Here is a 72089-nt window from a genome sequence, read left to right as displayed (position 1 = left end):
ATACTGTTAATATTTGATGATCATGTTATTTTACATGTTCATCTGCTTATATATGAGTTTGCTCATTTCTGCTTCTTCTTCACGTTTTGACAGAGAATATTTATATAGAGACATGCCACTTCCTCAGTCCTTAATACAAATGTATAGGTAAAACCAGTAACACCAGAGAATGTCTAATTGAAGAGAATTGGCACTGGCTGGTTACTTCCGGGTTGTGGACTGGCTGCAGTAACGCGTCTCTGTCCATGCGGGGGCGCTCACGGTCGAGTGCAGAATGAATGGGAGTCAATGGGGTTTCACCCCCAGAAATCCACTTTTCTCAGGATGTAATTTTTTCTCAAGTAATTTGAAAGTTGCATTCAAAAGGGAGGGCTAAGATAATACACTCAGCTGAAAATTGCATTTTTAAGTTCACTTATCTGATCTAAAAATCCGTTCAAAAATGTGATGACGTCACACAATAGCAGAATGCTAGCGTAGTCCAGCCAACAACGGCCTAACCTGTAGGAGATCGAAAGGACATAAGTACTCGTTCATTCGACTTTTGGCCTATAATCTATATTGAACTTGCGGAATCAACAATAAAATCTATTTTAATTTATCGACAAGCAGGTGAAAGAGACACTTTTAGCCGTTTAGCCCCATAGACTCCCATTCATTCTGCACTCGCTCATGATCACCCCCAGTGGAATTATAATGGAACTGCAACCAGGATGATCCACAACGGGGCTAATAGGAAGTGCCAAGGCTCTCCGTTAGACGGGCTCTGGTAACACCAAAGATGGCGGTTGTATGCAAATGCCCCGCCCCTCCCGCTGGACAGCCAATCGTCTGCTTTTAACGGTCAAGCTGGGAAACATTTAAATACGAAACTGTTTAAAAAGGCGGCAGATTTGATATGCAGTGTATGTGTGCGTTGTGTAAATATCAGACATCCAAAGTCTCCCAGAAATTCCGGGTGTCTCCCGCAGATTGATAGAGGCTCGCTGATGCTCGCAAATTAGTTAAAATTTCCCGGAATCTAGAGCGATCGAGCAAGAGCGTGCACATACTGTGCAGGGCGAGAGAACCCTTGCGCATGCGCAGTAAAAGTATAACCTGTGGGAAAAACAGCATGTTAAACCTTATTTTTGTGCAAAGTCATCAATCTTTTTCAGCGATTTTTATCATATTTTACTGCTGTGTCTATACATGCAGTTTTTATGTCCCAGTGACCAGTGAAAGTGCAGTTCTGACTCTCTGCCCATTCATTTAGATAGAGCCTGGTCTTGTTAAGTCCGAAATAGCTGCCCGGAGGCGCTGCCAAGATGGCGGCCGAGTGGCATGACTTGCCTTAAAGGACTTTGGTTTTGATCAGGAGATTCAGTTGTCTTTCAGTAGATGTGTATTAGCGCACCCTACCATATATAACAGTGGAAAGCTGGAGATGTCCGTCAATGGAGGGTAACGAGTTAAAAAACAAAAGTTTAGGCTCACCTCATGTTATTAAAAGGTTTACTTTGCAGTTCACTTTACTTATAATGTAGTGAAACCATATCCATTATCAATGTAAAGCGAGCCACTGGCACATCTTACCCTGAAGCACCAAACACACTTTACCCCACCCTTACAGAATGTTGAGTAATTTCATAATTCATGGCTAATCTTTCTCAAAAGCATTTCTATGGTTTTGGTTAGGAAATAAATTATCTTTGACTCATTTTACTCGCCATCTGGAACTTTCACTTGGACATGAAACAGCGGTTTGAGGTGTTCGACTTTCCCCATGTGCATCTTTCCATCAGACGCAGTTGTACATCATGAACCCTTTCTAAAATATATAACTAGACTTTACATCTTTAATATCTGCCCTGGCCATGCCTTTCAACAACTCCACTACTACACTGAACATATTATTGATTTAATATCGTTATTCCTTATTCAGTATTGCTTGCAATAATTGGCTAATAGATTGCATGTGTTTAATTGCATGTAAAAAATGAGACTGAACTGCATTTTAATTCGCTAATCTTGGATATTTAAATTAAATTGTTATTACCATTATTACTAATTCTTACTGTTTAAATACTAGCTAGTTATTTTCTTTGGATATTTACTACGCTCTATTACTGATGCACAGCATGACATGCACCAACTCTAAATGCCTAAAGAGGTAAAGATAAGGTGTTAATATCATATGCACCAATACACAGATATTTTCTCCAATTTACATGAAATACAGTGCATCTTGGGGTAAAGTGAGACACTAATTCGGATCATTGGTATGATGCCGGTGGATTCTACATTAAGATAAGCTTTATGCTTACTTTATTCATAGAAGTGTCCTGCTCTTCCTGCATTGGCCCAACTTCCATCAATTTTTTGCTCTGCTTGTAAAAGCACAAAAGTGTCAAAATTCCCCTTATAGAGATTATATCACCTGAACAACAGCACATGTGTTGCGAGACGGGAGCTTGTTCCAGCGATGGTAGTTAGTGTTGTAATGATCTGCATCGGGGCGATTGATCTGGCGGGGTGTGCTGGCATGCACGAGTGTTTCAGAAGACCCGTTCCTCCTCAAGCTCACTAATCACACACACACACACACACATTGTTTACTGTATCGGTGGCACGGCAACTGCTGAGGCTGCTCATGTTGCTAGGTTACGTGCTGAGATGTGGGATAACTCAATGCATTCTGGACAGCAAGTGGACAGTAAGATCATGCGAGATACCTTCTGAAACAGCGCCGCATCCAAATCATTAGGCTGTCTCGACAAAGCCAACATACGGTTATTGTGTAAGCTTGGCTTAGAGTTTTTTCAAAACCCATCCACTCGTTCTGACCTTAACTCCTGCTGGATATGTCTGTTATGTTGAGGCCCGTTCACACAAAGAACGAGAACTATATTAGCATATTCATGAATCATGAATGTTAACATGTTTCTAAACCTGCACAGCAGTTAAGGCCTCTTAACCAGGTGAAATTACACTATTTAGCACAAACAGGGCTACCATAATATGTGAGCAACATGTACATGTTTGTATTTTTGAGAGAATATTGTTTATGCGTGGTCATTGAAAAAACAAAAAATGAAAGTTTCTGAAATAAGGCCACAAAACACATACTAAATATGCGTCCACAAGACTTTTGACTAATGGATGTTGTTGCCTAGAGTTTTTTCTACACAATGATATGAAAATCATCTTGCCTAATCATTCACATAAAATTGGAATCGGCTTTCCAAGCTGGTTTACACTTCCAGCTGCGATGTTGCCGACATTCTTACAGAATCTGTTTGCTCTTAGAAAGCGCTAAAACATGACATCCTGCTCGAAGTAGGTGTCTTCTCATGTGAAAACTATGCAGAAAACACTGAGGTTCGGGAGGAGCCTAAACATTCAGTCCTGTCAATCATCATTATGAGTAGCAGACACCAAGACATCCCATAGACAAACTCCTCCTTCTCCCAGTAAACGATCTCTATCCTCGAATGCCCAATCCCATAATCAGAGCTCAGGCCGAGCCTCGGGTTCAAGCCTCATCCAAAGACAGCAAGCCAAGTTAGTTTAGTGAATGACTCATAGATCGTGTGATTTCTGATAAAACTTCTGTGTCCTGACAGCTCAAGTGCAGAAAGATCTGACAAACCTGGACTTCTTAGATGGGGATCATGAAGAAACATACACAAAGTGATATGATGTCATGACATTACCATCTCTATTGATTAAACTGAAGCCAAGCGCAAATATGTCCGATTCAAGAGTATGGCACTGACTTGAAAACCATTCAAGAGTCAATGCTATTAAAAGCGAAGGTCATTTAGCGACCCATCAGAAGCTGAACAAGTGACCTTGAGTCCACGACTGAATAACAGGCGCTGAGAGAAGGCTGATCGAGAAACCAGATTAACAGCGCTCTTTTGTGTGTGTGTGTGTGTGTGTGTGTGTGCTCTTGTGAGTCATGCGGTGCTCAGACAGAAGTACAGTGACTGGAAGAAGTGTGTGTGTGTGTTCTGCCCACTTCCCCGTACAGATCATCACAGTAGCGTCGGCTCTGGTGGAGCGCTCTCCACACTGTCTGCACTCGAAACATCACGAAAGTAGAGGCCATGAGCTTATCATTGCTGAACGCTCACGATTCAGGTGTGAATTAGCATCATTCCAGGAAATAATGTGAGACACAGTAAGCATGGAGTATATACAAAGCTGACTGCATGTATTTTACCAGTGAGTAATAGGACTGAATCTATGACCCCATTTACACCTGCGATCTGTATCCAGATAAGTTATCCGGATAATAAGTACCGATTTCATTTACACCTGGCCACATAAATGTGTTTTTGCAAAACGGATATAAATCCGATCTTCACCTCCCGCGTTATATGCAGATTTAATGGATTGCACGCCACCAAAAGCAACAGATACGATCTGCAGTTTATTGATCATCAGCTAATTTCCAAATCAGAGACATCAATAAGAGAGAGTGGCAACAGCGCTGGTAAGATCATTTCGTTTCTTTACTTGAAGATGATTGTGTGTTAAAGGAGTAGTTCACTTTTGAAAAAACTTTTGCTGATAATTTCCTCACCCCCATGTCATCCAAGATGTCCATGTCTTTCTTTCCTCAGTCGAAAAGAAATTTAGGTTTTTGATGAAAACATTCCAGGATTTTTCTCCATATAATGGACTTCAATGGGGACCAAACGGTTCAAGGTCTAAAAGAAAGTTTCAGATGCAGCTTCAAATGTCTTTAAACGACACCAGACGATGAATAAGGGTCTTATCATGCGAAACGATCGGTTATTTCAAAACTTATTCCAGAAATGTAACTTTTCTAAGGACAAATGCTAGCCTTGCTCTATTCTGTGAGGCGCGTTTGTAACGTCACGTAATACGTAATTATGTTCAAAAGGTCACGGGCGACGTAGCCGGAAGTACAGAGTCAAAATCGTCCGACATCGTTGTTTTACCTTTTAATTCCTTTTTTTGTAAACGGTGTTTGAGTTAGTTTGCACGTTCAACCTTTGCGTTCAACTTGTAAACACTGACTCTGTACTTCCGGCTACGCCGCCCGTGGGATAGCGCCACAACCAACCAGATGAGTGAGTCCAATGCGTTTTCCCTCCAGCGGAGCAAGTTGATATATTAAAATTTTGCCATATCCTGTCGTCAAAACTCCGAACACGTCTTTCTTTTTTAAGTAAGTGACGTTCTCTTAAAGGTGCCATCTGGAACTAAAAATCAAAAAATATTCCATATTCCATAACAGATGGGGGCAGTATACCTCCAGAAAATGTGTTGTGCCGCTGCCGCACGCACTCACGTCTTCAAACAACACAAACGACCGCTGTTTTGCTCTCTTTCTCTGCATATTATTCAAATCATTTGACACGATAGTAAAAGGTCGGAAGACCGCAGTTTCACGAGCATTTGGAGATTTCTAGAGATCAGAGACTCAATGAACAACATCTCAACACTAAATGATGAAGACCGACTCATAGACGCCTGTCTCAAAAACAAGCTGTTGCATTTCGACGATATGGGAAAATAAAAGCCTGCAGGCTATTATTTTAAGTTTATGGTATTCGTTTTGTTCATATTACACTTTTATTGTTAGTTTGAATTAATTTGACTGACAGCATTCGCTGCTGCCAGCTCTCACGAATTCACCGTGAGACACATGCAATTGACACTTAGCAAGCAGGTTAGTTAAGCTCTCAGATTCTGTCAATTTTATTATGCAATTCAAATAATAAATACCGTTTTGGCGCTTGTACATGTTACACCACAGATCCCTAGCGCACGTGAACCGATCGTCTCTACTAGCTAATGATAAAAGAACACGAACACTGTTGAAAGATACAGTATGCTACAACTTACCAAAATGTATTCCTCATGCATAATGTCAACCAATCATTTTTTGAACTCTTCCCTGAACTGAAATGTAGTAGTGGGCTGTATTTTCCACACGACTGACATCAGGTTTAAGTACACACAAGCCGGCGCGAGCGCGACTCACTCGTGTAGTGCAGTTTGGCTGGTGGTAACGTTGCCCGGCCGCATACCGCCTCCCATGGCCGGAACTGGTATTACGACACCTGCCGGGCCGGGGCTAGTAATTTAGCATGCTAATTTAGGTTTATATCTCGGCAGCACTATAACTTGCCAGTTTTTTAATTACATCGTTGCACTTATTTCTTCTCATTCTTTTGATGCGTGTAGCTCATTTTTTGGATATTTTTACCTCAATTATTACATATGCCACCTTTAACTCAAGTCATCCAGAGTCGCGGCCAAAGCCGAATCGAAAGACCGCTGTTCGCCAGCAGCATCTTGTTTGTTTTTAAGTAGCAGGGAAGTCACCTTTGGAAATCACGGCGCAGAACCGTCACAACTCTGCCGTCATTGTGTTAAGCCCGCCCACCAACTCTATACACGATGTGATTGGCTGGAGTTTGGTTTTTCCACTTCAAAAGCCAACGGAGAGTTGCTAGACCACACTTTGCTGCAAAATAATTTTTGCTGCCACTAGGGTGCGTCTAGATTTCTAGGCTACAATTTGCCTGCAATAACATCATTCTCTATGGGCACAGCTGATTGGTTCCTGCTGCATCAGAAGCCAATGAGCTCGCAGCATTTGTTCTAGCAGTTGCAGATTCAAGAGATGTTAAGTGAGGAGTTATGTGACGTAAGAGTGAAAATAAACTCTTGTTGTATTTGTGTAAAATGGAATCGATATTATTTCTAAAAGTAAACTGTCAAGATTCCTGACATAATAATATCAAACAGAAACAGTGTTAGTTATCTTGGCTGTGTCAGTAACACTGATTTAAGTGGAGCTATGAAAACCTTAGGTACGGTTCATGCTAACATTTCTTACTAGATGTGCTGGTTTTATGGATAAACAAAATGTAAAACTACTTGCGTCATATTTAGTGCAATGTAATGTTGAGTATGGATGTCTGATCTGTCTCGTGTATGGTTGGATAAGTTACGGTTTTAATCGTTTGGCACATGTTGATGTATCCTGTTTTAGATTGGTGACCTATAGATCGCAGAGTAGCACATTTTAAACTATAGGCCTAAATGGTTCACAATATAATCAATAAACGAGCTCCTACATATTTCAACACATATATTTTGCTAGGGCGAGTGAGAGACCTTAAATAATAGGCCCTAGTAGGCAAAGTCTCATGGATATTACATTATATCGTTTGAAATCTATGTACGGTCGTAGATCTTTTGAGTACTCAGGATATTCGTAGCATCTGGATATCAAGAGTATGTTGTGAATTTTAAAAGTTGATGATTAAATAGGTTGTTTTAGTGAATAATTTATATTAGTGTATTGTGTGGATGTTTAATTAGGATTGTGAACGTTGTAAATGTGAAAACGTAGTGTAGCTTTGTATTTATAATAGTATGCAATGCTCAAGTAACCTGTCACTATGAGTGAAGTGTGTGCTTTACATCAAGGAAACAAAGGAAACAAGTTTTTTAACTTTATTGCGTTTTCCTTGATAAATTTGTTTTATTTCAATACTTTCTTCGTCCAATAAATCAAATGTAATTGACAAGTCGCCCTTTGCAACCTTTAGTTTTAAGAGTGTCTTTGATCGGTGAGGTGAGTTGTAAGGGATCATGGATCTTAAAGATCTTAAAGGGCCACAACATTGAAGCATCATTGTAAATTGCCAGGAAATATTTTCCAAATTGACCCTTCCCTGCTAGCCTGGGTTTCCCCATGCTGCATGATTTTATTCACGCTGCTAGGCAGTCTGAACACCATGAACCAAATTGTCTCCTGAAATAGGGAACCAATCACAGAACGGGGAGGGAGCAGCAAGACGATGATGACGTATATGCGACACACCGCAGTTTGTTTATATCTATGGACCCATCATGGCAGCGGACGCGAAGTTACCTTTTGATACAGCCTAACGTTTGACATTAAACACATCGGCTCAAATGATTTGCAGAGGGGGGATTTAAATCTGTTCCCTTTCACTGGTGATTCTTTTTTAATTTTTACTTCATATAACTTTAGCCTTTCTTGTTGATCACTTATTTTACCATTTCATGTGTTTTAACAGCTAGATCGTGTTGCTATGGACGCAGTTGTTCACTCCGGTAATATAACTCCTTTTTAAATTATTGATTTATTTAGTAGGTAGCCATGTTATAAGTGAAAATGTATAGCGAGGCGGTTGTTACAGTGAATACAACCCCTTCAGGCTGATTCCAGCCCCCTCTGCTTCGCGTTAGAGTTCGCGGGGTTGTATTCGCTACAACAACCGTCTCGCTATACATTATCCCTTACTTTTATTTATTTATTTATTTCTATGAGAACTGTCAAGTGTGTTTAAACAACCAAACCAGGAGCACTACCATTTTTGCAGCGCCGAAAGCGGACCTTTCACTGATGTAATGACGCAATGACGTGCACTTGCTAACCTGTTCAATTTACGTGTTCTCCGAATGCTAAAGAGGAGCCTCGTCTAGCCTCTTAGGGAAATGACTTGGAAGGACCCGTCCCGCCGAGGAAGTATCCTTGACATTGAGAAACACGTTTTGTCTAAACATAAATCTCCTAAATCTATGACCCATCGTCGTCTTCATCGTCTAATTTTCTGTCGCTCTACATACATCATCTGGTACAGGCATGTACAGGCGCATTTGATAGACATCCAATAATACGGTGCTGGGCATTCGTAAACCACGCCTCAAATACGAGAAAATGAACATGTGGAACATTCTCAATGATAGGTGGTCTGGCGTTAGCGTTACCAACCAGTCCTACCTCGAGCAACCCTTTACACGCTTGTGTGTGACATCGCGAGTTCACGGCATCTCAGTGGATGTGTTGTAGAAATATTAGGAGCAGTTCTGTTCACCCTTGCAGAGAGTTAAAGAACTTAATTTTTCATTTTGATTGTCTCTGCACACACATTAATTACAGCAAGACGTGATGAGCTTCTTATTTCTTTGACCTTTGGTGTCAGCCCATAGTTGATGTGTTTATTAAAGCTCATCATTAGGGTTTGGAGATAATAGTAAGAACAGGGAGAAAAAGATAAAGCGAGAGACATTTGTTTCTTTCCTCCCCCGATTGGTCTTCGTAGCTAATGCTAATGTAGTCATGCTCAAATTAAACAGTAGCCAAACCGGTGAGACCTTTATGGTCACGATAGAATAATGATACAGTTAGAGGGGTGACACATCTTACCCCCACCCCCTACTGTCAGTCTGAGATGGGATCTACTTTCATCCTATCAACCTCTTAAAGTTACACTTTAGTTTGACATATACTGGACTCTTGATGAACCTCATCCAACTTTCCATTGGGTTGAGTGTGTGAGATCCGATCTGAATATAGTTCTGATATGATATTTAACTGTGAAACCCAGAGTGTATTTGAAGAAATATCTGGCCATGACTATTGATCTGCACTGGCCTTTATTGTCTCTGTCTTCAGTGGATTACACACAGATGAGGCCGGGTCTCTGAACTATACTGTCGTCGAGTTTTATCAATCCCCATGCTGACGGATGCTCTGATTATAAGAGTTATATTCCAACGAATAAACAGACTGCATTAATACAGAACTAAAAGCATCTATCATTCTCTCAGCCCTGGTTGGAGTTCTGATTCACACATGACAGGCGTCTCAAACCGGGGTTTTTAGGCACACTTTATAATTACTGTACTTCAAAAATGCATTACATATCAATGTCACCACTGTTAAGTTTTAATGAGAAAAAAAAACAGGCTTGACTTTGATGAAGGACGGTTTTCACTCCCATCTTCACTGTGTGACTTCATGTTGAGAATATTTCATTTGAGTATCACATAAATCTTGATTAGGTGACAGTGTTTGGCACTAATTGAATGTTTTATATATTGGACAGATGGGTTGAATATGGGTGTAGACTCCTGCTGACTGAAGACAGCGAATTTACAAAACGCACACAATCTCCAGGCTCAAAGTTTGACCTCGGAGCAGAGATTTGATTCAGAGAGACGCCATATGTTAATGAATGCTCCACAGCTCTCATTAGGACATGATCTGATGAGGCACATATGCTATGATATTGATTCGCGTCATTGATTATGTGTCAGCTAGTTTATGTTTTGACTTTCAAGGAAATAAAGTAACCTCTAAGTTTCCCAATAAAACCAATAAAGTTGTCTCCATAAGACAGCTGGTATTAGCAGACTGCTTTAATGTTTTGGATTTACCAAAGTAAGTTTTGGAGTTCGTGGAATAGTGTCTTTTGCAATAACTGCAAGAAATCAGAGTGTAATTGTGTAAGTGTGTATTCTGTATATTCTACATTCGGAAAGGCAAGGAAAAGGAAAGGCCTTCTTCAAAACAATAAGAAATGACTTGAGTCTACAAGTCTGCATCTATTGCTGTATATTAGCATGCCTACCTTTTTTGTTAGTTTTACAAGTGGTTGTTATATTGACTGATTCAGTAATTATTCATTATGCATCACCACATGAAGAGAAATTATTTAAAAACATGATATTCCCAGGACCGAAGGACTTTTGGCTCCGCTTTATTTTGATGGTCCCTTTAACACTTTCGGTTGACTACGAGTAACGTTGCACCTCATTTCGTCTGTACAGCAGCTGTAGCTACATGAACATACTGAAGTCAGTTCAGTGTTGATTCATTCTGTTGATCATCAGTTATTACATTAACACATTAACGATTCCCATGGATCAGGAGGAGACGGACCGCTGGTAGATCCGCTCTTCTGTCATGATGTGGTTAAATGCAAGGAAAGGAGAGTACGTTTATTCAAGGAAAACAATTAACAAACTAAATCCAAAAAGCGTAGCAGTGCAGGAGTACATGAGCACAGGTAACTTAACCATAAAAAACAACGAGACAAACAACAAACAACTCAAACTAAGGGTTATAAATACACAGACGAAAGAATGAAACAAGGAACAGGTGAGGGTAATCAATGAGCACACTAACTAATCGCACATACACTGTGCGGTTTTCATCCGATTTTGAGCCGTATTCTGACTCGTGCGACTGTTTTTCGTGTCGGACCGATTTTCAGGTTTGTCGTGCGTCGTTTGTCGTGCAGTGTACAGGGAGAAACGAGAGGCGATTAACCTCTCACGATCGACAATCGGATGGTCGGATGAATTTCTGGCATGTCAGGAATTTCGGTCGCTCCTCGTGACTATATCGCACAGTTGAAGCAAAGCTACGAACCGATTGCCCTAAACTCAGTGTTTTTTCCCTCACTGCACCTGCGCGAAAACAGAAGTTTAACCATTTCATCTGCAGCAAAAATACAATTAAAATAAAAACGAAAAGAGGGAGATCTTTAAGTTCTGTAGTTCAAACTAGCTACAAATTACTGTTGCTTACCTCCAGTTCATGTTGCAAAATGGATAATATTACCCACCGTCTTCAAGCCACCTGCGATGTAACACCTCTTTTATTCATTTGTTTTAATAATAACCTGTTTTTAATTTTCATTGATGATTAATTATGGCAATGTTTGGACATATTATAGACTGTTAGTAGCTATTTTATATGCCTATAATTCATTGTAATCGACCTAAATGTTTTAGACAATTTTTAATGAGGAGTAAGATTATGTAATATTTTATTTTCCTCTGCTGTGAAAATATTGCGTGGCAAATTAATTACAACAGCGGATCAATTTAATAATAAAATTAGCCTAATAATTATATTACAATAATACTAATAATTAGGCCTGGGTAATAAATATCGATTTCTCGATATTAATCGATTCTCATTTTTACGAACCGATATCGATTCTTAAATCTCAAGAATCGATTAGTCATCCTGTTTCATTTGAATGAATGGATCATTGTATCGCGGCTGCGCGCATCCAAAAAATCACAATAATCTTTGTCCTTTGTTACTATTGATATGAAACAAAGTCTCAATTTTCAAATTACATCCATTTTCTTTAGAAATTCAAAAACATAAATAGCGTTTTGTCGCTGTGGCGTGAGATCGCTCTGGAGAAGCAGCAGCGCTGATCTCTCTTCCGGCTTAATAATATCAGTCACAGCGCCAAATAAACATGAATGAGCATCTGAAAGTGTGTTAAAGATAGAGTACAACTTATCCAAATCAGTATCATGTCACATTGATTCGCTCAATCAGCGTTTCAACCGTGGAAAGACGTCAGTTAAACAGCTTGTAATCAATGTATCGTCATATTTACCTCAGAAAACCCACATAAACTCGTTAGTCAGCTAGAAAAAATAACTCTAGAGAGGAGCATTTTGCTAAATATATACACCATATTACATATGCATTATAATCTTAAATGTTCTTCAATATTTAATGCATATTTGAATAAATCTGGCAAGTTTTTATGACAGCCACCATTTAAATGTTTATATTTCATATAATCTTCTTATTATAAAAAAAAATAAATGTGTAATTTAAGTGATTCATTCATTATTACCTTCATATTTGAATAAATCTGGCAAGTTTTTATGACAGCCACCATTTAAATGTTTATATTTCATGTAATCTTCTTATTATAAAAAAATAAATGTGTAATTTAAGTGATTCATTCATTATTACCTTCATATTAGGCTAATGAAGCCTATAGGCTATACAACTAGTCTCCCAGTTTACAGCATTAGTTAAGAGATTTGATTCCCTTGAGAAAAATTGCCATTTATTGTAACTGATATCCGAAATAATCGATATTGAATCGAATCGTAATCGAAATCGAATCGAATTGCAAGCTTGTGAATCGAAATCGAATCGAATTGTGAAATTTGTCTCAATACCCAGCCCTACTAATAATAATTAAATGCATAAACTGAAAATGCTAAATCATCTTGATACTGATAGCAGATGCTTGTTTTGACAATATCCCTGGATACATACACGTAAATAGGCTCAATCCAGGGGGTTATCGCAGATATTACACGTATAGTGTGAGCAGTGAAGTCGCAGCTCGACGATCGGACCGTACAGTGTGAGCACATAAATCCTGAACTTTGGCTTTGCATCGCATGCGATTTACTCGTTCAGTGTGAGTAGGTACCTTGCTGAAATCGCACAGACATCGCACAGTGTATGCCCGCCTTAACCAGAGTAAAACACAAGCAAAGAAACTAAATACAGTGAATCAAACTAAACAGAGTTTGAGTACTATATTAGATATTACAGTGAATATTTACAGATTTGTGAGTAGTTCCGCTTGTCAATGAAGCAGTGAAACACATCACAAAATGCACTGAAGTTTTAATACACTGAACCCAGCAACAAAACAGCATCTGTGACATGCCGAAGCTGACTCAAAAACTGAGTCTTCATCATAGTTGAGCCTTGTAAGGTAAAGAACAAACATTTTCACAATATTTTTTTGGTAAAAAAAAAGAAAAGAGACTTTTAAAACTCAATTTCCTGAGCATAACAACTCTTATTTGAAGATCCTCATTTAATCTCCACGTCTGACTCGATCTCCTCTGCGCTCACATCTTGCCTTCACTAACTGCAAGTTCATCGATAATGAATTGTGATTGGATGGCAGTTTTGCTTCTCAAATAATATACCAGGATGAGATTGGGCCATTCTCGCGTCACAGAAGACTGCTACTCGCTTTATGATCACCTAACAAAGACAATTTAGGAAAGAAGAAATGCGGGACAAAACATGATTCATAAGTCGGGACACTAAAAGTAGAGTGAATATACAGGACTGTCCCGGGAACAACAGGACATCTGGTCACATATAACACAGAAACCGAAAATTCTCGAGACATCTGTCTAAAAAACAATCCTAACCATTCTATTTCATCAGAAACGATCTTAAAACAGGGCTTTAATTGTAAAATACCGAACTTGTCCTTTAAACTCAGGCGTCCTCAAACCAAACTTTTTATGTAGTTCAAAACATGACATGGGGGGGCATATTCACTGTTCATATCTGGTGTTAACAAGGGTTTCAAATGTTTCCTCGGCCTGTTCAGAGGTTTTGTAGTCTTAACTCTGAGTCTGAAGTAGATGTAGTCCCATTGAAAGATGTAGTATATTTTGTGCCACGCGACCCCCAGTGTAGCCCACTGTAAATGTCCCGATCGCTGATGACACCCCCATCTCAAGCCCTCCGGACGACTCTCTCAACATGAAGCACGCGGATCAATCTCCCCTCCAGTGTCTTGGATTATTTCTGCCACACGGATTTATGATTATTATTATTTTCTGCTTGACAGGATTTGATCACTGGCTCCTCTTTTGCTTTGTAATAAGATCCACTAATGACAAAGCTTTGACTCTCCTCTGAGATATTTAAAAACTGCTGGATAGCGGGGCATTAAACTTTGGGAAATGAGATTTTGGGGAATGATGTTCTTAAGAGATCAACACTAGGACTATCTCTCACAGTTCCTGCATTTTTCCCAGCATGCCTTGCCTCTAGTACACACACACACACACACAGCACGTCCATAAATAAAGAGCAAGGACATGCAATGATAACACACCTGTGGTAGCTCTGCCCTTTGCTTATTTGTTCTGGAGTTAGTACAAACAAACTCTGTTTACAGAAGAATTAACATATTTTTATTATAATTTTGATGAAAGATGCATCAAGATGATGACAATTAATGATGATTACGAAGAAAGATTGTGTTTATAATCTTCCTGACATCAACAACTGACATCGCATTAAAAATGATGTCCAAGTGAAAGCCAGCATTCTACTTTAAATACACAATTGCCATAACAAAACACTTAATGCATTATCCCAAAGTTTACAAACTACCAAGCGATCCAAATCGAGTAACGTCTCAGTGCATGCTGGGAAAGAGCCGAGCCTCAGGTTACAGCGTTTCTGCCATGTCCGCTCACGTTAAGTCAAGTTATGTCACGTCATGTCAAGTCAAATCATGTTCTGAATTTAACCCTGCTAAAACAGTGTTTTTTGTGTGTGATGTAAAAATGAAACAAAGATAGATCAGAACTTCTGTATGTTTAATATAACATGGCTGCAAATAAGACAGCATCTATATTGCAAAGTCACTGCCATAGAAACCCGTTAAGATATTCCTGAAAACGAAAGAGCGCCACGGGACACACACATCGGATCTGAACAATGTGGACAGTCAATAATTCCAGTCGGATACACAAATAATCGGATTTGGACTGACATTTTAAACAAGGCTTTAACCCTTATGCTGCATTAGGGACATTTTTGGTCTTTTGCAGTTTAATTTCTTTGACCATTTTGGCTGTTTTAATGCAAATGGTATGAAATTTGGCAAAATTGTGACTTTTTGGATACATGTAAAAAATGTGATCCCATTTTGCAAAATATGTATAACACACACTGTGTAGATCAAATAGTAACACTCAGCACCATAAAGACCAAAAATGGCCCATTGAAACCCATTAAAACGTTGTTTAAATCTGAGGCTGTCAGTAATACATGAAACATGACTTTTGCACAAACATCCTTTCATTTTGAAGCAAAAGCATTATATTTGCATTATATAGTGATGACGTCACTACATATTTATTCCCTACGGGTGGAAATGCACCTTATTTTAGGCAATAGGCAATGTTTAATAGGTGGCCATTTTTGGTCTCTAACGCGCTAAGTGGGATTTTTTGCAAAGTGGGACTGTGATAATCCAAATCTAAAGTTTTCTCTTTGCATTTAGTTTATTGAAAATAATTGAATTTTTGTGTTTTTTCCTCTTATACAAATCGATGGTTTCGCAAACAAAACTGGTAATTAAAGGGTTAAAATCCTGAAATTGAATACATTTTTGGTAGTTATGATGAGGACTGATGCTGGTTAAAAGATTTAACTTGGTAAAAGTGGAAAATAATAATAATATATAATATTTTAGGCAATGTTTAATATGTGGCCATTTTTGGTCCTTAATGCACTCAACGGTGTTAAAAATCTAATGCAGCACAAGGGTTAATGCATCTTCAAAATCTGCAGAATGAAGGCTATGAAAGAAAGGCTGATTTCCAAGAATCCTTCAAATCGAGACGGCCTTTGATGGCACTCAGCCGAGAGAGTCAGCCTTATTAGGAGGCATCTTTCATGGGATTGGTTCTTGCAGGAATCGGGGAAAGAAATCAAACATAAGTAAACATACCCCTTACACAGTCTACACTGAACCATACCCTAACCTTAACCGCTAGTGTAATGCCTGGTTCAGATTACACCATTTTTTTGTCTGTTACGATAGTCACTGTGTCAGATTACGTGATTTTAACTCTTTAAAAGTCTTGACTCCTAAAGTCCTAAAAGACACATGTCAGACTACACGTTGCTTCCTGACCAGTCATCGCATGCCGTCTCTTGTGATGTCATCGAGAAGGCGAGTGACTTCCGGAAACGAACGTAAACAAACAATGGATGAAGCGGTGAGTGTTGTGTTGGCTGTCCTGTGTTCAGAAAGAAAAGTAAAAAAGGAAAGAAATCCCGACAATGGACACGTTCCTGGATTGCTCGAAGAGGACAGTATGGGCTGTCAATCCTCCAAAGAGAACTTGAGGTAAAAATTGTTTTTTAAAATATTTTTACTTTTAGTTTTAACGTTAGCACCATCGTCTCTCTTTCGTTTTGCAATTTTTGAAAGTTGTGTTTGGAAAAGCTTCTGTGCTCCTATTGGTCAACCTCATACATGTGACGGAACCGCCGTGGACGACCGTTAAAACAATTAAACATGCTAGTCTTTTTGTCGTGATGTCGTGAAGCATCGCAGACGCAACGTAGGTTGTCGCCCACTATAACACACTATACGAGATGATATGATCGAATCTTGCGTCCCGACGCCCGTTGTACTTTACGAATCCCCACGACACACTACGTCAAACGGATCGTGCCGAAATCGGGCTAAAATCATGTAATCTGAACCAGGCATAAGCAACACTGCGGCCTTTAGTGACAGTTTTGTTACTTATTTTATTTCAGTTTTTCAAACACTGTTTTAATCCGGTGACTTTTCCTGAATGAAAGCCGAAGAATGTTGGATGAGGAGAGAGATTTTGAGTACCATCAGTATCTCATTTCAAGCAGTCCCAAATAACAACAGTGTGAATAAAGGACAGTCTAATAAGGCAGGAGCATGAGAGTGTCACATGACAGTAATGACACTGTGTGTGCTTTAATGACTTGATTTAATGTGCTAAAATCTTCTCACCACTTGAAATCCATTCAGTCTAACCACAGCTCACGCCCTAAGTTCTTACATCTCGCTTTTCCCCTCCTTTCGTTGGTGTCTGACTGTTGGAGGGAAGTGTGTAGCCCATGTGTGTATGAGGGCGAATGTGGGAAGCGGTGACTTATGACTTACCGCAGTCACCTCCAACGCTCTTGCCATAATCCTAACACAAGTAAAAGTAATATACGTGCAGTAGAGCTTTGACTGATTGCTGGAGAGTCACTTTGTATTAAGGTCATTCACGTCTTCACGTTCAGAAATAGCCTCTTAATCACCATCATGGGACCTGTAACTGTGAAATATGAAAGCATCAGTATGTGAACCATTCATTAGACGTACACCACACCAAGACTGTAATTGAGAAATTGAAGTGTGTCGTCTTTGGATGCTCACATACAGTACTTTCTCTAATCACAGTACAGTGTAAGTGACCATTTGTATTGCAGGTGCAATTCATAGGTTAGGGCTGGAGTACTTCTGATAGAGATGCACAACACCATTGATCTGACACATCTGTCTGTAAAGCACAAGGCACAGAGAGTCTAACACCGCCCCTCCACACAGTGTAAATGCTGTTGGCACATCTCCATCCACTGGACTGCGTCTGATGATCACTTTGTAGTGAGATCAGCCCACTGAGCAAAACGATGTCCAAAAGACGATTTTCAACGTCCACTGAGGGGCCAGAAGGAAAGTTTTTATGACGTCTTTTTTTGACGTGTTCTGCACGTCTGATGTAGACGTTAATGGATCCTTTGTACAAGGTTAAAAACTAGTTCAAATGTGGCCATTTTCAATATTATTTATGGTCTCATTTAGACTATTTACACTGTTTCTGGACTTAATAAACACTCTCAGGATGCATTGAATTAAAACTCATGTTTATTTCAATGTAATTTCCTTACATTGTTTAGATGGCGATATTTGTTTCATTTTAAGTCACCATTGTGGTGATCAGTGTTTGCTTTAGTTGGGCTCTTGGTCCCAATTTTTCGTACTTTAACTTTTCTTTGGCTGTTGTAACTGTGTGTTTGAATAACACCATTGTTGTGACAATTGTGAAATCAACGTAGAGTGAGCATTTAACGTTGTGTTTAGACTTTTGTGTTAATATCTGGAGTTTATAACCACCAACCTTGTGGAACTGCATTATTTGGGCTAGTAGCATGGAAGGTGGACAAAAAGCAAGTTTACACAATGTTTTGAGAAAATGTACCATATAGTCACACACAGACATCAAGATTTTGCATATGATTCACAACAATGGTGACAATAATTAAAAATGCTTCATGCTGCAATGCATGATGGGTAGCTTTCATAGTACAAAACATCCTTGATTCCCAAGCTTTTTTGTTTTGGATGTTACCATTGTTGTGAATCATATCCAAAATCTTGATATCTGTGTGTGCCCATGTGATTCACTTTCTTAAAATATTATGTGCATAGTGATCATTTTAAAAGTTACTGATCCAAATAATGCAGTTCCAGATTGGTGGTTATAAATATCAGATATAAAGACAAAAGTTTAAATGCTGTTTAGTGCTTGCATTGCGTTGAGTTTATCATCATCAACAAGCAGCTGAAGACAGTTGATTTTTAATTTTCTTGGCTTTCCCTGCACAAACAAAGCTGTTATACAAACACACAATTACAACAGCCAAAGAAAAGCTAAAGTAAGGCTATCTGGGACCAAGAGCCCAACTAAAGCAAACACAGATCACCACAATGGGGATTTAAAATGAAACAAATATCACCATCTAAACCGCAACTAAACAATGTAAATAAACATGAGTTTTAATTGAATGCATCCTGAGAGTGTTTATTTGGTCCAGAAACAGTAAACATTGTCTAAATGAGACCATAAATAATGTTGAAAATGGCCACATTTGAACTAGTTTTTTAATCTTGTCTGAAGGACCCATTAACGTCTATATCGGACGTGCAGAACACGTCACAAAAAGACGTCTTAAAAACTTTCCTTCCGGCCCCTCAGTGGACGTCTTTTCAGTGTCCGACTTTTGTGACAAAGATGTTGAAAAGATGTGTTTTGGACATCATTTGCTTAGTGGGAGTTTGATGATGCACAAACCTTCTAATGCCCAACAAGCTCCAAAAACTGTCTTACCTGTTGTTTGTTTTTGGGTCTCAGGCAAGTTGCTATTGCTGCCGTCTTGTCAATACATAGACGCTCTTGTTCATGACCCAAGTGAAAGCCCAGAGAGCATCCCTTCACCGAGACAATTACACACCTGTTTAGGACGTCCTTGCAGCGATCTCAGAATATGCTGGAGATCCCACTGCGCAATCATTACTTCATATAAGGCAAGAAGCTGCATTTGATGAGTGGGTACACTGGCTTTATTCAAGCACCACAGAATCAAGTAAAAAAAAACAGACAGGAACACAAGGAACCCAGTCAGGGTCTGGTGGGACGGGAGGAATAGCATTTCCCAATGGATCCTTTGTATCAACAATTGGTAAATGGACTGCATTTATATGGCGCTATCACAGACCCAATGGCCACCAAAGCGCTTTACATATTGCCTCACAGTTGTCTCAATTGAGTTGTATCCTTCTTTTGTCTGAGTGTCCAATTCATTATTGACAAATAGGGATAGACCATCAATAGTCTCTTCTTGCCCAAAGACATGCTTCAAGGACTCATCCCGTGACAGCTGTGAAGAGAAATCCCCAAGGGCGAGAAAAGGTTCACTCCCCGACGCCGGCCAGTACGAGCTGTGTGTGTAAACCTCACTATCCTGGCATGCTAGCGACTGACGCTGCGCTCTTTAGCCTCCTTGTTTGCATCCGTCTCCCATTCCAGAGGCCCTGGTTCAGAGTCCTGCTCGGAGCAGACCGACTAGGACCGGTAACACAAGAACCCCCCGCACATATAACCTTTAATAGTGTTTCAAAATCTGGGCATTTGGTACCTGAGGTCTGGGTGGAGATTAGCCGGGTGTGCTTGGTGACAGGTGAAAAACAGGTGAACGTTGTTGCTCTGGACTAAGCCCAAACTTTTGATAAATTAGCAAACATGTTTGATATCCTTAAGCTGAACAGAATCAAAGGCTGAAGCTAAAAAGCCATGGTTTGTGCCCATCATACACCACTTGATTTTCTGTGAAGTCTTTCCATTCTGACGGCCTACAATCTGCAAACTAGCCTTGACTTTACAGCAACTACTGTTGACTCGTCCAGACTTGGGCAAAAATGGGGACTAAAGGTTAGCTTAGTCTTTCAATAGAAACAATTTCAGTTTCACAAACAGGATTAAACACAGTTCTGCTCATGACTCTCTAGTGTACTTGCTTCTTAAGTGCCTCGGATATCATATTAGCTTTTTTCCAAACAGACTGACAGAACCCTTACACAACATTTTAATGCTGGTTTGTGTGATGTGTGCACATTCAAGCTGTTAGAAGTGTCATCCACACAAAATATACACCAATTATTTCCCGAAACATTGAATGGAGGCTCATATTGTGCAGTTGTTTGGGTTGCTTTATAAGTGTTATGCCTCTTTTATTGAGAGCTTTTTTTGTTGATTTGGAATAACCGATGGATTTATAGATAAAGAATTTGTATGGATTTTTACACTTTTTGAAAGTACCTTTATTTTTTTTTGTCTGATGAAGCTAAAGCTCCAGTAGACCTGAATTTCAGCTATTCTGATGGTTCTCTAGTAGGTTTAACAAAGTAATATATAAATCTTGTTTGGAAAGAACAACTCAATAACATCCGTCCACACAAACTCCACACTTTCACCCATTTGTCTCTCTTTCCTCAGGGAAAGGTCAGAGAGATTCCCAGCTCAGACTAATGAGATCCTCGGACAGGTCGCGAGTAGTCAGCATAGCGCGTGCTTCACGTTTTCTCTTCGTCCCGTCCATATTATTATTCCCTGTTATTGGAAAAACTCTTGAACGTGCCTTTATTTCCATGTGTGTGTCTATAATAAGCAGCTGGTGCTTGTTTTGTTGGCTGCCACAAAGACTTTTGTGATAAAGCAGAGGGAGTCTCAGCTACCCATAATGCCTCTGGAGCCCGCTGCTTTGTGAGGGCACGTAATTGCCGTCTCCAGATCTCTGGAGTTCATCTGGACTAATGCTTTTCCATTCCTCGACCCATTGTTGCCTCCGGCACTCGTCCCGCTGGCACGACTCTCTGCTCCTCCTTCACTGCTCTTTCTCGCTTGATCGAGGATATAGACGTCTCTATCGGGGACTACATCTGTACTCTCAGAGGACAATCCTGAGGGCAAGGGCTTTTATTACCTGTTAAGGCACCATATAAAGAGGCTTCAGGAAAACATGTCTATTCCCATCTAAAACTGAAATGAACCGTGCACATTGTGAGGAATATAAAAATACAGTGGCACGAAAGTCACTCTTCCTCAGGGTCTTTTCTAATCACCCAACATGACTTTTTCATGAAGTCTCAACGTGTCTGAATCAGTCGGCGATCTTTAGTGGATGTCTGAAGCAGGGGCGGCTCGCCCATAGAGGGCGCTGGGGCGCCGCCCTCCCTCCGACCTGTTTGTCTGTTTTTTTAATATATATTATAATTTATCATTTTGAAAAATAATCTGTGTTAATTATATGCTAATAATGGTTTTACTTTTAAAAGTGTTTTGAACTCACCAGAATGATATTTGCATTCACTTTCGTTACTTTTATCATGTTGGTGTAGTAGTATAGCCAATAGGCTGTCTTCTCAGGGCGCCAGTTCGCTCAGCCCCACAGTGCTGGAATTTAAGCCAATGGTTCCCCGGTTGCTATGCAAAAAAGTTTATATTTCGCCAATCAGCGCCGTCAAATTTTATGGTTTGGGGGCGCTGAAAATATCGCCCACAGTATCAGATTAGGGGAGTGCACCGTGCACGCGCACCACGGGACATTTTTTTTTACCTCAGATGAGAGCAGAATGGCAGCGCCAGTGACGTCGAGTGGAAATAATTTAAAGTTAGTCTGTCTCTGTCACTCACTCACTCACTCACACACACATAAACACTGTTTCACACACATTTGATATTAAAATAGTTATAGGAATATTAATACCTGTGTGTTTGCTTTGTTTTTGATGTTTTTAAGTTCTGAGCTAGATTACTGTGTTTAATACTAGTTAAAATCAACTTTCTTCTCATACTTGGGTGTTACAATCAAGAACGTTGTCCCACGCTCTTTTTCAGAGCCTTTTCTCTCTCTCTTTCTCTAGTATCAACACATTGTTATCCATTATCCAATTGTCAAAAATATATAGTCTACAGCTGGGGATTGATTAAACTAGATTGTTGTATTACTTATTATTTTTTGTATTACCTATATTATAATTTATCAATATTATGCGTTTGCACTTTTTCTGTCAGCACACAGAGCATAATAAACATTCAACTTGTTCATTATCAGTAACTGTCAAACTGTTATTATTATTATTGTATTATTTGACCATTGGTATTGACTGGTTTAAGTTATTTTATTGGTATAGGTAAGGGCATGGCCTAAGGCCTAAAATGCACCAGAATGCAGGAAATCACATCTACTAAATTAAAAATTTTCTGGGGGGGACCCCCAGACCCCCCTCTTATTCAGCCCCCCCTACTGTAATTTTCACCAGCCGCCACTGGTCTGAAGTGAGTTCTCCACCGGGGAACGGCATGTGTGCAGATACACTCACGGCAAACACAACACTGACTGTCTTCATGTTCAACACTACATCTATTGTTTTAGCAGTTCAAACCCAACAAAGTCCTCTCTTTCCCATCAACACCACTAGCATTGATATTGTGTTATGTAATGCAATCATACAAATATCACTCCTCGAAAGAAGCTCAGGAGAGACTCGTCCAGGCTGATCTAGCATCACTACACACAAATAAACAGAAAAATACTTACAGTGTCCGTCCTTCAATTAGATTAAGCACCTAATAGGCATAAAAATACATAGCACATTCTGTGGATAATGCGATTATCGACAGAATTTCTGTTTTAACAAGCTAGATATTTTCAAATGAGTGAAATGCCAAGGCATTATATCACTATACTGTACTTAGAAAGATTTTAAGATATGAAAGGAGACTGAAGATTAAAATACACTCCTGCCTTCTGAAATACTTCTGGTGGTTCAACTTCCAAGCCAGCATCACATGACCAAACACCTGCCCAAAATGGCGGACAAAATGTGAACTACAAATGAAGAGTTCAGATGCAAAAGCCTCTAAGTGCCATTTGAAATTTTCTTCTTTAATGATGATTTTTTATCAAGCTTGTATATTTAAGTTCAGTGATTTCACTTAAATGGCAATGATGATTATCTATTAATTGTTATTGAAGTGAAATTACTGAACTTAAATATACAAGTTTGATAAAAAATCATCATTAAAGAAGAAAATTTCAAATGGCATTTAGAGGCTTTTGCATCTGAACTCTTCAAATATACCTGGAATTCACTGCAGAAATACAAATGTTTTAAACTAAAAATGGCCAGGTGGTTCATATGTTTCTTCTCTGTATATGAAAATAGATCCAAAAGAAGCTGAAGAATCGAGCTTTGAGGATCACACATCAGCACACAGACTGAATGGCGTTCTGGATCAGCGTTCCTGAGAAGTGTGTGTTTCGCAGTCATTCGACTCCAGTCATAATCAAGGTTAGCGCTTACTCAATGCTTTTATTCACCATTACTTGAAGAAGAATGTATGAGTTCACGCTCTATTACATGTTTATTTGGCAAGTTAATTTGTATAGTATTTTTCAAAACACACGTAGTTACAGAAAGTCATACTATATGTCTTTAATAATGCTTTTGTATAATTTTAGGTGGTGTAAAGATTTAGTATATGTAGTCAGATTACATGTAGTATATGTGTAGTTAGACTTTCAATGGATTAGCTGTGTAGGTTTATTGTTCAAATGTTCAAATATGTAGCACTGTGGTCTTACGAGTCATGACATTTCGTTTCACTGTATGTCAACAAATATAGCAGACTGACAATAAAGCTCACATGACTTGAATCTAGCTATGTTGTATTTACAGTGATGCCTATATTAGACTCGGACACAAGTCTGAATGTTAAAGCAGTTAAGAGATTTGGTTGGTTTTGTTCAATGAGGGACTTGACAAACAGGAATACCACAAAAATAAACAGGTAACAAAGGCCTGGTTTCACAGACAGGGTTTAGATTAAGCCAGGATTGGGCCTTAGGTTAATTGGGATATTTAAGAAGCTTTCTTAGAAAAAAAAACATTACTGGTACTGGTTATCCTCAGACAAAGCAATGGCTGGTATTTTTCTTTGTTTTCATGTCTCTAAAAGTTTTTATTTCGCAGTGTACACAAGCTCTTTTTAACTGATTTGTGCAGAGATCCTTTGAAATGATTCTCCAGTGTGAATTTTTACTTTGTTAAACCTTCAGATTACACTGATTGTTAGAAGAGGGAACAAAAGAAATTACAACGGTTAAATTATATATTTCAATAAATCACGTCTTCTTTCATTGTGTGTGTTTTACCGTGATTAGGGTCATCATGCGCGCTCTGATTGGTCTGTGGCGACAGGAACTTATTATTTGCTATTCTACCCTGACATAATGTTCAAGCTTATCAGTGCTAGTGACAAACGTGGAGAAGTAAAGGCTGAGGCTTTCATTTCAATTAGTAATATCCCTGATTTCAAGCAGAATTATAAGGTGATCCGTTCCTTACTTTTGTTAAAATGGCTAATATGGTGGTAAAGTTTGTTCATGGTCCACCATTGGAGCTGCTGAAGGCCAACGGTAACACTTTACAATACAGTGCACTTTATGCTTAACTAATGCACAGATAATACTGAATTAATGTGTAACTTATGATTATCTAAGCTCTTCATTAATGATTACCACATTAGGAACTAATTAAGAGTCTGTAGGGTTAATGTATTAGTTCATACATTAATTGTTATTAATTAAATATGTAATATGCATTTTTTTAACTAATAGTGTTAATTAATATGTTAATTACCAGAATGAGCCAAAGCCTTGTATTTCAACTTCCAGATAATATGACAGGTACACTAATATGCATTAATACATGATTAATTACTTTATTGTTAGTTGAAATGCATGTACACATTACTACAATTACAAAATGACTAGTTAATAATGATGTGCCCCAACAAGTAAAGTCACAACATAATGCTATCTTTGCAAATCATTAGCTAATGATTAATTAAAGCAGACAACTGGAAGTTGAAGTGCATAGCTTTGAATAATTGTTCTAATTAACAAATTAATTTACACTATTAGTTAATAAAATATGTTATTAAGGAATTTATACACAATGACACATTAAATTAATAGCAATTCATGTATTTCTTAATCTATTAATCATATTGACTCTTTATTAGTTGCTGATGCAGTAATCATTAATTAATGGTTTAGTTCTTCATGAGTTATACATTAGCTCATGATTATCTGTGCATTAGTTAAGCATGAATTAAAGCATATTAGTGCACCCGTATTGTAAAGTGTTACCTGATCATCTCTCAATAAATGGAGTGCCCTTGGATTGTGAGTCTGGATTTCGATCATGAGTGAGGTAATGAATACAAAAATCTTTCAGAGTATCTGAAAAACTAGAGTCACATTTGTTAAATATGGATGATGATGATCTGATGATGATCTGATTGTGGCAGGATGGGTTATGACCCCTCCTACTTGTTTGTGGTTTGGCCAATGGCCGGTCACCTGTTGCGTATAAGAGCACGGGCTACCAGTTGGGTTGAATGGGTTGCCCGTAAACACTGCTGAAGCTGCTATCTAATGGCTGTGATGTCTACTGAGTGTGTGTGCTTCCCGTAGAGTCAGGTGTGGACAATTGAGACAGTGTACGATCATCTGCGTTCCGGCCAATGAGACATTTGGCTCTATCCACCGCATAGCTTGCGATTGGTGATCCACAGACAGCATGTTTGAAATAGCGGCGTTCTGAATGAGTATTACGTGCTGTGCCTCATCCTATAAAGTGCTGATTGCTCCAACGTCTTGCTTCATTAATGACTGCTGTTCTGTTTCCACTGAGTTTCCCCGCATCTAGCACAGGGCTGAGACGCTTCCACTGGTTTTATTTTAAAGTGACCTTCTTGGGCTTAGGCTCACTGAAAAAGTGTGATATGCATAGTGTTTGTGTTTTTGATTGCGATGACTGGATGATGACCAAATGGTTGGTCCCTTCTGGGGATTATATTAATTTGTTGTATTTTGTTTTCTGTGCCTAGTGGGCGTGGTTTCAGCGCAGCCAGCAGACACGCCCCCAGCGTTTGAGAACAGAGATAACTGCTCATTTTTTCATGATTTTGATAGCTTATTTTATGTACTTGCCGGCTTTTTTATCATTCAAATTTGGCTGGGTGGCTAATATCACATTTTTCTGTGAAATTAGCCTTAATTTTAGATTAAGATTTCAGAACACATTCTTCATTTTTACTTTCCAGGGACTTTAACAATTAATAAACTTTTGAACGACTACCATTGTCTCTGATATATAAGCCAATGTACTGTATTAATTGCACAAGAACAAGCAGTGGTAACCGACAATCTTACTGGCACAGGTAGAATTATACATCACAAAACAGCGACAGCCAAGACATCTTTTGTCTGATAAACAATGTATGTGATGTATGGATAAAGATATAATCGTGCAGTTGAACTCAACTGAAAACAGAAGCACTACTAGATATGATCAGAAGAATCATTTACACAACACAGTTGCTGTGATGTATCAAGAAAGTAGTGATAGTGACTTGAGGAAACATTCATTCATACTGACCAGCTCAAAGTCTCACATGAGATTGGGACACTTGATTTGATAACATCATTCCTGCTGTCGGCACTGGATTAATGAATGTGAAGTGAGAGTAATCTGTTGGGGTTCAGTGTTATGAAAAATAAATCAAATATGCCACTGTTGGTCAGTGGATGTACAGGATATCGGCAGCATGTACACGTGTGTCAGTGAAAAACCACGTAAAGCTGAGCTGTGTATCGCAGTGAACACTACTGCTGCCAGCACTCATTACAACACACCAATGAAACGAATCTCCTGCTGGACAATTGGAGATGCTTCACTCTATTAGACACCCTTGTCAAAAAGTAACTCCAGTCATACAGAAGAGTAATCCAACATAAAACCACTCATATCCCAGCTGCTCTTAAACCAGCTCACACTAGCGGACCACTCAAGCATGACCCTCTCATTTTGAGACATTTCCTCGCTCTCCTCCAGCTCTCAAGGATAAAAAGCATCATTGCATTGACACAGAGAGAAAAGGACGGATGGCTGCTCTCGTCCTCTCAGCGCCTCGCTCTATGAATGAGGAGACGGCAGTGTGAAGTGTCCTCAGAGCGGGAGAGCTTTAGGAATGGGCTATCTATCTATCTATCTGTTTGTCATATTGTGCATGGCACACTCGTTTTCTTTAGAATAAGTGATAAGTAGTACATGTCAAAACCATCTGTCAATCAACATTCCACCAGTCATGTTTCTCTGACCAGGGAAAAGATGAAGGTGGGAGGAGTCAGGGCAGATGGGACGGAGCCAGAGCAGAGCAGCAGGAGGATGACCCAGAGCAGAGACATGAAGGTCCACGGTGGAGCCGATGGAGGGAGGAGCCAAGGTGGAGCCAGGGTGGAAAGGCCAAGCGGAACCAGGGAGATGACTGACTGAGGTCATCTGAAGACCTGGAGGGCCACAGCGGAGCTGCAGGCATGACCGAGGTGGAGGCGTGGGCTTGGCAGACAGGGGCGGAGATGGTGGGAGTTAGGACAATGGAGGACCATGAGGGAATGAGGAGGCCAGCGGAGCCGGAGAGGTGAAGGGTCAAAGTGCAGTTGTTGACTCGGAAGTCCAAATTGAAGCCAGTGGGACGAGGTAGCCTGGCAGAGCCTGAGGGATGGCAGTTCATGGTGGAGCCGAGAGAGTGTTGAGCCAAGGTGGAGTCCGGAGCTAGGAGGCTTGAGGTGGGTTTGAGGGATTCACAGCTGATGACTGGGAAGGCAGATCTGTACCACTCTGAGCTGGGGGAATGAAGGGAGATGAGGCAGAGGACTGGATGACTTTAAAAATGGAGGAGGGAGATTGAGGAGACTTGAGGTTGGACGATGAAGACTTGGTGCTGGATGACGAAGGATGGAATTGGGCCTAATCAGTGACGACTTGGAACTGGGCTTAACCTTGACTTACCTGCGTTCAGATTGTATAGGACCAGCGGTGAATGTAGCACAGCAAATGCTTATCACATAATAATTCCTCATCCCTTATCATATCAGTCGAGCTCCAGCTTTAATTACACACCTCAGCCAATCAGAACACAACCGTGACAAATACTGTCAATCAATCAATCAAAAGTTTACTTCTAAAGCACATTTAAAAACAACGCGAGTTGACCAAAGTGCTGTAAAGACTCAGCATGTCAACAAAATTACACAAACACCAAAACGCACCACACACTCAACACCACATGTACCTAAGAGCAGTTAAAAGCAGTGGAGAATAAATAAGAGAATAAATCTACCGACAAAAGCAAGTCACCTTAATAAGGGCAGTTTCTGTACCATGCTGAGATCTAAATCCTGACTGAAACGTATCGAAAAAATTATATTTATCTAAAAATATTGAAAATTGGTTAAGAACCACCTTCTCCAACATTTTGGCTAAAAAAGGCACCTTTGAAATTAGTCTGTAGTTCACTTTTACATGGTGTTTGAACATAAATGTGTGTTGGCAGTGAGTGAGCAAAACCACCCTAGAATGATAAAAATCCACCCAGTGTTTTTTTTTTTTTTTACAATCTCAATAAATCATATGCACTGCCCCAGAACGAGCTGTTCTGAGATTCAGCTCTTTGTTATGTAGAATTGAGCAAGGGGTTTGATTGACAGTGTGGTTGTGGCCTAGACCCCGCCCTCGGTGATCTGTACATCCTCCATTGTTTCAACGACAGCCGGTAATGTCTCTTGGAAACATAAATGTTCTGTCGTGGGTTAAACCTGTTGTTGTGGCTTAAAAATGAATCCTCAAGTGTGGATCGTCGTCTACTGTTTGCGATACATTGTCACCTCTAGTAATAGTAAGTGTATTTTATGATTTTTGAGCAAATAGTCATTTCAGTCTGTCAGCCAATTCAACAACAAATGCGTCTAAAGTTGTTGTCGACGTAGGATGAATATAAATTAAACATTGTTTGTATAGTGTAAACATGACGCCACAGGTCCCTCGCATAAATGTAAGTTCGCTTGTACTTAGCAAACTTTATCACAGTATTTGTATGTAGTTTCAAAAAATTGTGCCAGCATTAGTGTTTGTGTGTGTCTGTGTCCATACTTGCAAAAAGACGCGATTACAACTCTATAAGTACATAAATGTATCAAATAACCATCCCGAGACGTACTGGTCCATTCTCATCTGTGTTTATTCTGCCGGAGTCTCTTCGTACTATTTATATATTCCGATTCAAACGTACGCTGAATGACATTCAAAACAGCGGTTTCTCTCACTCTCTCAGTACCGACTGCCATAGGCATCAAGTTACGCCCTCATCCAAAGGCAGGGCGGGGATATGCAGCCCATTTGCATTTAAGGTGGTATACCCCCGAAACAGCTCATTTTTAAGCAGGCCCCAAAATGATATTTTCAAATGGTTATAATAAATTAACTGTGGGGTATTTTGAGCTGAAACTTCACAAATACATTCTGGGGACACCCAAGACCAATATTACATCTTGTAAAAAGGGGCATAATAGGTGCCCTTTAACACAGAAGGGTCTAAACTCGTTTTAGGTTGCACAAGAGTGTGCTGAAAATAAGACTCTGATTGACTATAGCTGATATAGTGGCACCCACCACATCCCAAACCTGAATTAACAATCAAGGTTGTAAGATATCAAGCGAACAATAAGCTGGCTTTAGATGTTGGACAATTTCTAACAAGTTAGAGGAAGTAACCGACTCAGCTCACCCGAGGTAAACAAAGTGTGAGGCAGTTGAAGAAGGATTTGTCCCGGACAGAGTTAGAGAAACTGGCTCTAATAGAGGCGATCTTATCCATAAAAAACTGCAAATATATTCACAAGCTCTCCCCGAATGATCAAAAACAGTAGGACAGGCAGGATTCAGAACAGTGTTAATCACACTTATGTCAGTTATGTTGACACAATTCTGTCAATCATTTTTACATGTCAATCATCAATCAATCATTATTACCCCATGACACAGTCATGAATCCGTTTCAGTGTTTTCCTCTTAGCATCCTCCAATATTAACGAGTGCTCTCTCATATTATTCCACAAGAAAACCCAAATCTGGAGGAGCTCCAAGATATGCTTCAATAAATGTAATTGGACAACGTTGGAGTAATTTCCCACTCTGCCAGCTGAATGGCTTCGTTTTTCTCGTCTCTTTTGCAGGTGGTATACGGCATGCAAAAAAAACATTCAAAGGCACATCAATATAAATATACAGGACTCAGTTGTGTTTTCATTACACACCAGTCGCACAGCATTATGAGTGAGGATTTTCCATTTGATATGTTCTCCATTAGTATTTTCCTATCCAAAGCAATCTCTTATTGTGTGCCAAACCCACAGCTGCCTAGTGGAGGCAGATAGAAATAAAATAAAATAAAATAAAACGTCCCGGTGCTTTAAATAGCCCAGTTAGAGCACATCTACTTATTGTAAATCTGAGTGAACAATGAGTGTTTCTGAAGTTGATGAGTGCTTCTTGATTTGTAGGTGTAGGCAAGACGTTGGCATAAACTAAAACAGTCACGCATTTTGGAGTCGCAAACAAAGCAAATATGGTATCAGTGATAGTAGATTTATAAATCTGCTTATCCTGACAGCAGACAGCCGATCACGATGCTTGATTGTGTTAGCATGCAGTTGTGAAACTAGACCACTGTGTTACAGGTACATTTAAAATCACAGTCATTTAATAACTTCTGAAAATATTTGTAAATAAAAATAGTAAAAATTCAAATGTCAAATTCAAATGTCATCTTCTTCCCAGGTCGATATTTTCAGCTTTTATTTGACTTTATTGTAGCCATGAAGACAAGCTCTCCCCGGTCCACAGACTCAAACATTAACTGAATACTAATATCATCTGAGACGGGACGCCTCCGACCTGAGCGCCGCAGTGTGTGTGAGTCAGCGTTCTGCAATTCAGCTGAAGATGAGAATGGCCATCTGGACACAGTCTGAGCACAAACATCATGAACAATATCCCTCCATTGAAGTTATGTGGAGGGGTGGGTGGAAGGTGAGAGATGAGAGAGAGAGAGAGAGAGATGGGCTGTTGTTAGTAATGTTGAGAGGAAAGGTGTTCTGCTTCTGGCGACCCAGACCTGATGTGGCTCCAGCTGTGTTGTGATTGCGTAGAACATCTTAAGCTTCATACATCTTCATGGTGGATAGAGCATGGACATCAGCTGGCATCTCACAAGCTTTCTGTTATATGCACAGCCACGGCTGACCCTGTTGAAAGGTTTGAAGCCAGCATCGTTCCCTTCTTCTGAAGAACACACGTGGAGATGCTTTGCTGGATATTCCTCATGCAGTGAAGTGGACAGAATTAAAGTCGAGCACATTGGTTGTGAGCTACAGTTTTTCGGTCAGTAAATGAAACTTCAGTCTGTTCCTCACACATCATATGAACTCAGAAGACTTCTAATGTATAGGACTCAACAATGAACTCTATTGTGTTGTGCGTTTCGTTGAATCTTCTCTTGTTCATGTTACTGAACGAATGTGTAATCATGTGAACTTAAATTAAAAGTTTCCATGAAATAGTGTGTTACAGTATTATTATTCATAATTCGACTCCACTGACATTTACGTTTATTCATTTAGCTGACGATTTTATTTAAAGCAACTTACAATTGCTGTACTGTATATGTCAGAGGTCGCACGCCTCTGGAGCAACTAAGTGTCTTGCTCAGGGACACATCGGTGTCTCACAATGGATTCGAACCGGGTCTCTCACACCAAAGGCATGTGTCTTATCCACTACAATAAATTATTTTATTTTTTCACCATCAGACGTCGCATTTTCAAAACAATAACACTGACGAAGCTTGATGACGCTATGCAGGAGTGGAACGATGGGAGATGTCGTCTTCACATCCAGAGATTAATATAATTTGCAAATCATATAAATTATATATCAGCTAACAAATTAGTTTTTGTATTACTGGAACGTGTGTTATGTCATCGTAAAGAATTAGCTGCCAGTAGTGTGATATGTTATGCTATATTAGCCTGTCACTAATATGTGACTATTTGTCATATGATTCCGCGGGTTAATAAATTATTCGATGGGTTAACGCGGCACAGTTTCACATGTTTATAACAATCGTATTAAAAGAACATTTGAACAAACCCACAGTATTTGCTATAGTCATGGCTAAATATTTTTGTTCAACACATCCTGTATTTAATTTCACTGCCATAGACCTGGTCACCAAACAAGCGTTACTGAAGTACAAACACAGTGCAGTATAACTGTGAGTGTACAAAAAATAATAATATATATTTGCTTACCTGTCTATGAAAACACAGAGCGGATCGAGTCTTTCTCCATCTCCAAAACGCGTGTTTTATTTCTCAGTTTTTCTCAAAGCCTGCCTGTCTAAGTTTTTTTTAAGTTTACATATTTTACCTAATGAATTTATTTTGGTCATTGTGTTTCAGTGCTGTCCTGTTCACCATATAACTGCACACACACACACACACACTGCTTAACATTAGTTTACATGTCACCACTGGATCTACCAATGGACGGAGAATATATTTGCTTGGTAAATGTAATAAAGGAATGTGTTTATTATGTGGTGACTGATTTAGGCCCTAGCTGTGGTGTTGTGCATTTAGAGCAGACTTGTAGTGATCATTTGTCTTCTCAATTTCAGCACAATCCATCCGTATCAACATGGTTTCTCATGTTCTGACGGTTCATTGCTTTGGGGACAGATGATATCTTTCACCTTGACCCGGTGAGCCGACCCGGGCACCATCTCTGACGACGGCGTGTTTCCAACACATTAGAAAAAACGGTAACACTGTACAATACAGTGCACTTTATGCTTAACTAATGCACAGATAATACTGAATTAATGTGTAACTAATGATTATCTAAGCTCTTCATTAATGATTAACACATTAGGAACTAATTAAGAGTCTGTAGGGTTAATGTATTAGTTCATACATGAATTGTTATAAATTAATTATACATTTTTTTAACTAATAGTGTTAATTAATATGTTAATTACCAGAATGAGCCAAAGCCTTGTATTTCAACTTCCAGGTAATATGACAGGTACACTAATATGCATTAATACATGATTAATTACTTTATTGTTAGTTGAAATTTATGTCCAAATTACTACAATTACTAAATGACTAGTTAATAATGATGTGCCCCATCAAGTAAAGTCATAACATAATGATATCTTTGCAAATCATTAGCTAATGATTAATTAAAGCAGACAACTGGAAGTTGAAGTGCATAGCTTTGACTAATTGTGGTAATTAACACATTAATTTACACTATTAGTTAATAAAATATGTTATTAAGGGATTAATACAGAATGACACATTGAATTAATAGCAATTCATGTATTACTTAATCTATTAATCAAATATTTATTAGTTGCTGATGCAGTAAAAATTAATTAATGGTTTAGTTCTTCATGAGTTATACATTAGCTCATGATTATCTGTGCATTAGTTAAGCATGAATTAAAGCATATTAGTGCACCCGTATTGTAAAGTGTTACCGAAAAAACTCTGAATTCTTACAAAAAGTGTACATTTAAGTCTTAAATAAGAGAAGAAAAAAGACTAAATTAGACTTGATGTGTCATAATACATACAAAAAATCGAAATTAAAAGAACAGAAAAAATCGAAATTAGATGAAAAAGTAAAAATGATGAGATACAAAAATCATTTTTTATCTCAATTATGATTTAGTATGTTGTAATTATGAATTATTATGTCTTTTTATGCCATCGTTTAATTTTTTGTGAGATTTCATAGTGTGAACCTCATAATTTATTCCATCATTCGCTCTCATTGAAATGAATTGCGTTCCATGGAGAAAAGCGAAGTCAGTCAGGTTTGGATAATGACAGAACGCCAGGGGAACACGTGTGTGTGTGTGTGTGTGTGTGTGTGTGTGTGTGTGTGTGTGTGTGTGTGTGTGTGTGTGTGTGTGTGTGTGTGAACAAGTATGTACTAGTTCCAAGTTCCAGTGTGAGAAACTGACTCTGAAAGGATAGATGTAAATGTAAGAAACTGGAACAGTCTTTGGAGATTTGGGCTTGCTACTACAACACAACGCATGTGCTCTCAGTGTGTGTGTGTGTGTTCATGAGAGTGAGTCTGCTGTTCTCCTTCCAGTGTCACAGAGACTGAATGAACATGACAGAAGCTGTGCCAGACGCCTGTGGACGCTCATCAGCGTTTAGATGACGCTCCCCATCGACAGACGAGAATTACACCGCTCTCTCTCTCTGTGTGTGTGTGTGTGTGTGTGTGTGTGTTTACACATGGCCTCATTAGTCACAGAGTGTCATGTTCGGGATCAGACATGTCATTTCAATGCTTTGGCAATGCAAAATGTACTTTTGTCATGCCAATAAAGCTATTTGAAGTGAATATCAGCATCGTTTCGCTTTACACGGCACTCAGGAACAATATGAATGTCTTTATGTTCATGTCAATATGAACATGTCTTTATAGGCTGACCGTTTGTCTCTCGTTGTGACTGTTGGACCCACAGACATACTGAAGAAGAAATTTGACCATCACAGGGAACTGGACAGCAAGAAACCCTCGCCGTACCGATACCCAATCCAGCGTGGCAGGGAGTTTTTCTGATATGTGAAGAGCACTCATAATGATATGGCTATGTATTGAATCCTGAAATGCTCATGTTTAGTCTAGACTTTAAGTTGACACTCATCCTCACTTATGAGAGCAGAAATATGAAAAGCAATCCTAGAGTCTCCCGAGGTGACGTTCTTAAAGATGATTGACAGCACAAGCGGGATGTGGTTGACTTAATGACAACTTAATGGCATATTCAGAGATCGCTCTGATCTGAAAAGCTCATAATCTACAGCATAGAGTCTGGCATTTCTAATGGTTTGCAATACAGGGAATAGTTTTATTAGCATTTTAATAAACCAGAGACATATCTCTAAAATACATAATTATCACAATTCAAGAAAAGGAAAATTATAGGGAAAAGAGCAATCAGGTGTTGTATCGCTATATGAAGCAATTCATTTAGTAATAATGACCGTCTGACAGTACATTATCCCACAGAGAGTCCGAACGCACACACAGCTCAAGGATAGCACAGGTCTTAAAGTGTGTGCTCATTATTGTTCAGGACATCTTTTAAAGGGTTAGTTCCCCAAAAAATGAGAATTAAGTCATTAATTACTCACCCCCATGCTGTACCAACCCCGTAAGACCTTCGTTCATCTTCGGAACACAAATGAAGATATTTTTGATTAAATCTGAGAGCTAGATCAGTCCTAGATAGACTCCTAAGGGTTCGAAACTTGACGGCCCATAAAGTCATTAAAGAAAATGTTTAAATATTCCATGTGACTACAGCGGCTCAACTATAAGTTTATCAAGCGACGAGTATTCGACTATTATTCGACTATTCCTTTTCTTCCTTGTTGGCCTGAGACGAGAGTTCACGATGTTGTGAATTCTTTACTATCTGGGTTTAAGTAGTATCTACTGCTGTAGTTTATATTTACAGAGTGTATTATGTAGAGTACTTAGTATGTGGGATGTAGGTAGTACGCAATTTGGTTGGACGCTGTTTGAGCCATAGACATAATATATACATAGACGCCCTATTGGCCGCTGGAGCGTACGTCAACGGCGCCGCCATATTGGGGAGAGCAACTTTCCCATACCTCTCATACCGGGAATTGAGAAAAATGCCTGTTTTGTGCGCTGCTTGGGGCTGGACAAATCGCCACACAACTGAAAACAGCTTTCGAGGAAGTACCTTTCACAAGCAAGACTGAACGTTTGTTTTTGGTTGTATTTGGTCATGATTTAATTAGTAAGTAACGTTTAGAGATTAAATACTACTGTTATTGTGTCACGCAATGTAGTTTTAATAGTTTTTCAGTCGACAATGTAGTTGTTTAAAGCTCAAATATGTGGTTTGTTTATAAAGATAGAGCCTAGTTTTCGGAGTTGCTGCGCCCCCGCCCAGCGCTCGTCTCCCCCGCCTGGAACAGCCGTACCTCGGCCAGTGCTTCTGACGGTTGCCGCTGGCTCGGATGTCTCTAGTCTAGAGGTTAAACATGAGATATAATTCGTATAATTTGTGTTTATCTTTGGTCTCATTAATCTATTAATGGTTCCCTGGTAAATAGTTTTGTAAAGTTTCATAACTTTATATTTAGGCTATTTTAACAGTATGTTTGACTGAAGCTACTTCTGTTATAATGGCTAGCCTATTACTGATCAATAAAACTGAAATTTAGCACAAAGAGCTAAATATTAAATATATTTTTTGTGTGTGTTTATTCTGTAGAAATGTCTTATTCTATTGCTATTATTATAGAATTATCAATATTTTTACATGGATTCATTACCATTTTATTTGCTGTATACTATTTGTTTATTTTACTGACTAAACTATTTACTTTTCACTTTATAATTACTATTTGCATTGCACTACAGTTGTACCACGACATATGTATTATCATAAATGATCCATCAGTTATCAATATTATTGCTAAAATCTGGTCAACCACTTAAAATGCTTTTTCCACAATGAGCAAACTTAAATATCTCAGTATGGGGATCTTCACCATTCTTATCCAAGAATGTTTTTATCCAGAAAAACGCAGCTCACCCGTTTACTTACATTTAATTACAATGCAGTCTGACCTCCGCAAAATGGCGGACCCGTTGACGTATCGCAGCAACGTTCCAAAGCGGCCAATAGGGCGTCTATGTATATATTATGTCTATGGTTTGAGCGGAAGTGACAGGGTTAAGTTGTGCATACACGGTCAGAGTATGACGCATTTTTCCAGCCGTGCAGTATTTCTGAGTGCAGGGAAAGTTCTTGACGAAGTAAGTTCATTTCCTGACTTTATATTTATAATATTGAATGTTTATTCTGTTGGGATTATCTTTAACCTTAAGTCTGTAAGCCGCGGGTGTTTCACGATCTGTACATAAATTTGTCGCGTGAGACGCGTGTGACGCACGTGGAAGTGCCGAAGCTTTATGGCTAATCTGGATATCTCGTTTAGTTATGTTTATGCATAAGATATTATACTCATACTTTAATACTATGAGGAGGACACTGTAAGTTTTATATGCTCTGTTGTCTTCTGTTTGCTTATTTCTGTTATGCTAAACTCACTGAGAGAGAACTGTTAATGGTGAAAACCTGCACAGAAATAAAAGGTGGAAAATATCTGATGACTCCTACTCCATGATCAGAGTACTGAAGCGGTTGAGCACAATAAAGAATCAAAGGCATTCAGTGGGGCAATACCCAACACACGAGATTTCCACGACGCATGCGCAAGAACTGCGATCTCCTTCAACTACTTCAGTTCAGTTCTCGCGCATGCGTCGTGGAAATCTCTTGAACTCTCGTCTCAGGCCTACAAGGAAGAAAAGGAATAGTCGAATAAAGTCGTTATTTTGGTTTTATTTCCGCACAAAATGTATTCTTGTATTCTCAAGAATGCGTTGTCATGTTTCCATGTCTGTCATGTGATTCCTTGTTAGTCATGTGACTCTGCCATGTGTTCCCTTGTCTGATGTGTCATTTGTTCATTGTTCACAGGTGTCCCTTGTCTTGTCATTAGTCTTGTGTGTATTTAAAGGGTAACTAAACCCCTGGTCAGAGCCTGACTCCACCCACTGGCAATAATTGAAAATGCTGAAAAAGTGGGCAGAGCCCAGCGGAGATAGAGGGGACGAAATAGATGCTAAAACACTCGTTTTCAATACTCACAATCCCAATTCCTGACTCCCTACAGTGGTTTTGACGACACAAGATGGTTTTTATTCTGCCAAGGGCGTAGCTCGCGTGGTGAGCTGAAACCTGCGTACGTCACGAAGTGCGGAGAATTCAACTGCAGTAGCCACCGTTCAACCTGAAGAGGGCAGCACTAAGACGTTTTTACACCATATATTGTAGAAATAAAACACTTTACACACAAATGTCAAAAAAGTTGCTCGAATCAATGACTGGTATTAATAAAGATCCGTTCTTGCAGATCATTAACTAAAAAAAGTTGGTTTAGTGTTTAAGCCCTCATGTTTGTCATGTGTCTTTGTCAAGTTTTGTTTGTATTCTCGATGTTGCACACTAAAGAAAAGGTAAAAAAAGAAATATCAACTTTAAGCAGTTTTAGAGGACAGATAAAACCTCGCCTGAATCGCATGCAGAAAGTGTCCTACTCTAATAGATTGAGAGAAAACACTGTAATGCTAATCTAATGTAGTTTATTGAGAGTCAGATCTCAAACTCCTTCTCCCTGTCAGCATGTGATGAATACAAATTTGATAAATAATGAGGAAATATTTCAGTACATTAGACGAATCCAAAAGCACACACAGACAGAGCTGGTTTGTTGAACAATAATGAAGCATCTGCGACTCTAAACATGTTCTTATAATTACACGTGTCATTATGAGCTCTTTGAGCTCATGATTTGGATGGTTTCCCTCTCACCCTGGTAATTACATTGCCCCTTTTCTTTTCTCCTGGGACGTTTTGACAGCTGAGATAATTCTGCATTAAATCTAAATCAAAGCTTCTTCTTAAAAGCACATAACAGGCTTAATTAAAGTATAGAGAACAGCTGGATATAAACTAATTTTATTGTTCAGCTTATTCCATTCTTACAGGCCAAGCTGTACGCCTCTCTAAACCAGTGGCGTTCCCAGTGCTGTTCCTGTCCTGATCAAACACACTTGAAGCAGCTAATTAAGATCATCAGGAGGCGTGGCTTTCCCCCAAACCAGTTCAGCGGATATAACTTCAGTGGTTACGGTTACAGTGGCGGGTAGGTTTAGGGGTCAGTGTTTGGTGAAGACCATCAGTACTGTGATTGACATCTTTCGACTCGGCTGCAGGGCCTTCAGGAGCTCTTGATTACAGACAGGTGTGTTGGATCTGAACTTATACAAAATAGTGAGGGAGAGTTTCAATGAACCTGTTAAAAAAGAAACGATTGAACGACCGAGCGGTTGCTTCGCATCACTCAACTCATCATCCCAAATTTTTGGACCTTTATGATGCGCAAATGGGAATATGTTCTATGTATCTAAAGAATAAACAAGTCTTATAAACTTTATGATTTTGCCTTAAAGGGGTGATGAACTGAGAAATCAAATTTTCCTTCATATTATAAGAATATCCTGTAAGTTTCAGAACTGAAAACGGCCTTGTTAGTCCAATAAAAGCTTTTATTGACACCAGCCTCAGCAAACAAAGTGGGGAACTATGACGTCAAAGAGGATAAAACACCACCCCCGCAGGAGAAGATCCACGCCTACTTCAACACGGCCGGATTAGCCCCGCCGCATTACACGCATAGCTAGATAACATAGATGCCTACCTCGTGATAGACCGGATGGAGCTACTGAGCGATACAGAATATTGTGCAGTGCTGGTTGTGGAAGAAGACAGTCGCCGCATAAGCTTCCTCTGGACTCCAATAGGACAAACTCCAGCTGATGAGGTAAAACATCGTCCGTCTGTTCGCTTCATTTCACTGAGGATTTCACTGCTTATTACATATAAATCAACCAAATAAATAAATAATTTGACACAAAATATTGACTTAAAAACGAGTTTATTGATTTAAAAACGAGTATTGCTTCTGCTAAAGGAAATAGTCTGTTCCGTCTCTGAACTGCGTCCATGGCAACGGTGTGTTATACTAGCAGCGCCGCAGTCGGTTAACTAGAAATAACAGACCACATTATACATTACAATTCAACCAAGCCACGTAAAAACAAGCAAAACTAACCTAAGAAAACAGCGACGCTATAAACATTGCTATGATGATGACGATGCACGTATGCCCGACGACAGCGGTGACTGTGGTTTGGGAACGAGCGCTCCATCAGTTCTGGGAGATCGTGGTTCACGGAAACCCTTTGGTTGAAGCATCTTTTTGCTTTGTCCACTTACATCTGTCTTTGTTGACGTCATCCGCCATGTGTGCGCAAACAGACTGGCCGGAAATGAACTCGTCTTCTGGCGTGTTGCAACCATAAAAGGGCATAAAACTTAATCGCAATTCATTATTTATTCGGCAAATAACGTTTCCATCAGCTTTTATCGCATTAGCCGTATATCGATCAAGAGAAAATCCGATGAGACCGAACGTATTTCATTTGAGTCGATTTTCATGAAATTTCATCGAATTTTACTGTTTCCATAAGGCTTTTTTCATTCGATATCACTTAATTCGGATAAAAACGTGTCGATGGAAACATGGCTACAGACTCTTTCAATTTCAATTCAATTTTCAACACAAACAATTTTCCGCAAGTGCGCCAACGGGTGAGTTGAAACTCATTATACAGTTTTTTTTTATTCGCTTTGAGTGCCGCCGCTCCCACCACGTGCATCACGTAGGGGACCAAGTGCTGAGAGGGCACCAAAAATATCCTAACGAAAAATCAATCTTCTTATAATCAGATTCAGCGCGTTCTTCATCTTCAATCCGCAGCGGCGCCGAGCAGAGAGCACGTCAGAAACAGAGGACAGTGTGTTATGTTTATGTTCACAGACGCTGAGCGCGAATTTTAACAGTGCAACTCGACGCTTCAGTGTACGGTCAAGATAAGATAAGATGTAAGTATATATTTGACAGTTTTTTTTTTTTGGTTATAAATGTTAAACGAATGACAAAAAAGGACGAATGATCATAAAGGAATTATGCTTAGGCTAGCAGCGGCACTGTTCGCTTTGGTACTATTTTCACAAGTAAGGTGTACATTTTCAAAACTCTTAGTACAAAAATCCAAACTGATGACACTTGTAACGCAGCAAGTCATTCTTTCAAAACCTGATGTAAAGCCTTCAGTCAGTTGCACAGTTTCGAAAGCAGTGTGTTAGCATATAAGAAATATCCTGCAAATATATTGTTTATGTATATATAGAACGAATGACAAAAGTGTTTGTGGATTTTGAAAAATGTGGTGATTGAATGTATTTTGTCTGAAAAGCAATGAAAGATTATTCACAGTTTGGTCCATATACACTTGTGTGTCGCTGTTTTAAAACTTCAGCATTGAACAATGCTTGTTAGCAATCGAAAAAAACCTTTAAATCAATATGAAATTCACATCTGATGTGAAGAAGAAACGAATTGTTCAGACATCTGAACTTATTAAAGCACTGTTACGTAATTTTATATATAGATTTATCTGCCGACTCAATGACTCTAAAAATGAAATTATTGTGAGTTTACGTAATAAATTTAAGGGTTAGTACTACATGGTATCAGTCAAAGCTTTGGAGACACTGGTACTGGTGTATTTTGTAAGTCTATGTTCACAAAATTGTATGGTTGTAATGGATTGTATGGGTGTACTGTACGTTGTTTATTGGCTTTTTTATTTTTTTGTTTTGTTTTTTTCAAATTGGACTTTGAGTCTGTATTAAAGTTTGATTGATTGATTTATTGTTTAGAGAAAAAAAAGTCTCATTTGAGAATTGAGCCAAAGCGATTGAGAAAAACTGTAACTAGACAGGACAAGGACACACGGGGTATCGACCAGAACAAAGCGAGTACAAATGAGCGAGCTGATAAGATCATTAATTGGACGACAGGTGTAATAAATCAAATGGACACAGAAAAACTAGAGCTGTGTCTGAAATCGCCCCCTTTAGCCTTAAATAGGGCACTATTTGAGGGGACAGCCATTTTAGTGGTGTCCGAAACCATAGCGGACATTATTGAGTGCACTCATTCAATCCCACAATGCACCGAATTCTGAATTTCACAGTGTTTTCATGTTGAGGCACCATGTGAGTTCAAACTAATTGCCCCTTGGGGATTAATAAAGCTTTAAACTTAAACCGCGATAACGAGTGTACAACCAATGTAGAGAATACATGGCTGCGGCATAATATCATACAGACATAAATTCCTTTTTAATAGATTTTTAAATTGTTTAATTAAGGTTTATACATGCTAGTTTCGCGCTGTGCCGTGTCGAGGTACAACTCACGTAAAGTTGATTATTCTGCAAATGACTGCAATAGCAGATTTCGAACAGAGATGGCGACCAGGAGGACAAACGGCGGACTGCAGCTAACAGTCACTAATTAATGAAATAATGGAAACAATGGATGAGTTGAGTGACATGAGATGAGTTGTTTGTTGTTGTTACATTTTTTAAATGGACTTTCACATATAACGCCATCCTCAGAAATATTAGCATGTGTAAATCTATCCTTACAATGTTAACAAATGTTACGTGACACAAACAGAAAGGTTGAATTGAATGCACATGAGAGTGTCTCAGTATGACTTATTTTTATGCGGTTCGGCATATTATAGTATGCCATATTATAGTGGTGTCGTGTAGATAGCAAAACCGGGGTCTTTGTTTGTAGAGTTAAAAAACTGAAACAGGAAGTGCTTCTGGCCCAGTGTTGTTTACATCTTGTGAAATGGTCTATACCCGTGTCCGTGTGAACAAAGGCCTGAGCTTCACAGCACAAGAGTCCCATGATCAGTGACACTTATTTACTGACATTTCATTATTATAGACACATAGAAATTATGCACGATCTGAAAAAACTACTCATTTTACATCATAGTGTTTATTTTTTCAAGATCATAAATCTTTGTTTATTGACAGGTTTTTATAAAAAAAAAAAAAACTTTAGGTATTTATTTGTTTTTTTTTATATAGGCCTATATGAAGAGTTCAGATGCAAAAGCCTCTAAATGCCATTTGAAATTTTCTTCTTTAATGATGATTTTTATCAAGCTTGTATAATTAAGTTCAGTGATCTCACTTAAATGGCAATGATGATTACCTATTAATTGTTATTTAAGTGAAATTACTGAACTTAAATATACAAGTTTGATAAAAATCATCATTCAAGAAGAAAATTTCAAATGGCATTTAGAGGCTTTTGCATCTTCTGAACTCTTCATATATTCCTCGTAAGGAATAGCCTATAAACAGTGCACAGATCTTTTCCTTTGATATGTATTTTTTTTCTGATTAGTTATATACATTGGTATATGTATTGTTAATTATAGTATATGTATAGCATGTATATAGTATATTATTATATGTCTTGTAGTTTTTTTTCTGTTTATTTGTTTTATATTGTGATTGTTTTCTTTTAAAATGTTTCAATAATAAAAAAAAAGAGTTAACATGCGATATTCGTGTCGCTGCCTGGCGGATAATAAAGCGCGTTATCGGCAGCATCATGACGTGTAATCTGGTCTCCATGGTTGCAGCCTCAGCTGATGTGAGGAGCCTCTGCTGTTTCACATCGCGCGCGGGGCTTCACGGGCTCGGACAGGTGATGATGATGATGATGATGAAGCGTTCAGAGGCAGATGCCCAGGTGTGTGTGGGAGATTCATAGACACACACCTGATGAAACCGCTCGGCAGGGCCAGTTACACACCGACGTGGATACCGACACGGCGACTCTTCTCCCCGAGTGCTCGATATGTGATTGAGAAGAACACGGAGCTCGAGATCATGCAGGTGAGTGCAAGTTCCTCGCTGCCTTAAACCTCTGTTTTTGCTTAGCTCTGGATTGCATTGAAAAAAAAAACTTCATGAGAAACGAGTTACGGTTTCTTGTAACAGTCTGACATTTCACAATATGATTCTTAGGGGAAATGGGATTTTTGTCTTCACTTTTATCAAGTATCTGTCCTGTTTAATGCCACGACACACGGGAGAGCTTCTGAACAAGTCATTCATGGACTAACAGTGCGCATTGCTATCTGCTCTTGTTTGATTGACTTTCATGTGACAGAAGCTTCTGTTCTTAAGGATCAACGTCTGTTCACAAGATAACTATAAAGAAAATAAAGATTCAGATGTAGTTCTAAAAATCGTTCTCAATATTAAACAATTGCAGAGTTCACACCACAGCTGATGATAACGACATAAAGAAATATAGTAAATATTATAGTATAGTTAATACTTTAATACGATAAAACACTGATAGACAATCAGAAAAAATCCAGCTGTAACGAGCTCGAGCATTCAAAGCGGCAGACGAGCACGCGCTTACAATGAACACATCGATGTCGCGCGCTGGTGTGGACGCGCGCAGGGGGATGCAAAACAACACATAAACTTAATTACAATCAATGGCCAAAACAAATCTAATAGAAAAAAATATTAAGCCTATTAAATAAACTAATTACAGTATTCACGTACAGATATTGAATAATCAAATGTAAAATAATAGTTTTTTTTTTTATTCTGGGGTGATTTTTTGGGTATAAATATAGCCTAATTTATTCTGAAGCAATACTCTCATCAGTGATCACATATTTACATCTGCATATTTGTAATATTTGCCATTATAAAAGGCGCTGATTTTTATTTTTACCTTATTAAATGAATGCATTATCTTTCACATCAAATTCTTACGTTTGATCAATAAATTCATTTATAATAATGAAACAAATTAAATAATTTATTTAAATAGTCTATACACTGCAAAATTACAACTGCAATAAATAGCCTAATGTTATTAGATTAATGTTTTAAATATACAAGAAAAAATTAATAATACTTTTAAACATGAAACTGAACCGCCAGTAGGTGGCCGACTTTTATGATGGACAGATGCACTTTTATGATGGATAGATGCACTTTTATGATGGATAGATGCACTTTGTTGGATAGATGCACTTTTATGATGGACAGATGCACTTTTATGATGGACAGATGCACTTTTATGATGGATAGATGCACTTTTATGATGGATAGATGCACTTTTATGATGGATAGATGCACTTTTATGATGGACAGATGCACTTTTATGATGGATAGATGCACTTTTATGATGGACAGATGCACTTTTATGATGGACAGATGCACTTTTATGATGGACAGATGCACTTTTATGATGGATAGATGCACTTTTATGATGGATAGATGCACTTTTATGATGGATAGATGCACTTTGTTGGATAGATGCACTTTTATGATGGACAGATGCACTTTTATGATGGACAGATGCACTTTTATGATGGATAGATGCACTTTTATGATGGATAGATGCACTTTTATGATGGATAGATGCACTTTTATGATGGACAGATGCACTTTTATGATGGATAGATGCACTTTTATGATGGACAGATGCACTTTTATGATGGACAGATGCACTTTTATGATGGACAGATGCACTTTTATGATGGATAGATGCACTTTTATGATGGACAGATGCACTTTTATGATGGACAGATGCACTTTTATGATGGATAGATGCACTTTTATGATGGACAGATGCACTTTTATGATGGATAGATGCACTTTTATGATGGACAGATGCACTTTTATGATGGACAGATGCACTTTTATGATGATAGATGCACTTTTATGATGGACAGATGCACTTTTATGATGATAGATGCACATTTATGATGGACAGATGCACTTTTATGATGGACAGATGCACTTTTATGATGGATAGATGCACTTTTATGATGGATAGATGAACTTTTATGATGATAGATGCACTTTTATGATGATAGATGCACTTTTATGATGGACAGATGCACTTTTATGATGGACAGATGCACTTTTATGATGGATAGATGCACTTTTATGATGGACAGATACACTTTTATGAAGGACAGATGCACTTTTATGATGGACAGATGCACTTTTATGATGGATAGATGCACTTTTATGATGGAAAGATGCACTTTTATGATGGACAGATGCACTTTTATGAAGGACAGATGCACTTTTATGATGGACAGATGCACTTTTATGATGGACAGATACACTTTTATGATGGATAGATGCACTTTTATGATGGACAGATGCACTTTTATGAAGGACAGATGCACTTTTATGATGGACAGATGCACTTTTATGATGGACAGATGCACTTTTATGATGGACAGATGCACTTTTATGATGATAGATCCACTTTTATGATGGATAGATGAACTTTTATGATGGATAGATGAACTTTTATGATGGACAGATGCACTTTTATGATGGACAGATGCACTTTTATGATGGATAGATACACTTTTATGAAGGACAGATGCACTTTTATGATGGATAGATGCACTTTTATGATGGACAGATGCACTTTTATGATGGATAGATACACTTTTATGATGGATAGATGCACTTTTATGATGGACAGATGCACTTTTATGATGGATAGATGCACTTTTATGATGGACAGATGCACTTTTATGATGGATAGATACACTTTTATGAAGGACAGATGCACTTTTATGATGGACAGATGCACTTTTATGATGAACAGATGCACTTTTATGATGGACAGATGCACTTTTATGATGGACAGATGCACTTTTATGATGGATAGATGCACTTTTATGATGGACAGATACACTTTTATGAAGGACAGATGCACTTTTATGATGGACAGATGCACTTTTATGATGGATAGATGCACTTTTATGATGGATAGATGCACTTTTATGATGGACAGATACACTTTTATGATGGACAGATGCACTTTTATGAAGGACAGATGCACTTTTATGATGGACAGATGCACTTTTATGAAGGACAGATGCACTTTTATGATGGACAGATGCACTTTTATGATGGATAGATGAACTTTTATGATGGACAGATGCACTTTTATGATGGACAGATGCACTTTTATGATGGACAGATGCACTTTTATGATGGACAGATACACTTTTATGAAGGACAGATGCACTTTTATGATGGACAGATGCACAAATTGTATGCTGTAGAATCACCAGGCTGCTGTAAACCTAATTATCTAAATTGTAGTCCTCTGTTGTAAGTCACTTTGGTTAAAAGCATCTGCTAAATATGAATGATGTTTAGTGATTCAAGTCAAATGATGATTACGGCTAAACATAACCATCCACACCCGAACACCATTCTTTTTGTTCATGTGGCAGTTACAACTCAATTATAACAGCCAAACAAAATCTAAAAAAAATTATTTAAGGATCAAGAGCCCAACTAAAGCAAACACTGATCACCATAATGGTGGCTTAAAATTAGATTTTCTCCATTAGTGATTCTACTTGTTGACATCAGGTGTCTTCAATAATGGTCAGTCATCACACAATTCACCCTTGGCTAAGCCACGCCCCCCCTTAGTTATTGTTGCTACATCCGTCAAACTTCATCTGGGCTCTGGTTTGGTATCAACATGGCTTATGCTGTGACAGCCCTTCCTGAAATGTTATCAAAATTTTATATAAAGTGTTCGATAGAAGTAGGCAAAAGGGGCTGCAATATGCGTTCGAAGGCTATATTCAAGACATACAGGTGAAACGCAAGAAACAACAAGGCATCAAAATAGAGGCAAAAGCATAAAGTTACCGGTCACAGTCAAAAAAATAATCACCGGATTTCCTACTAATGGAGACGGAGGCTGGGACTAACAATATCAGGGAGCAACACTGTTCATGCAGAGCTGGGTAGGTCTCTATTCACTTCTATAATCGTTATTACAAAGCAAACAGACTACACCAGTATAACGTTGTACTTATTAGCAGCGTGTGCTAGAGTATCAACAACCGGTATGAGAACCGAAATCATAACCTAAAACATTATAAAACGGTCTAACTAGTATAACTTCACAGTCACAGTAAGGTTAGAAGTAAAAAAATATGTGCTTGTTGATCTTTGCGGGTTTAGCTGACTGAGGACGTCCACACAATTTCCAAAGACGGCACTTGTGAGGTATCTGTGTTACAAATGTCCGAGGCACAACGTTTAACCATATTTTGGATAAAACTTCGACGGAAAATATGAGACGGCTGTGTTGAAAGTCAATGGAGCGCTGTCAAAAAGTGTCGGACCTCTGTGGGAGCTCGTTCTTAGCTGCGCTGTGATTGGTCAATCTACATTCTAGGGCGTGGCTTAGCCAAAGGCGAATTAATAACATAATTATCAAATTAATTTTAAGACTCTTCAGTGTTCATTTAACACTCATTCTTGCTTTAACACATTACAAGAACGTTTTATAAAATACATCTCAGGCCTCAATGATATCCTCTAAACATTTTGCGAACGTTGATTTGATAATGTTCCTCCTTTGTTACTATGGAACATTGTATAAGCTTTTATCTTAAACATCCTCAAAATTACAGTTAAAACGTTATATCTAAGTTAACATTTAACCTTATAGAAAAAATATTTGAAATGAGCAAGCATCCTTAAAACATTCATTGAAGATTTCTTTAAAACATTAACCATGTTAGCCAATGTGAGAACTGAGAACTTTCCTGGCCCAGGCTGACCGTGTGACAGTTCCAGTCACGTTACCATGTCTTTATCATTATCAAATGTTTGCAGAAGTTAAACAGGCTCAAACTAGGTTTATTCCAAGCACTAAACTGCAGATTTCAGAAATAATAATCAAGCAATCGACAAAATGTCCTGTTGCTTTTCTCTTTATCTCACAGTGTTACACTGCTGATACACACTAGCTTTAACCAGTGGAAACTTTAACACCAATCCCGCATATCCCCGAGGCAATGCAGATCTGGTTCAGTCGGTGAAGTGTGTGTGTTTGTCCACCCACACACACGCGGGGTCTTGGCCTGCTGTACTTCTGCCTGATTGTGGAGAATCGTTTAATCAAGAAAATCAATACAGTTGCAACGCTCACACAAACACAGAGAGGAAGAAACACTCTCATCTTCACATGACCGCTTCACAACACTGTCAGTGTTTTACATGTTGCAGAGATAATCTGCAATCATGGTTTACACCAGCACACAAAGCTGCTGTCAACATTGATCATAATCATTAATGTTTCGTGAGCACTAAATCATCATGTTAGAGTGATTTCGGATTGCTGAATGTTCAGCTTTGACATCATATTTCCCAATATTACTGTGTTTGGATCAAATGCATCTTTGTTGAGCAGAAGAGACTCATTGAAATGGCACTGACAGCCTGGATGTGGTATTTTGGTCTCGGTCAGAATAACTGCAATCAAGCGCTTCCTAAAAGCATCAGAGAAAGCCGAGTGCATGGCTGAAGATCCTGCAGGATCGACTGCCTGTTGTTTTCTCTGAAAGCTTCATTTTATGTCCTGAAAACAGAGATGGTGTGGGTTAGCAGTGAGCTGTAATTTGGTCTCGTTTGTTCTGGCAGAATTATCCCAGAAGGGTTTGTCTTGTTTTGTCAGGCTTTATTGTAACTCTGCCTGATCGAAGCGGCGCGGATCTGTCGAAGCGTGAGTCTGACGCTCAGCTTGAGTCTCCACCGTAGTTTGCTGAAACCGTTCATGAAGGTTTCTCTAGTGGGGTTGGACCTCGAACCTGTGGTTTACGTTATATATGGTGGAAGCAGGAATAAAGTCTCCGAGATGCACTTAAAGCTTGAGATCATTATAATCTCGTGCCTGACCTTCTGTTATTTCATTGGTTTGATTTTTCCTTCTGTTCATGTTCTTCGTTGTACCGGAGAATGAGTCATTTCTCTGAATACATGACTTCTATATACTGTGGGCATTTTCAATTCACGCTCCAGAATCATTTGCTGGAAATCAAACTATTTTGACTACTTCAAGAAGGAGCCAGTAATATTTTATAGGACTTTTCTGTGGAATTAAGATTTTACAAATTATTCAGATTTGTTCAACTGCACACACGTGGAGAACAAAATATGTTTTAATTTCTGCAGTTTTCTGGAAGAAATGGGGTTATTTGAAAAGAAAATTGTCACGCACTTTACATAGACCCACAACTGAGAAGCAATGCAGACGTAAACACTTGGACAGCATTTAGTGATGTGGTTATGAAATAAAGCATCAGGAAGAGCTTTAAATTTCACTACCATCTTTAGTGATTTCTCATTATAGGGGCTTTCGCACCGGGTAATACAACCATATGTGAAGGTATCGGCAGGAATGAACGAGAGAGCGTTCCCATCCCGTCTTCAAGAGAACAGGCACAGCATATCTGAGAAACGGATTCCCTCCGTCATAAACGAGTGTGTGTCGAGCGTCAGACGAAACTCGTGCGGACGCTGGTGTTCGGGAACACTCTCGTGTGTGTCAGACGCTTATGGGGGAATTACACCACATCATTCTGATCACACACTTCAGAAACACCAAACCTAATTTAGAGACGCTGCAATGCCATTGGTCCACTGGTTATGCGTCCCAGCGTCACATTTCCACAGTTAAAGGGTTAGTTCACCCAAAACTGAAAATTCTGTCAGTATTTCCTCACCCTCATGTTGTTCCAACCCCGTAAGACCTTCGTTCATCTTCGCAACACAAATTAAGATATTTAAGATATTAAGATCGCTCCTGCATACTAGTCCATAGGCTTCTTGAGGGAATGGCTCGAAAAGTCATTAAAGACATCGTTAAAATAGTCCAAGTGACTACAGGGGCTCAATCTTAAGTTTATCAAACGACGAGAACACTTTTGTGCGCAAAAAAACAACAAAAATAACGACTTTATTTCAACTATTCACTTCCTTCTCCATGGGCCTGTAGTCAGTTAACGTAGTGTGATTGCTAAAGCTACGTCACACGTAGGCTCACTATTGGCCGACGCTGGTCATGTGTGTGATGCGTGTGACGTACAATAACAGAAGCTTACGCTATTAAACTAGTAACCTGACTCGCGCAGAGAGAGAAATAAACCAATAGTTGAAATAAAGTCGTTAGTTTTGTTGTTTTTTTGCGCACAAAAGTGTTCTCGTCGTTTGATAAACTTAAGATTGAGCCGCTGTAGTCACTTGGACTATTTTAACGATGTCTTTAATGACTTTTCGAGTCATTCCCTCAAGAAGCCTATGGACTGTATGCAGGAGCGATCTTAATATCTTAAATATCTTAATTTGTGTTGAGAAGATGAACGAAGGTCTTACGGGGTTGGAACAACATGAGGGTGAATTTTCATTTTTGGGTGAACTAACCCTTTAAAAACAGGTTGCGCTGTATACGCTGGCCACATGTGCTTAATTCAGTCCACCGTTCCCCATTCTGGTATCTTGGCAAACATGCTGTAAAGTTCTGCAGTCTTGGACTTTAATGCGGCAGGTTTTATCAGGTCGCCTGAGCGCTCGAGGTCAAGGAGAAGACAACGTGACAAATGTCTCTACAGCACTCCTGCGCTCGAGGGACGCTGTTTTTACAGATCACTTTTCAGGCCCCCCAGGTGGGCATTGACTTTATGCTCTTTGCAAGACCAATGTGTGTGTGTGTGTGTGTGTGTGTGTGAGAGAGAGGATGAGCTCAAGGACAGGGGTTATTAGTTGAGAGAAGTATTCACAGTAACTATGATTACATGCACCAATAAAACCGGTTAGTAATCGTCAATCAAACATTCAGACTAAAAGAGGTTTTACTGAAAATGTACACGTAAATGAAAATCAACTAAAAAATGAAGCATGTAAATGCTTAAATCTGATTATTTTCTCAGTCGTATTAAAAACAAAAGTCCATTGTGCTCACTGTGTTTCACATCATACGCATGTTTATCTACATCTCATGTCTCATCGGAGGTCATGTGAACGGTTGTGTGAATCAGGCCGAGGCTTGAGGAGTGTGTGAGCGTTTGAGAGTGTGAAACGCTTTGCTACGGGCTGAAGTAGAGCACATGTGGTCTGATCCGCTCCGGAGAGCGAGTCGCACACACTCACATGGCTTTTTTAGTTGCCATGACATGTGTTATAACAGTTAAGACCAGGAAAAATATTGCATGTGTAATGAGCAAGTGTTCATTTAAATAAGCTGTATGCAAATCGTCCCTGTATAATGAGTGATTTACATCAGTACATTGTTCAATCGAATAATATGTATTTTCAACCTCAGTGCTGCTGGTGGGGATGTGTTGGCGCAAAATCATTTTGTTTTATATGTTTCAATTGTTGCTTCATTGCAATTGTGTCTTGCTGAGTTTGCCTTGTGAAAAACAAGTCTGCCTAATTATATTGAACGTTTACACCCTTAAAGTATGTTTTATTTGTTGATATTATGAATAAATCAAAAAGCCACTTAAAGCAGCACTATGTAACTTTTTCAACCTTTATAATATTTTTCCAAAACCCTTGAGATGGTCCATCGACTTACAATAGGATGAATGACAGGTCTGCCGTAGCCTGACGGTGTCTGTATCGCTTTTACCGGCACTATACGTAACTTCGGGGAGCGGGTAGGAACCCGAGCACAAAAAGAACTACAAAACTCGACTACTTTACGGCATACATCACTTCCCCATGGGGTTGGGTATCGTTTGAATTTGAACGATTCTGATTCCGATTCCGATTCCTTGTTTCGATTCCGGTTCCTAACGATTCTCGATTCCGATTCTTTTAAGAGGCAGGGTCAAAAAAGTTTAGCTAACCTTGTTCATCTAACTTAAATAACAGTGAAATTGCTGAACTTAAATGTACAAGTTTGATAAAAATCATCATTAAAGAAGAAAATTTCAAATGGCATTTAGAGGCTTTTGCATCTGAACTCTTCACATGTTCATTTATGCACTCAAATCTTGCTTGAGGACAGATGCTCCTTTAGCACAGCCAGAGCCTCCCGGCAGAACTCCTGACCCTTGACCCCTGACCCCAATGCAAACCATTCACCATCGCCACAGTCACACCAGTGCTCCCACTACAATACTCCCTCCAATATAGTCAATGTCAATATATTGATTTCCATCTAGCTTTATTGCAGAGTTGTAACGCTGACTGGGAGACAGATAATCATGGTCTTGTTTTAAAAGTATGAGCGCCTAATGAGGAGTGTCATACAGTATATTCTTTTAAAGTACATTATTTTTATTCACAATAAAACTATGATATGAGCGCTTCACCCAACGGTTCAGTGCATCACTGCACAACACCTTAACCACTCGTAGCAACGTGAACATACTGATATTGTTCATTGATGCTATTGCTACGTCTACATTCATCCGGATACATCTGAAATTTTACGTGCGTTCATTTAAAAACGCTCTCTGTCCACACTAGCGTTTTCCAAATGTTTCTGATCCACACTGAAACAAAACAAGGCCTGAAGCTTACTTTATATGTAGTGAGAGCGAGCGTTTGCATTCAGATACAGCATGTTCCATCAGGTCAGTACGATGTTCACAATAAAATAAATGAATGTTTGAGTGTCCACTGCGATATCTTGTCCTTGTGCCTAACACTGACAGATAGTCAAAGCGTTTGTCAGTTGCGTCTAGTTCCCTTGTTCACAACAAGCTTCAGTCCTTTTAAAGGGGACATATCATGCAAAATCCACTTTTTTTAGCCCTTAAATGCATTTTGTTGTATATTTGGAGTGTTTATAAGTACAAAAAAGTTGAAATTACTCTCTTCAGGTGCTTCGTTTATTTCTTTATATTCTGTTTTGGTCATATTTTTCAACCTGTTCAGATTTTTCTGTTCTCTATGACGTTTTTTGAGCAAGTGCGTCACCGTATTTGCAGCAGAACTGACGAATAAGGACATCGACTACCGGCCCAACACTTCGAGCAATCCGCCATTATTATTTCTCGCTCCGATTTTGTAGTCCGAGCTCAATGATGCAGAAGTTACGAGAGGGCAAGTCAAAATCTTCGGTTGTTGGATGTACGTTAGTGACCTGAAGCACTTCAAGGATTCGCCAGTAACGTTATACAGAAGGGTTTGCCGATCGACTTCGTCTGAATGAGAGGTAACGTTAAATTCCTTCTATCTTTGGAGACGACGAACAGAGCATGTCGATAAGCTGTAAATATCGTAAATAAAAATAAAGTACTTTACTTTCTTAAAACACATGGTGGTCATGGTTTAGCAGTACCTTTGTCTTTCTTTGTTTTGGTTTTGAAGTAACGTTACACGTCTGCAGTATTATTGTTCTTGAGTTTCATCAATGCTCATTTAGCTGCTTTTCTAAACGCATCATATTATCAATACAGATTTTTTAGTGGTAAGATTAGACCGTAGTCATTTATCTTGTCAGTGTGCTTGTTTTAACAAGAGAAATAGTCGACTTTCACTATAACACAAAACAGTTAACTCACATACCAATACATCCATATGATGAAGAGGTTGTTCTGTAGGTTCGTCGTCGTCTTTATCGACTCGCTCGCTCTGCCTCGAATATGTAAGGCTTGATGGACAAGTCTTTAGTTGTTGATATTTTATTGACGTGTGAATAAAAATGATCTTTGAAGGTATCATATATAATCGTATATCTCTAATCAAACTACAATAATGGCTGAACGTGGGGAGTTGAACTGACCGTGAACTCATGGACCTGGAGAGCGGGCGGGGTGTGACGCATCTACTTTTATTTAAAGGGGCCGCTTTGAAACGGGTCGCTCACAGACGCACATCAGAAAAGGGGCTTGTGGAGCTATAATAATGAGGAATTCAGACCCAAGCATTGCAGTTATGCTTTATATAGACCACAACGGTATGATTTATATGTAAAAATGAATGATTTAAAAGCATGATATGTACCCTTTAAATATAAAAGTCTTCTAAAGACATCCATTGACGAAATAATGTAACTTCTGCTGCTCTTCACGGTCAGGGACTATTTTTTCCAGTGGAATTAAGGCTTTAATGATTAACTTCATGAGAGTTGCATTGAGACATGGCTTTAATATTTGTATTGTGTGGTAAGTGTTTTATAAAAGCACTGAGGTACTCGAGGCTAGTGCTGTGTGGTGAATAAGTCCCGGCTGAAGGGTGCTGTTAGTCTCAACACAAGAGGAGCGTATTCATGATACAGCACTAGCGTCGAGGACCTTACTGCTTCCAGAAGTGCTCTTTTTAAAGTCTACTTCTTTTTCCGCAATGGTTTTTACATATTGCAGAGATATTATGACTAGCCTCTGACGTGTTTTTAGCAGTCCAGAGCTCCGTCGGCCTTTAGAGACTGTCAGTCAATCACACACAGCGGTCTGTTTCACTGCGAGACATCACGTCTTCTCTGATATTTCCAACACGGCATGTCTGCTCCGCCGCTGCATCTAATGTCAACAGTGTTCACTCAGTTAGTACTACAGACGCTGGGTTATCGATACACACAGTCGTTTAGTAAACTCTTTCATCCGCAGCGTCTGTCTGCAGGGATGTGAGCATGTGTGTGTGATGACTGAAGTGGGATAGAGGAGCAGAGTGTCACCGGCGGGCCCAAATCCATTACAATTTTAAACAGTAATGTATACTAAACCTAAACTAATCATGACACACTATAAATCATTTGAAGCTTACAGTCTAGTTTCCATATTTGGTGATTACAGAGGAGACGCAATTTATCAGTTTGCATAATATTTTCATACTCCTATGGCGTGTTTAGGCTGTTATTTTGAAAAGGGTAGACACCCTACCAAGAGTTTATAAAAGAGCATCCATTCAATTATTTTGGAAAAAAGGTCTGAATTTTTTTAGATTTTTCACCATTTGTGATGTGGCCGCAGCTATAACACACATGCTTGTTATTTTTATGTGTTTCTTACGGGTTGAATTCATATCAAAATCTGCCAAACTTCTCATATTACTGAATAGGATGGATGTCTACTTCATAAATTGTCTGAAAATTGTGGAAATAATGGTTCAGATCACTCAAATCACTTATGGAAATGGAGGCGCCCTTAACATCTCACTGAAAGCTCATTTACTGAGATATCAACCTAACATTTTTTTTTAATTATTTTATTGAAAGGAATAAAGCAATATACAGTGAAACCAACATAGCATCTGGTATAACATATACTTCAGAATAACATGGCGTCTGGTTACACAGTCGAAATATATAACCATTACGCCACTACACCTTTTTAAGGCGTGTACTAATGCATACCAGCCAAAACAAAACTAGTGATGATAAAAGTATCAGCATTACAGTGTAAATGCAAACACAAAAAAATAAGAAAAAATGATAATAAAAATGTTGCCGATTTTTGCGAGACAGACTACACTGAGGTCAAAGCAGCAAATGAACATGAACTTGAACTTGAGAAGAATGTGTGTGTGTTAACTCCCAAATGAAAGAGGATATAGTTTGATTAATTGAACGGAAAAAGGATTTGGGCAAAAAAAGAAGAAGAAAAAAAACGGTAGGGACTGAAACAAATAAAGGAAATTGGGAAGAATTGTCATTTTCACTGGATTTCCTCTTCCAGCTAAAGTAAGGGGAAGACTACACCGCCTTTAACTCAGCCTTTACTTCTTTGAACAGAGCTTTATATAATTGGCTTCAAACAGAAAAGAAAATGAGCGCGTCATGTGAATTACAATATATTTAAAGCCATTTGGAGACAAACGAAAGGGTAATAATTCTTGCTGAATTTGCAATGACAAATCATTAATGGGTAAAAAATCACTTTTTGTATCCCGAAAAGGTACCAAACCGACCTAGTAATGAAAGAATTAAAGGACAACTAGATATGGGGTCACTAAAGTAAAGCAAAAGGTCTTCTGCGTATAAAGACAGACGATGTTCGATACCCCCTGGAGCGCTGCGGCTGTTTTCAAAGCTATTGAAAGAGGTTCAATCTCAATGTTAAAAAGAAGAAGACAGTGGGCATCGCTGACGAGTCCCTCGTGTTCATGGGGAAAAGAATAATTAGTCCGAATTGATGCCGAAGGGGAATGGAATTTTAAAGGAGTAGTTCACTTTTAGTTTAACAAAACTTAAACTTTGTTATTTATTTATTAAATGGCCAATCATTTCGCTTGAAAAGACCATTATTCATCGTCTGGTGTAACACAGTCTCATCCCAAATCGTCATATAACTGACGTTTTGGGACGTATTTTGACCATACGTCAATATCCGCCTTTTTAGGGCCCCCTTAAACGTCGGTAGATGGCGATCCCGGGCCGTCATACAACTGACGCTTTACCTTTAACGTCAGTTAGGTGACGGGTTAGGTTTAGGGTTAAGTTTAGGTATGGGGTAGAGTTAGGATCCCATAACCTCATCTACCGACGTTTAAGGGGGCCCTAAAAAGGCGAATATTGACGTATTGTCAAAAGACGTCCCAAAACGTCAGTTATATGACGATTTGGGATGAGACCGGGTTGTCTGGTGTCGTTTAAAGCCCTTTGAACAGTTTGCACTCGCTAACATAATGCCTCTTTCTGATCCCGGAGGTGGTTATCTCCTTAGATGCGGAGAAGGCGTTTGATCAAATCGAATGGCCATATTTGTTTGCAGTCCTAAAAAAGTTTGGTTTTGGTAACATTTTCATGTCTTGGATCCAATTAATGGAGTTGTTCACTTTTAAAAAACTTTAGCTGATAATTTACTCGCCCCCGTGTCATCCAAGATGTCCACGTCTTTCTTTCTTCAGTCGAAAAGAAATTAAGGTTTTTGATGAAAACATTCCAGGATTTTCTCCATATAATGGACTTCAATGGGAACCAAATGAGAGTTTCAGTGCAAACTGTTCAAAGGGCTTTAAACGACCAGACGATGAATAAGGGTCTCATCAAGCGAAACGATCACTCATTTAATAAATAAATAAATAATAAATTTGGTTCATTCAACGAACGAATTGACTTGAAAAAAGAATCGTTCATTTTGATGAACGCGTTCGAACAGGAGAGTCACAGAACAGAGCATGTGATATAAATATGTCCTGTAACTCAGGAGCTTTACCACGCTCTCGACTCACTGTCGGCTACAGATATTCCCAGTCAGAGAAAAAGAGGAAGCTCCAGAAAAGAAAGTTGCTTTATTTTATGATAGTCGGGTATAAAGAGACGAGACGGAGGCTATCTGACAGATAAAATAAAACATGATTGTGATGATTGTGCTCTGATTTCTTCAAACGTTCACCATGCATTTTTTTGACTATGTGTAAACAATGCAAGAACAATCATATGCTCTATTAAAATATATTCTTATTGAATTTCTAGGTTACAGAAAGTATACTAACAAACCTTGTTTTTAGCGCCTTCTCTACTTGTACTCTACTCAATAGCTGCTAACGTTATTCATCAATAGTCTGTTTAACTTTTCACTATAAATGTTGTATATTATAAAGCAAAGAATAAATGCTTGTAATTAAGACTGTTACATTGACTTACCTGTCGAGGAGAAAGCAGGACTTCAGCGTCTCTTCTGAAATCTTTCTCCTTCCTTCGCTAATCTATCACGACATTTAGGGGAGAGCGGGGCACAACGTATATCACTTGTGTAAATCTACTTAGGGTTTAGAGATTTTTTATCCCCCACATTAATTTCCCACATGTCCAGTACAATTATGTGGTTTTGTTTTATTAATACAGTGTATACTTTTTTCTTAACTTACCCTTCGACAAAAAAACGGGGTTTTCGTGTAAACGAGAGGCCAAACCGCAGGGAAATATCGTGTAAACGGGGCCTCAGTTTGTCCAAAAAAGAATATATCCACAACCATATAGATTTTAAATCACAATATGAAGCTTAAAACAAACAAGGGCTTTTGGTAACACTTTATAATAACTACACGCTAATAATCATTAGTTAAGCATGAGTAAACCATTAATTCATCATTCATAAAGCATTAATAGACATTAATAAGCAGTTCATAAATACAGCTATAAATGCTTTCTTCTTGATTTAAAAGCATATCTATAATTTGTTTAATAATTGTATTTTCATCCTTTATTAATGATCAATTTATCATTTCTAAATGAAGAATTGCATTTTTTATGAACCAGTTATTTAAGAGTTTTCAGTGGTTCATACGATTACTTAGAGCGAGTGAGTAAATGATTAATAAACTATTTAAATGTACATTCATACATCTTATTATTCAGACATATAGTGATGGTTACTTAATGTGTTAATAAATGCTTTATTAACATGTATTAATGCTGTAATTAAGGGTTAATTTGGGTAGTTATAAAGCATTTAGTAGTGGTCAGTTAACTATGTTCATGAGCTCATCTAAAGTGAGGACTAGTCATGCCTTGTAAAGCATTTATAAAGGCTGTTAAATATTTCTATGTTCTGTATCACTGTGTTGTGTTTGTTACATTTTACTGTTTAGAAGATATACGAGTCTTTAAATTGCCTTTATAAATGCTTTACAAAGCATGAATAGTCCTCACTTTAGATTAGCTCACAAAAATAGTTAACTGACCACTACTAAATGCTTTATAACTACCTGTATTTACTACATTTACAAAGTATGAAAATACAATTATTAAACGCATTATAGATGTGCTTATAAATCAAGAAAAAAGCATGTATAGCTATATTTATAAACTGCATATTAATGTGCCCATATTAATACATGATGTATTAACTGTTTATTCATGCTTAACTAATGATTAATAGTGTGCAGTTATTATAAAGTGTTACCGGGCTGTTCAAATAAATAAAAAATAAATAAGTTCATAGCACACTATTGATATAATTTCAGGGCCTTCTTTAAGGCATGTTTGCATTAAAAGTCAAGCTCCCGGACCTGTTTCTCCTGTGTGAGATGATCGTCCGCTCTCTCGGATGGCAGAGATGGGCACGTCCCCTTGAGTCCTGTGATGGGGTACAGGAGCCTGAAGACCCAGCTAATGAAGCAATCAATCATTAATCGTTTCTCACAGTGTAGCCTCGGCTGCTTCATAGTGTTTTCTTATTCTATATGTGATCAGCGTTGATGTGTTGGCTATTGTTAATATGTAACATTTCAATCATATTTTGCTGAAATGAACAAAATGACTTTTACAAAGATTTTACAACGCTCCTCAAATATCTATATTCCCTCAAAACACGCAGAAATAGTTTAACAATATAATAATAATCCAATTATAAAGCAACTTTCCTTCACATGTGTGAGCTTTCACTGCTGATCTTCAATAATGATTCACACTCGGAGGACAGTGAACGGCTGTAAATAACATGCATTCGGGGACGGGGTGTGATGAAGCTGATATGAGATCTGTCAGTCCATGTTTCCAGGCAGAACGGCCGAGCGAAGAGGTCAGTGTTTAGCTAATGAACATGCGCTGTACAACTGTTTCTCTCGCGATGAAAGCAAGTTTCAATCAAAGAGAGCGTTTCAATGGTAAAGAAAATAAGTTTCTGTATGGTATCTTATACTGTATATTTGAGTTGATTTTAGGTGTGGCTACACTGAAGAAAAGCTGTCCAGTGGCTCCTGGAGGTTCTTGTAATTACGTGTAATTATCTCTTTTAGGACACAGTGGGAAAAGACATGTGTAAGAACACAAGCCCAGAAAAAGCTGTGTTCAGGTGGTCCTGAGACTCATTTGCATAAATTTAAATCCCATTGGCCATTCGGACAGCGAGCGGACTGTAATCATCCTATCTAATGGGATTTGAAACCGAGCTGTATCCACACTTGAGTGCTCTCCCGCAGTCTTGAAGAGGCAGCTGTGCCGCTGTGGGCTGATCCAGGACCTGTCACTCTTATCAGCTTTGTGCCCGCTCTGCGTCACCTGAGGACATGTCGTCGTGAAGAGCCCTTAATGATGAAATTATGATTAATCACAGATCAGATGAAAGATGCTCAAGCACCGACTCGTTTATATCGGCTGTTCGTTTCGCAGATGGAGCTGGTCATTTACGATTACAGGAATAGTTCTGTCCTCATTTTGCTGTTAGCTTCTTGGTGGATCACAAAATGAGCGTTTCTGTAGAACCTAATGTGATATTTGTCAGCCATACATGAATGAAACAGGCTTGTTCTCGTTAAATACAGTTCACTTCGCATTGCGTGTATGGCGAAACTGGCGAAAGCACAAACGAGCTAACAGTATTGTAGTACTCGAGACTCGGACTCGGTCTCGAGACCATATTTTAATGGTCTTGGTCTTGTCATGGACTCGTGTCCATTTGGATTCGGAATTGACTCGTACTCGAACATTTTTTTTTGTAGGACTCGGAATTATTCCCAAGTCCACTCGAGTTCAATTAAAAACATTTATCATGATTATTAATGTATGTTAATAAAATATTTCTTTAAATTGATTGACACGCCCAGTGATTGGTGATTTTCTAGTGCGCAACTGCACATGACAAATTGTAATAAAATTACTTTTAACACCACCTACTATGTGGCCTTTTTACCCTAAACTGATCATATTTTTTAAACTCAGTAAAAAATTTTACATTTTTTTAAATTCAGTAAAAAAAAAAAAAAAAAAAAAGATTTCTCTAAGTAAATAAAAGTAAATTAGGTAATCAACCCTCACTGGTCTCGGTCTCGAATCGGACTCGACCGTTGCTGGTCTCGGTCTTGACTCGGACTCGAGTGAGGTGGTCTCGACTACAACACTGCGAGCTAATTCATTTTCTAAAAGAGCAGCAACGTTTGATGCACAATGTGGCACCACGACTGGAGCTCGGCGAGCTCAGGGTTCGGATCCACTTGTCCGTGCGATACTTCTGTCGCGCCGTCCTCCGCTTTATTCCTATGGGTGGCTTCACGCCATAGACATATACACTAGACCTCACCTGGGGGTTCTAAGCATGCGTCAAAACCGCCGCCATCTTGGAACAGGGGTCTTGTCATAGGAAGTAGCTAGGTAAGGCTGCTATCTCTGCCTTTACTTCGAATTCATTGATGGTGGCGGACTTTTGTGCAGCGTATGATGTTCACGGATGAAATCTGAACTAGGAAGAATGTTTTTTTTTTAAATGTTTTTTTTTTTTTTTCTGGAATCAATGATAAATACATGTCTGACCGTTGGAACAAACCAAAAAAACAAGAAAAATCGCATTCATGATGATTTATGGTGATTTTATTTCCGTTAGACCTGTGTCTACTACATTGACGCTGATGCATTAAAGTGGAGGGGCTCCCCTGTTTCAAGATGGCGGCTCTATTGACGCATTCGTTCCAATGAACTGCCGTATCCAAGGTGAGGTCTAGTGTATATGTCTATGGCTTCACGTGACTTTAACGCGCCCGCAAAGCATCCTGGGAAGGCGGCCCTTCATTTGCGTCTAAAAGCTGGCCGATGCCCATCTTTATGCAAATGAATTCCGTTGAACGCTCCGTGTCTATCCAATAGAAGTTGAGCATATGGAGACACGTGACAGGTTATGTTAGTCAAGCTCGCATCAGCTGATTCATGTCTACCTATAGGAATACAGCGCCTATCACTGTATACATACTGTATAAGCTCCGAAATTCTCCGAATACTTCCCTACTATATAGTACGCGAAATCATAGAATTGGAAAACAGTATAGGCGAAAAGTACCTGGATGAGCGGTATTGCACGGTATTGGGCGGTATTGGTATTGGTATTGGTATATGGCCTTGATATTTGCACACTCTGTGACTATACAAACCACAACATGTAAATAGGAAAACGTTTGCGTTATTTTGCCACTCATTTGGATCAGTATGAAAGCTGCAACCATTTACATCCAGACTTTGTGCTAAGCTAGGCTAGCGGTGGGTGCGTCAAACAGACTTATAGCACGCACGGAGATGAAAAGGGTATGTATGGACTTATCTAACTCTGGGGGGTAAGGTGAATAGGCTAAAGTCCCAAAAAGTCGGAGTGTTCCTTTAACCTGTTAACTGTCACCCCCCCTTTTTTGAATAGACATGAAAATGCACATTTCGAACTTAAATGGTTGTAATTCAAGAATGCTTTGGAATATAGACATATGATTGGTCTTGTTTTAAAGAAGACATTTGGCAGATTTTTGTAGAAGTGAAATAAATTAAGAAAGTGAAACAGAAAAAAAGTTATAGAAGTTTGAGTTTATGGAAATGTACAATGTAAAAATATTAATTATTCATATTTTACATAAAATATATATTTTCAAAACCTGGGCGACTCTAAAATGTCAGAAAGATCAAAGCCAAAAATCTGAACAAGTTGTGTTTCAAATGTTAGGTTGATATCTCAAAAAATGAGCTTTCAGTAAGATTTTGTTTGAGCGCAGTACCGAACACTTCCACTAGGGCACAATCAGACTCCATTACTGCCCATATAAGGGCGCCTGCATTTCCATTCGTGTTTTGAGTGATATGAACCATTATTTTCACAATTTTCATACAATTTCTGAAGTAGAGATCCTATTCAGAAGTAGCATGGGAAGTTTGGCAGATTTTGATATGAATTGAACCTCTAAGAAACACATACAAAGAACACGCATGTAAGTCATAGCTAGCTGACATGTCACAAATGGTGAATTTATTATTTTTTTCTTGATATTTCAAACTTTTCAGACCTTTTTTTTCCAAAATAATTGAATGGATTCTATCTTTTGAACTTTTGGCATGAAAACAAACTGAGGTATCTACCATTTTTTCATGATTTTTCATGTTTACTGCTATTTTAAAATAAAGGTCTGAACATGCCTTATGAGTATGAAAATATTCTTGTTTTATATTGATAAATTATGGCTCCTCTGTAATATATTTTGAAAATCAGTCACCAAATATGGAAACTAGAGATTGTAAGCTTTCAAATGATATATAGTTTGTCAATATTATTTAAGGTATTTACTAAGATATTATTGTTTTAAAAATATAGTGGCAAACGTCCCACCTGTGGGACGGTGACAGTTAAGTGGTACAGTATATTTAAAATGTTTTACAATGGTTCATTAATTTAAATGTTTGTTACAGTTGTGTTAGGAACATTCTAGTGATTATCTCTGATTTGTTTAAAGTAGAAATGTTGCTGTTTAAAAAAAAAACTGAATGAAGTAAAGTTGTGGGAAATGTTTTGAATCAGTGCAGCTTATTTAGTCATCTTCAAACCGTGAACTCTTCTATTTTGAGTACTAAACAGCTCTCCATCTCACGTTCTTCTGATTTAATGCTTTAATGGCAGACTTGTTTGATGCTTTCCCTACAGTCACATTGTGATTTCTCACACCGTTTAATGCAGTAAAGTGGTCAGTAAAGAAACTTTATGACACGAGGGTTTTTCTAGCTCCCTCGGACAATTGGGATTCTCATGCTATACGGGAAGAAAGTCCTTCACATCAATCTGAACACTTTCACATGACACCGGTCCTGAACCGGCCCTCCAAGAGACTAAATCCATCAAGGCGAGCTCCTCGTGACAGGAGAAGATTTAGTGCCGTGCCATCCGTGAAGATGACCGGGGTTTGCAGAGGAGCTTGGCATTATAAAGTGCTGTGGCCAGCATATCGTCTGCCATGTGTAATCTAATATAGCCGCGCTGAATAATTCATGCGTCTCCGAGCACCTGGCCCTAATTCATGATCTACTGTCCGTGTGCTGATCATACGCAACACTTTGATCAGTGACTAATGTAATCTTCCCTTAAATAGAGCATTGAATAATCAATGTGCCCACAGCAGATGGTGTCAATAGCAGGCTAGTTTAGCGGTGTCTGTGCTGGTTTACACGTCTCTGAAGGAAACATGTATCCGTGCTGATGTCCATCATTACAGCTCTGCTGCTGTCTATAATACACACGTCCTCACAGAACCGTCGCGCTTATGAGAGCTCCATTACAGACTGCGTTTGCCAATTCTTGAAATGCTTCTTCTAAACTCTTTAACACAGCAACACACATACATCACACAATTAGCCAAATACTTAAAGGGTTAGTTCACCCAAAAATGAAAATTCTGTCAGTATTTACTCACCCTCATGTTGTTCAACCCCGTAAGACCTTCGTTCATCTTCAGAACACAAATTAAGATATTTAAGATATTAAGATCGCTCCTGCATACTAGTCCATAGGCTTCTTGAGGGAATGACTCGAAAAGTCATTAAAGACATCGTTAAAATAGTCCAAGTGACTACAGGGGCTCAATCTTAACTTTATCAAACGACGAGAACACTTTTGTGCGCAAAAAAACAACAAAAATAACGACTTTATTTCAACTATTCACTTCCTTCTCCATGAGCCTGTAGTCAGTTAACGTAGTGTGATTGCGTAAAGCTACGTCACACGTAGGCTCACTATTGGCCGACACTGGTCATGTGTGTGTGATGCGTGTGACGTACAATAACAGAAGCTTACGCTATTAAACTAGTAACCTGACTCGCGCAGAGGGAGAAATAAACCAATAGTTGAAATAAAGTCGTTATTTTTGTTGTTTTTTTTGCGCACAAAAGTGTTCTCGTCGTTTGATAAAGTTAAGATTGAGCCCCTGTAGTCACTTGGACTATTTTAACGATGTCTTCAATTACTTTTCGAGGACAGCAAGAGTCATTCCCTCGAGAAGCCTATGGACTGTATATGCAGGAGCGATCTTAATATCTTAAATATCTTAATTTGTGTTGCGAAGATGAACGAAGGTCTTACGGGGTTGAACAACATGAGGGCGAGTAAATACTGACAGAATTTTCATTTTTGGGTGAACTAACCCTTTAATTTTCTGACCAAAACCACAGTTTGTTAAATCAATACGATTTAAAAATCCTAAAAAAAACTTTTTCAATATACACAAACTCTATCAAAACACTGCAAACTCGTTTCAAAATCATTCGGTCAAAACTTTAGCACTCGTTTTCTAACATGAATAAATAGTCAACCATACACTCTAAAAAAATGCTGGGTTGTTTTAACCCAATTTTGGGTCAAATATGGACAAACTCGAAATGTTGGGTTAAAAATGTAATGTAAAAATTTAACCCAACGGTTAGTCCATATTTGACCCAAAGTTGGGTTAAAACAACCCAGCATTTTTTAGAGTGTAGCGTAAGGACTGTCATAATACTAACAGTTGGTGGCATTACAAAAACTGCATTACTTTTCATGTTTCAGTTCTATCTGAATACAACATACTCTATGATTTTTTTTTAAATATTCATTCAGCTGTGTGTGTGTGTGTGTGTGTGTGTGTGTGTGTGTGTGTGTGTGTGTGTGAGAGAGAGAGAGAGAGAGAATTCATGGTGCATTAGAGGTGTACAACATAATATCTAAATGTGAAGGAGTCATCAATACTTTATAGAATGGAAAAGAAAACAGTAAGTGGCAGACTTTCTGCAGTAAAGACTTTATTAGCAAACTGAAATTGCTGTCAGTGATCACAACAAAACAAGGACAACATACATGGCCTTTGATTTAAAGTGTAAAGAAAAGTCCTGTTCTAATCTATACGATCTTCAGCATTTGGCCACATGATCTCGTCTACATCATGTCGTCTCTCGCTCTATAGCTTAGATAGAAATGCTTGGCATGCCTTATCCTCCCCTGACAGTCTTTCACTGAGAGCTCTCTACAGCCGGCATCCATGGCCTATGATTAATTTTCATATACATATTTTGAGGTGAAATAAACCACGATATCATCACACCCTTTACTTCACTGGCAGTGTGTGTGAAAGAGTGGAGCTCACGAATGTGTAGACATGATAGTGTTTCTGTCTCTGTCTCCACCAAGTGGAGGAATGAAGAAGCTGCAGAGATGGATCTTCTTTATCCCGGAGATGTGAAAGCATTATCATGATGTCATGAGGTCACGACCCCAGCACTGAGTTTCCAAAGCTCATTCATGTCATCGCGCCGCAGTGAAGCCAGACACAACAAACACAGCGGTGCTCGATAGACGAGGCCATGACGAATGAAGTTAGAGGCTATGAAAAGGCTTAACGCGACTCACATCTCGTTTCGACAGCAGAAGCCAGGGTCTAGAGATGCACTCTGTGTTCATGCTGGATTCTTTTATTTAGTTGTTTTTTTAAACAAAAAGTTGACTCAGTCAAGTGGTGTGTTTCAATCAAGTACAAAGTAATATAATATTTTCCCTTTACCTTGATCTCAGTCTTTATTTCCAAAAAAAGTTGTCATGATTCAAACATTCTTTAGACGTTTTGGCTTCAACCCACACATCAAAACTGAAAACATACAGTATCACGACTGTATTCAAGTCATTGCCTGTAAGAATAACATTTTAATATGTTTTGAATAAATGTATTTAAAGTTAAGGCACAATATGTATTTTTCCACCGCTAGGGGTCGCTAACCTCTTCAGAGTAATAAGTTGATGATGCAGTGAATTGGCGAAATGTGTGTGTGTGTGTGTGTGTGTGAGAGAGAGAGAGAACATAGGCATAGGTTGATCATGTAGTGAATCGGCAGAAAGTGTGTGTGTGTGTGTGAGAGAGAGAGTGAACAAAGGCGTAGGTTGATGACGCAGTGAATCGGTGGAATCATGGAATTTGTCGTCATGGCGATTAATGTGAACACATTGATGTTTTTATCATGACTGTGGTGTGAAGCGAGTGCTAATGAGTGACAGATCTCAGGGCCACACCCGAGTGAGTCCCGCGGATATAAAGCAACGAGGACATTTCTACTGAACTACCGTTACCCGCCAGTGCTGGATTACTCACACAACGCAGCGCTGTTTCATTTGGTCTAATAATGTTACTCTGTGTGTTTGTTGGAACATTAGAATAACATACTGATCATATTCTAACATTTCATCATGTTGAGCTATACAACATTGATTAGTTTTATGTACATTTGCTCAGCCGTCTGAAGCACATGAAGAGCGGCGTCTCTGTCGAGTCGAGGTTAGCCGCGGACGCTAGCTCTCGTTAGACATAGCGCAGTTGTCTGTCGCCATGGTTACCATGGCAGTGGGAGTGTAAATCAGCGACTATTTAGAATTATGAATTTCTCTGAATTCTTGGAAACGTACGTCATATATATTAGTTTTATTAATTTTTTATTTCATTTGTATTTATTTTAGTACATCCAGGGAACTATTTAAAAATAATAGTAGAAGTTTTATTTCATGTCAAGCAGTTAACTTACTTAACTAACCCCGAAATGTTATCCATTACATATCAAACACTTGTCTTTATTTGTCCATGTGTGAAATGGATTAATGAAAGCTACGCCTGTTGTTCCCCCAGTGTTGGCTGGGTCGGTCCTGTCTCCCGAGTCTCGCTCCTGGACCTGTGGACAGATGTGCGCTCAGGCCTGTGTGTGACGACAGCTTTAGAAAGATCCCAACAACTGCATGTAATGAGTCTGCCTACGCAAACACGGCTCGCACGGAGAGCTGGTCGTGTTATTGTGAGGCTGTGACCTCTTCTCTGACCTCTAGCGACCGGCCCACCTGCCAATCAAATCACTGGCTACTGTTGTGTGATTGCTCATTCATGTCCTCATCATTACTGTGATTGCACTGGGACCTGAAGGAGACACCTGTGCGAATGTGTGTGTGTTTGTGAGAGAGAGTGAACATGGACAGTCCCGGGGGCGAGGAAGGACTGCGTGAGTTTATTAACACTCTCTTAGTTATTAATTCTTCAATGCTGCTGGTTTTATGAATGCTAGTTAGCAAACTACACGCTTCCCTCACATAATGTAGTGCTGGCCATTAATATACATATGCTCATCGTGCTAATGTTATTAGCCGAGACTGTTATTTGCCATCACTCGACTTGCTGGACACTGGACGTGTGTTTTTGTGTGTGTGTGGCTACAATCAGTGGACAGTCGTTAACTCAGAGCACAACGAGTCATGCATGTTCGTGTGTTGGACAGATGATTTAATGAAGAGATTCAGCGACAGGATCAGCTCTTGGTCCGGTGTTGTCAGGGATGGACATGCATCGTATGCAGTGGCAACATTGTTAGATCGGGGTTCGAGACCGACTCGGAGAAGGGTGGCGAGGATTGAAGGCTGAGTTTTAGAGGAGAGGGGTATGTTTGTTTGGGTTAAAATAATAACAATGCTTACCCCACCTTTAAAGGGTTAGTTCACCCAAAAATGAAAATTAAGTCATTAATTACTCACCCCCATGCTGTACCAACCCTGTAAGACCTTCGTTCATCTTCGGAACACAAATTAAGATATTTTTGATTAAATTTGAGAGCTGTATAACTACCACATTGGCTCCTAAGGGACTGCCTCTTGACGGCCCAGAAAGTCAATGAAGAAAATGTTTAAATATCCCATGTGACTACAGTGGCTCAACTATATGTTTATCAAGCGACGAGACTACTTTTTGTGCGAAAAAACAAACAAAAATAACGAGTTTATTCGACTATTCCTTTTCTTCCTTGTTGGCCTGAAACGAGACTTCCATACGATTTCCACGACGCATGCGCGAGAACCGAACTGAAGTAGTTGAAGGAGATCGCAATTCTCGTGGAAATCTCTTGAAATCTCGTTTCAGGCCAACAATGAAGAAAAGGAATAGTCGAATAAAGTCGTTATTTTTCTTTGTTTTTTCGCACAAAACGTATTCTCGTCGCTTGATAAACTTATACTTGAGCCACTGTAGTCACTTGGGATATATTTAAACATTTTCTTCATTGATGTTTAGAGTGGACAGGGAAAGTATCATGGATATATAAGACGCTTGTTAACTCCTCATCTGTCTGTGTGTTTGCCAGGCCGCGGCTGATCCAGCGGAGGAGTCTGCGCGGCTTTAGTCCCGGAGCGTAGCCAGTGGGACGAATGGAGATGGAGCGATACCTGGGAGAGAGCGCCGGTGCTCTGGCCAACAGCACCAACAGCACGGCCACACCAGGAGCGGCGTTCCCCGCGGAGGTGCTCTCGCAGCGCTTAGCCGTGGTGGCTCTGCTAGCGCTGCTGACGCTGCTGACGGCCCTGGTGAACGGCGCGGTCATCGCCGCCATCTGCACCACCAAGAAGCTCCACCTCCCGGCGAACTACCTGATCTGCTCGCTGGCCGTCACAGACCTGCTGGTGGCGGTGCTGGTGATGCCCGTCAGCATCTTGTACATCACGGTGGAGGTGTGGCTGCTGGGGCCGTTCGTGTGCGAGGCCTGGCTGAGCGTGGACATGACCTGCTGCACCTGCTCCATCCTGCACCTGTGCGTGATCGCGCTGGACCGCTACTGGGCCATCACTAAAGCCATCGAGTACGCCCGCAAGAGGACGGCCCGGCGCGCCGCCGCCATGGTGGCCACCGTCTGGCTGATCTCCGTCTTCATCTCCATCCCGCCGCTGTTCTGGAGGCAGCGCGGCGACGGCTCGCAGCAGTGCATCATCGAGCACGACCACGTGGGCTACACCATCTACTCCACCTTCGGCGCTTTCTACATCCCCATGACCCTGATCCTCATCCTGTACTCGCGCATCTACAGCGCCGCGAAGACGCTGTACCAGAAGCGCGGCTCCTCGCGGCACCTCAGCAGCCGCAGCACCGACAGCCAGAACTCGGCGAACCACTGCCGGGTCACGCACGCCTTCTGCGTCTCGGACGTGTCCAGCTCCGACCCCGCCGCGGAGAACTCGGCCCGCGCGCCGTCCTTCGACATGGAGGCGCCGGAGCTGGACGAGAGGAACCAGATCTGCACGTCCCGGGAGAGGAAGGCGGCGCGGATCCTGGGCCTGATCCTGGGAGCCTTCATCCTGTGCTGGCTGCCGTTCTTCCTGAAGGAGCTGCTGGTGGGGCTGATGCTGCTGAAGCCCTCGCCGCAGCTCTCCGACGCCCTCACCTGGCTGGGCTACGTCAACTCCCTCATCAACCCGCTGCTCTACACCAGCTTCAACGAGGACTTCAAGCAGGCCTTCAAGAGGCTGATCCGGCGCAAGGAGCACACATAGACCGGAGAGGGAAAGCACACGCGATGCGGTGTCCTTGGGGACAGCGTCATTGAAATCCAATGAAAAACCACCGGCTGCTTTTCTAGCGCAGCATCGGTTCATTCCTGAGCAACGGCGGGAAAGGCACAGTGGTGTACTTCCTAATGAAACTGAGGTTCGGGCGGGACACATCCAAAGGGCTCGTTCGGTGTTTTTCTATGTGACTAATAGGTCATTATTTCATCCGCATTCTTGGCTGAAGCATTTGATTGGTCAAATCTGTGTTGTGCAACATGACGAGTCATTGACATTATTATCTGTTTTCCAGGAGGAGAAAGACAATAAAAATACTTGTAAAACTATTTAACCCAACTTGTTTTTTTAAGTTGATGAAGTTTTTCACTTTTGAAAAAACTTTTGCTGATAATTTCCTCACCCCCATGTCATCCAAGATGTCCATGTCTTTCTTTCCTCAGTCGAAAAGAAATTAAGGTTTTTGATGAAAACATTCCAGGATTTTCTCCATATAATGGACTTCAATGGGGACCAAACGGTTCAAGGTCTAAATGAGAGTTAATAACAGTTTCAGATGCAGCTTCAAATGTCTTTGAACGACACCAGACGATGAATAAGGGTCTTATCATGCGAAACGATCGCTTATTTCAAAAATGTAACTTTTCTAAGGACAAATGCTAGCCTTGCTCTGTTCTGTGAGGCGCGTTTGTAACGTCACGTAATACGTAATTACGTTCAAAAGGTCACGGGCGACGTAGCCGGAAGTACAGAATCAAAATCGTCCGACATCGTTGTTTTACCTTTTAATTACTTTTTTTGTAAACGGCGTTTGAGTTAGTTTGCATGTTCAACCTATGCGTTCAACTTGTAAACACTGACTCTGTACTTCCGGCTACATCGCCCGTGACCTTTTGAACGTAATTACGTATTACGTGACGTTACAAACGCGCCTCACAGAATAGCATTTGTCCTTAGAAAAGTTACATTTTTGGAATAGGTTTTGAAATAACCGATCGTTTCGCATGATAAGACCCTTATTCATCGTCTGGTGTCGTTTAAAGACATTTGAAGCTGCATCTGAAACTGTTATTAACTGTCTTTTGGACCTCGGACCGTTCCCATTGAAGTCCATTATATGGAGAAAAATCATGTTTTCATCAAAAACCTTAATTTCTTTTCGACT

General features: G+C 39.3%; 1 protein-coding gene across 1 annotated transcript; it reads left to right on the top strand.

Annotated features, from left to right (window-relative positions):
- The first annotated feature begins 40041 nt into the window (after positions 1–40041).
- htr1e (5-hydroxytryptamine receptor 1E) lies at positions 40042–71255 on the top strand. The gene is made up of 3 exons (XM_089118279.1): positions 40042–41100; positions 43736–43991; positions 69733–71255. Exon 3 carries the CDS (start codon positions 69797–69799, stop codon positions 70910–70912), a length of 1116 nt encoding a protein of 371 aa, XP_088974405.1. The 5' UTR covers positions 40042–41100; positions 43736–43991; positions 69733–69796; the 3' UTR covers positions 70913–71255.
- Positions 71256–72089: the final 834 nt, after the last annotated feature.

The sequence above is a fragment of the Pimephales promelas genome, chromosome 13 (genome assembly GCF_988280905.1).
Source record: "Pimephales promelas chromosome 13, fPimPro1.hap1.1, whole genome shotgun sequence".
Classification (NCBI taxonomy): domain Eukaryota; kingdom Metazoa; phylum Chordata; class Actinopteri; order Cypriniformes; family Leuciscidae; genus Pimephales; species Pimephales promelas.
This window is presented reverse-complemented; position numbering and strand designations above follow the sequence as displayed.

What these genes read in the sequence shown, in the direction of transcription:
- htr1e (XM_089118279.1), top strand. Translation starts at nt 69,797, where the DNA reads ATGGAGATGGAGCGATACCTGGGAGAGAGCGCCGGTGCTCTGGCCAAC.